Raw genomic sequence first — 70,548 nt, 5'->3', positions numbered from 1 at the left:
TGTTTTCTGGAAGAGACTGTGTAAAATCGGTGTTAATTCTTTTTAAACATTTAGTAAAATTCTTTGGTGAAACCATCTAGGCCGGAGAGTACTTTTTCTTGTCTTTTCTATTTATTTATTTTTTTGAGTTTTAAAATTGTGAATTCAATTTCCTTAATACTTACAAGTTATTCAAATGATCTATTTCATATTAGGTGAGTGGTGGTATTTTTTTTCTGAGGAATTGGTCCATTTCATCTAAGCTGACAAATGTTTGTAGTATTTGCTTACTATCCTTTCAATGTCTAAAGCATCTGTAATGACATCTTTTGTTTCATTATTGGTCATTTTTGTCTTTTCTCTTTTTTTCTTTGTCAGTATTTCTAGAGGTTTGCCAATTTTATTGATTATTTCAGAATACCACACCTTTGTTTATGATTTTCTCTATTGCTACGTTTTCAATGTCATTGATTTCTGTTCTTATCTTCATGAATTTCTTCTTTCTGTTTGTTCTGAATTCTTTTATTGTTTTTATGGGTTTTTCAGGTGGGAGCTCACATGCTGATTTGAGGCTTTTCCTCTTTCTTAATGTAAGCACTTAGTGCTATAAATTTTCCTCTCAGCACTGCTTTAGCTTTAAATCTGCATGGTGGGGGGGAGGGTCTGTCTGTTCTCTCTGCTTGTCATTTCTCTGTTATCTTTTTCCTGTCTTCCTGTGGGTTACTTGAACATTTTTTCAGAATTCCATTTTCATTATGTTCTGGCCACAAAGTAATGTAAATTTAAGGTGCAAATACGTGTCAGGATTGGCTTGTGTTTACAACTCCTCACAGGTGTGTTTTCCTCTCTACTTAGCCCCAAGGAACCTTTCCTTAAAGTCCCCTGAATGTGGTCTGGGGAAAGCAATGGTCCATTTGGGAGCCTCAGATTGATGTGGAGAGGGTCTTTTATTCAGCTTGCCACGTTGAGAGGTCTCTGCATCACGTAAACTGTCAAAGCTGCAGCCCAGGTCTGTCCGAGTCTTCAAACACCCTCGGGCCACTTGCAGCTGCCATGTTCTCTTTGTCTCTCTGGACCCCATTTTTCTCTACATTTTAGCCTGTTGATTTCTTACCATCTTGTTTGCTCTTCATTGCTTTTAAGACAATGTTAAAAGATTTTTTTTTTTCCAGCCTATTTGTTTTCAGCAGGAATTTGGTTTGAGTAACCTAGTTTGTCACGTTCCTGGAAGTAGAAGATTCTAGCTACTTTTTAAAGGACCTTCTGGATGGAGTGGTTTTGGTTGCCAGTAAAAGGGATTCATTTATGTCGCCTCAAGAAAAGGGGTGTCTTTGCTTGGCTTCCCCTTCAGAGCAGAGTCTGAGACAAGACTTTTGCACAGGTGGCTTATTCTGTAAAGTTTCCAGGGAACGAGGGATGGGGGCACTGGGACAATGAAACAGGGGAGGAGGGAACGCTGATCTGGGGGTGCCTCGCTGAGCTGGTTGCACTGCAGACAACAGGGCTCCGCCCTGCTGGGGACCCTCTGAGCAGAACTGTCCTCCCGAGACGTGGAAGGGGAATATTTCTCTTCCAGCTGCTGTCCTACGGGTAAAGAGTCACCCCAGGGTGTGTGAACTCCCGTGCACTAGCACTTGAGAGAATGCACCAGAACAGACCAGAGATCCATGACTAGTGGCCGGGAGCCCCAGGGCAGTGGCTGAGTAATACTCGATGCCCTTGGTGAAACAGTCAGGACACAGCGCCACACAGCTCATTCCTCCACAGGGACTGGAAAAGACGCAGGTCAGGAGGATGTGAGAGAGGCCCTAAGAGATGTCTGGACACAGCCGCGTACCACAGAACGTATGGTCTGGAAGTTGAGGACATCAAGGGTCAGCTGGCCCTCTCTCCTCCTGCACCTGGGACAGTGTGGTCACCTCCGCTTCTCTCCACGGCCCCTCCGCCTGCCGGCTCTCTCTCCTCCCTCGTAGATTCTCCCCCTTTCTCTCTCCAGCTTGTTTGGGGGCCAATGTCAACTCACCTCTATCTCTGCTGTGACTCCAGACGCACAGGCTTGTGGCCTCGGCTCCCACCGTCAATGAGACCAGTCTCTCTGTTTCCCAATTCCCAGGAGGGCTCTGCTTGGCCCAGCTCATCTTTTTGACCCAGGCCACTCGTGCCACGTGCCCTTGGCAGCCTGGCAGTCAGCTGCTGCTGGGCCCAGCAGCCACTCCGTTCCCGACGGCGGAGGCAGGGGGACAAGAGTGGGGGCCGTGGGTGGCTGTGCAGGGAGATGGCCGTCTACCCAGAAGAGCTGTGGGCAGGAAGACACTAGCAACACAAAAGACATAAAAATGAAGCAGGGAGCTTCCATTTTGTTTTTTATTACTTCTTACAACTCCCCAAATGGACAGTGGGAGGAACTGGGTCTGCGGGGTCAGCAGATCATCCGACGAACAGAATGTGCAACTTTTTCCAGCTTCATTAGCTTTGCTTTTTTTTTTTTTTTTTTTTTAATCTGTGAATTGTTGGGTCAATTCCCAACATCATAAAGAGCCAGATTTTGTTAATCTTGGCATCCAAATTATGTGTTTTCAAAATCTGAACTACAATAAAGCAGTAACAAGACGAAAGAAGTAACATCCTGTTTTATGGAGAGTCTGTTAAAAAAAAAATAATGAGAAAAAACACTCTGTGTGCAGAGTCAATATTTAACCCCTTGTTGTTGGGAGGTGGGGCGCTTTCATCTGACCTGGATATGAGAGGACGTGAGTCTCAGGACGGACGCGTCATCCCCCCGAGGCCTCAGCACTGCTCGCGGGGCTCACCTGGTCTGGAAGCATGTGGCCCCCACCCTCCTGAGGAGCATTGGGTGGCGGGAATGTCCCCACAGGTCAAGAGGAGCTCGAGCACAGGTTTCGGGCACCTGGACCCCAAGAGGATGTTTATTCTTAGCGTGTCAGTCTGAGATGAGAGGTGCCCACCTGTCAATCCGCGACCCCTGGTTGCATGACCTGATCCTGGACATTTTAGATCAGGAGCCCGGAGGCTGGACTCAGCTCCTGACTCTCATCTTCCATCTTCCCAAGTTTCTTCCAATCTCCAGGCATTGAGAAGGTACGACGTCAACACAGTCCCCCGAAATGAGAACACATGTCTGCGTTGCCTTTCCCAGGGGGCTTGCTCATGTGTTGTCACATTTACGTCCCCAAGAGCCCTGCGGGTTACATCTGGTTTCCAGGACCCTTGCCTCACAGATGGGGAAACAGGGAAAATGGGTTATTTGCTGTGGTTGTTTGTTGTGTTGTGTTTTGTCAAATCAGAGAACTGTCTCTTGGGTCTTTCTCCTTCTAATGGTAGGAACGAGAAAGCACATAGGACTTTCCTGGCCTGGACAGGTGTGAAGGTGACCCTCACACTCACCTGGATTCCCAGATTGTCACACCTGGCAGCAGTTCTATTTTCTCCAGTGTCGTTGTAAAGGTTACTATTTGGATGTGGGTTATGATGATGTCAATATGTCAAAAAGGTTTCTTTCTTCCCTCATAAAATTCTGCAAGCATGACAACTGTTAGCAAACGATGATCTAATTCCTATTTTGGTGGAAGTTTGGAGCGCACTCTCTGTTAGGACTTTTTGCATCGTAAACTGACAGGGAGCTCAGCTCGAATGGATGTAAACAACAAGGGCCATGTACTGGTCACCTCAGGGGAGAGGACATGGGTTCGGGGACCTTCAGGAGAGGTTTGATCCAGCACTCAGGCACACTGCTCCCCCTTCATAGCTAGTGGCTCTGCAGAGGGACCTGTCCCTGCAGCCCCGACTCTGCCCTGAAGAAGATGAGTTGTCCCCAGCAAGAGTCCTGAGGTTCACTGAGCCCCCTTCCTGTCTTTTCCTGGATCCAGAGGTATTTTCCTCAAGCCCCCAGGTTCCCCAGGTGGTGGGGCCCTGCAGGGACCATGCACTGGAAGGCACCTGTGTGGGGGCCACTTGCTGAAGGGCTCCCCTTAGGATCCCGAGACTCAGAACCCCCTGGGGTGGGGTGGCTCCCAGGAGGAGCCCATCCAGCACCTGCTCTGAGAGCTGCCGTGAGCACGTGCTCTAACCACCAGCCACTCGGAGCCAGGTGAGATGGGCAGTCACGTCACTATCTTCCCTATGTCCATTTCTGGGGCCTGAGATGAGGCACTGTCCCGGCCACCCTGAGGACCTGACCCTCCCCAGGCACAGCACAGTTTCTGGCGTCATCCTTCTGTGGTTCTTTGACCTTGAGCTTAGCCAAGGCTCCTCCAGGAAAGCCCAGGAGCATCAGACGTGCCTCTTACAAAGTGCCTTCTTCCAATGCCTTTCCTTTTCTTTGCTCATTTAGACGTTTGACTAAGCTGAGCATCTCTCAGCCTCTGCCCGCCCCCGCTACCCACGAGTCACTTTTCTGCGTCTGCTGGGGGGACCAGGAGGGTGGGGAGGAAGAAGGGAATGTTGGGGCAGGGGTGTCTCTGCTGGCCCTTCCTCTCCCCGGCTGAAACTTTACTCTCAGCTGGTTTTCCGAGGACCTGGCCCATTGGCTTAGCTAAGCTTCTGCTAACAGAGCGTGATCACTGTTTTGAAACAGAAACTGAAGAATGTTTGGGAGTTGGGGTCTGTGCAGAGAAAACATTCTCCTTGACTTTCTCTACTGAATGGCATGTGTGAAGGGAGACCCAAGCTCCCTCCTGCTTCGTCCCCGCCCCCTGAAATCAATCACCTGGTTAAAAAACAAACCCGAGAAACAAACAAAACTCTCAGCCTGTGTTACCAGAGTGGTGTCATGTGTCTATTCATTCCAGGGTCCTGCTGATAATCTACTGATTATGAGTCAAGTCACGAGATGCTTTTACACAGGTTACCTTGCTTATTGTCACAAAACCCCACGAGAGAGGTAGCATTGGGGTTTTATCCCCATTTTATAGCTGAGGAAACTGGGACCCCAAAGTAAGTTTCCAGCAGTGACTCTGCCCTGCGTGTCCGGGAACACGGTATGACACATGCCGCAAACAACAGCTTCGGAACAGCCAAGAGGAGACAGAAATCACCAGTAACAACAGAACCGAAACGACCCCTGTTTCTCTGGGTGGACTGTTCACTGCTTGGTGTGCACAGACAGGCTCTCCGAGGCTCAGAGGGAGACCTTATTCAGGGCGGAGGGGGTTGGGCCCTCCCGGGGGAGGTTTGCCTCACTTGCCCTCCTTGGTCCTCTCTGACCAGCACCGGGTGAATTTGAGCCTCAGCCCTGGAGCATGAGGGCTGAGACCCTGATGCTCTCCGGCCCCTGGCCAGCCACGGCCTGGCCTTGGCCGGCTGCACCCTAATGGGAGCGCAGAGGTCTCCCCCATTCCCAGGTCAGCACTTCCACCTGCCCGGCAGCAGCTGCCTCCCCGGAGTGGCCGCTCAGAGCTCTGTTCACCTCTCACTCAACCTGCAGCCTTCCCAGCAGGTTACGTGGGCTGCACGGCGATGCTGGGAAAAGACCCAAACACCTGGGCGAAGCGTGCGGACGGATGCCAGCACCAGAGCGGCAGAAGGTGAGTGCAGAGTGCAGCCGGGCAAAGCTCCAGGTCCCTGGAGCCCAGCGGGGAGCTCCGGACTAGGTCCTGTCCACCCACGGGGGGACGCTGTCGCCCAGGCCACGTGTGCCAAGTGTCGCTCTGGGTGGAGCCTTCCCGTTGTGTGCGAAGGCCGGGCCGTGGGTGATGGAGGGTCCAGAAGGTGTGTTTGGAGTAACCTGTGAGGGAGGGGCCAGGCGCCGGGCCACCCGCCTCGTCAGGAACACCTGCTGACATTTTCTCCCTACCTGTTTATGGGTGCTGCAGCCAAAAGCCTGTCGGAGGGGTTCCCAGCCCAAGCCCATCTTGCACCCCATTCTGAGCCTCTCTTTCCGTGACTGTTGTCTGGAGAACTCTTGGCCTGGCACGTTTTAGTTAGAAGAGCTGGACCACAACACGGAAGCAAGACGCATCCAACCTGCAGTCCAGAGAGGAGGCTATGACGCTGACGGCTCAACCCCCTTCCAGCAAAACTTAGGAGTCAGGAGTTTCTGGAGCTGCTGCTGGAGGAGAAAAATCATCACCCACGAGCGCAGTTCACGCTCACGGAAAGGCGAGCGTTACCTTCAAAGGGCACACGCTTTACAGCAAAACCTGTAGCGGTGGAGATTTCGGCCCTTCAACGCTCCACCTCCCCCTTCTTCCTCGGATACGGTCTCTTGGGATTTCGGCAAGTTAATCTCTAAATGCCCTTTGATTTTGTTATTGCCCAAGGAGATAGACCCAGTTTGCCACATTCCAACGGGAAACCTTTTCATGTGTAAAAATACCCGAAGATGGTTTCCGGTCTGACGGTAGCGGACCCACGGTTAAAGGTGGCCGCTTCCCTTCCACCCCGTGGGCGTGCGGGGCTTCGGGGACACCGAGTCTCTATGGCCCTGCAATCGCGCCTTCTCCTCCCTTAAATCAAACCTTGATTTTGAAGCCCTGAGTTTCGTAAATTTAAATTGACCTGAAGGAACCAGGAAATCACTTAGCAAGGCCAGAAGTCTTCACAGCAGCTCTGAACTCAGCAGGGGAAGATCGAATTGCTCGTTCCACTGGCCGCCCCAAGAAAGGATCTCCCAAACTGCCGTGAAGTCCTACTTCACGGCAGTTTGGGGTGGGGGTCGGGTGACGGGGTCTGCCCCCCAGGAGTGCACTTTTAAGTAGGAGCTCAGCCTGGGAAGCATTTGTGCCTGTATTTGGATTGTTTTTGCTCCAAGCTGGACATTTTACTTCAAAGGGAGAGGTGACCACAGAGCTCTCGAGGCTGGACACATCTGAAGTGGAGTGGAAACTCACCGAGAGAGAGAGGGTATCTCTTTCGGGCCCTAAATCTGTGAGTGGCCAAGCGCCCCGGTTTCTCAGCATCATTTAGCCTCTGTGGAGGACGGCTGTCTGCAGGCGGACGTGCTCAAAGCGAGGGCACGAGGCGTTCCCCCCTCTCCCACAGGCGGGGAGGGGCTGAGGGACACTTCGTCTCCGTGTCCACATGTCATTTCCCTCTCCAGTCGGTGCCACCAAGGAGACCAGGAATCAACACCTCTGCCCAAGTAGCCAGTCATCATTCCCGACATCATCAGACCCCTTCGTCTTCCTCGGCTGCACCCCTACTTGCCTCCCTGCGTCCAGAGAAGCCGGGACCAGGGCTGCGATTGGCTGGAACCTGCCACTGCGCCCTCCATGCATTTGCAGTTTGGGACGCAATGCCAACCCCATGAGTTCCTTTCACTTCTGCCTTCATTTCTCTCTCTCTATTTTATTCTCAAAGCAGACACACGGGCAGGAAACTTTACAGCTTTGTCCAGGCCTGCAATGACAAAGCACCACACACTGGGCAGCTTACACAATAAAAATGTCCTGTCTCTCAGGGCCTGAGGCTGGAAGTCTGAGATCAAGGTATCAGCAGGGCTGTTCCTTCTGAGGCCACGAGGGAGAATCTGTCCCCGCCTCCCTCCTTGGCTCGTAGACGGCCGTCTTCTCCCTGTGTCCTCTCATGGTTGCCCCTCTGTCCATGTCCTGATCTTCTCTTCTGATAAGGACACCAGTTATGTGGGATGCAGCCCACCCTAATGACCTTAGTTTAACTTGATGACCTCTGTAAAGACCTTAACTTCAAATAAGGTCACATTCAAAGGAGGTTAGGACTCCAACGTATGAACTTGGGGACACAACTGAACCTATAACAAACCTGAATGGCTTTCATGGGTCACTGGTCCACAGCACAGTTTATAGAAGGAGAAACCGAGGTGGAGAGAGGGGAAGTGGGCGGCCGTTCCCCGCTGGGATCAGAAACAGTGGCTCCCCCTCCGGACGCTCACTGGGTGCCGGGAACCGTGCTGAGTGCCCCACCCGGTCCTGACAACCACCCAAGGGAGGCACTGTTGTTCCCCGGGTTGTCGCCGGGGAGACCAAGACCAAGACCAAGACAGGTGGGGAGAAGAAACCGGTGGCAGGATGTGCATACTTCTACTATTGTGAGTGTTCGTACGTAGCTTTACTATTTTGAGGATCTTTGTCTCCGTGCTTGAACATCAATTATCACTTCTTTGTCTTCTCATTTGGTTGCTTCCCCAAGATGTCTTTCCGAGGCCCAGCCTGCCTGGCCTGTCCTTCCCTCAGTGCCCCCATAGTCTCAGGGTAGACGTCCACCACGTTCCCCATGTGGGCGCCCAGCTTAGCACCTGCCCCTGCCTCCAGACGTCCCTGTAATACGGGAGTCACCTCTTAATAAAGAAACCACCTAATGCTGAGATAATCCGAATCTTCACTGGCGTCCCGAGAAACGTATGGGGGGAAGGTGTGTTCTTCACGGGGGGCACATGTCTCAACACCTCTGTCTCCCCAGCCACTTTCAATACCATCATCGTCCCCCCCAAACTCTGCTCCCCTCACTCTCAACCTGGGGCCCGCCCACTCTTCCCTCCCAACAGGCACCTCTGGCCTCTGCGGTCCCCCATCCTCCCCCATCCCCACCTGTGTCTCTCCAGCCTCCCTGTCCCTGAGCTCCCACCATGAAGTCCAGGCACTGAGGTAACCAAGGCAGAGCAGCCGTCTCCAGGCTGGGAAGGGAAGCTGAGAACCCCCAGGTCTCGGGCTCCAGGCATTTCTACGCCCCAGATAAGGCAGAGACAGCTCGACTGCTCTTCTAAGCTCGGGCCACGGTGGGTCATGGCGTCAAGACAACCTGAAATTCTCAAGACGCCAAGTCGGGCCCTCCCACCTCCCCTTCAGGTGGGGAAGGAGAGGAGCAGGTAACCATTCTGGTACTCCGGGGCCACAGTCCAAGGTGGAGAGCATGTCAACAAAAGGGATGTTTAAGCAGATGGACCCAGAGCGATGGTGAGTAGGTCAACTATGAATGGAATGTATGTGCTGCCTCTAAGGTAAAGGCAGACGATATCCAGGTGGGCGTGTTATTTGAGATACAAACACTTGGCTGCGATATCCAGGTGGGCGTGTTATTTGAGATACAAACACTTGGCCGCGTCACTGCTGGAGGAGAATCCTCAAATACTAATGATAGTTTTCACTTTCAGCCATGGGGGCCTTAGTCCAGTGGGCTCTGTTCCTTACACAAGACCTGGAGCAGCTGTGGGAGATCGAGCAGCCTCAGTGCCCTCAGCCAGCCGTTTTTAGGTGGAACCCAGCAATGTAAGGGTTTTATTCGATGTCTTTTCTGTGACGTGTGTTCAGGTCCTCCCTAGAATTGTAATCTTGGCTTTGTCAGTCCCCGAGACCCAGATGGACACGGCTTGTGCCTTCTGGAAAATGCTTCCTGTGACTTATGTATTGCTACCTCTTTCCATATTTCCACGGAAACTTTTTGAATGACAATTTTAATGTCTATGAAGAAAATCCACCTGATTAGGTAGAGGGAGGGAGACATATTTAAGTGAGTACTCAAAGACAACATGATGCGTAGAGAGTGAATATCAAACCGCCGAATGGGGGGTATGGCTATTCTCATTATAAGGTCTGGGCCCTGGAGGAAGTGGGGCTTCCTCTGAGCGTGTTTGTGTCTGGATGGGGAAGGGGATCCAGGGGCAAAGAGTACGGTTTTCCAGGTCCCAAGATATGCCCTGGGTTCTTTCCTTGGACTTTGGCCTGGGGGTCCCCTGACTCTCCCAAGGGGGGCCGTGTGTCACCTGCATGGGTACCTCTTGTGCCTCACCCCTAGCCAAGCCCTCTGCCTTGGGCTTGGGTGTGGGAGGTTCATAGGGCCTGGTCACCCACAGTAGAGACCCAGGGGCTGGTCACTCTGCACGGTGACATTGGTTCCAGCTCTGGGAGGAAGGAGCGTGGATTTCACAATTTGGAAATCGAGAAAGAAATTCTGGGCACCCCACCTGTAAGTTTTAGGTGATATGATTTGGTGTTCTTTTAATCTCTCCATGGCGAGAGGCCATGACCTTTGCAGTCTTCAAGGCCTCTGTAGGACCCTGTGGGATAGCACAGGACAGGGCAGGATTCTCATTGCCAGGAAGGCAGCTTGCCCAGCTCTGTCTTCCCAAGGTCTCAGCAAGGAGTCCAGGTGTGTGTGTGTGTGTGTGTGTGTGTGTGTGTGTGTGTATGTGTGTGTGTGTGTGTGTGCGTGCGCACATGCACACAACGCACCTGCTTTTGTTGTGTGCAGTGGGTGCTGGGGCTTGTGCTGCAGGGACCCCTCCAGGTGGTGCCAGCCCACAGAGATGCAGGTGCTGCACCACGGTCACTCCTAGGGGCCAGCCAGGTGATGGAAGTTGAGGACAGGCTGGTATTTTTTTTTTTTTTAACTTTGGGTTTATTTATTTATTTATTTATTTATGGCTGTGTTGGGTCTTTGTTTCTGTGCGAGGGCTTTCTCTAGTTGCGGCAAGTGGGGGCCACTCTTCATCGCGGTGCACGGGCCTCTCATTATCGCGGTCTCTCTTGTTGCAGAGCACAGGCTCCAGACGCGCAGGCTCAGTAGGTGTGGCTCACGGGCCTAGTTGCTCCGCGGCATGTGGGATCTTCCCAGACCAGGGCTCAAACCCGTGTCCCCTGCATTGGCAGGCAGATTCTCAACCACTGTGCCACCAGGGAAGCCCCAGGCTGGTACTTCTGGAGCTCCTGACTTTCTGGTGGGCCTGGGAGCAGGAGTAGGAGAGGGGTAAGAGGGCCCACGGGCCACCACAGCCCTGCCAGCGACCCCCCCTCTCCAGAACCCCGCCTGGGAGCTGGGTGGGGTCTGTGTGGCCTCTCATCTGTGGACAGCTCCATCCAGCAGCCCCAGGTATCGGCTGTCCCCCAGGAGACATGTCTCTGGTGGCTCAAGGTGGTGACCCATTGACTTGTAGTTCCCCAGCCGGAAGCCCTTAACCTGGGAGCCACCCCCCAACCCCCAGTGATGCCCACAGACACAGTAAGGAGGCCAGCAGGTGGGGCGTGGGACTTCCTGCCCCACATGGAGGTGTGTCTGCACCATCTCCCTGCCCGCCTAGACCAGACCCCAGCCAGATTCTCCTTCTTGGATGCAGACTGTGGACTGTGGCCTTTCTGGGACTTCTTCTCTTGAGCTCCATCCTTACCTGCACATACAGGTGCTGCAACCTTAACCTGGCCCAGTGGCATATACAGGGCTATGGAGAGCGGGACAGTTGCCTGTGGAGCTCGTGTTATCAGGGGGACTGGACATATGCAGAGCAGACTGTAACCCACTGGGAGAAGTGTGAAGGAGGGCATGGATGCCATGTCTGGGGAGAGTAAGGAATTCCACCTGGGAAAGCTCCGCAGCGCCGGCACTGGCTAGCACTGACCTTGAACAGCAGGCCTGGGACACAGGATGGGTGACTCTTGATCTGAAGAACAAGAAATGGTCTGGAGAGCGTACCTCTAGCTTCTGAGTCTGGGGCGTAGGTAGTAGGTGAGAAGATGGGCACCTAGAGGGGCTGAGGCCAACGTCACCTGCTTTCCCAGGCCCGGGTCTGTTAACACTCTCAACTGCATTAGTGTTGGTAGTTTCTAGAAAGTTCTACAATCATGTATGCTACAAAATGTCTCACATCCTTTCTGGTCCCCTTTAAAGTGAAATGATAGTTATTTTTGCAACCCGTTCCAACTTTCTCAGGCCCTTTCTCGAGTTGCAAAGTAGAGAAAAGAAGAGACGGAAGACCAGGGCTGCAAGGACGTCTTTATTGTTCCTGGGAGGGAGCAGTATAGAGAGCCACAGTGCAGTCACTGAGCTTGTTAAAAGTATCTCAATAAATAAAACAAATAAGCAACATATACACTGAAACAGAAAAAAAAAAAAAAAGGTTAGCTGAGCAAATCATGGAGAAAGAGAAAGGGGAGAAGTGAGAAGAATTCCAGGCTTCCTTGAGACAATCATGCAGGGGCTTGGGGGTGGGAAGGAAGCACGAGGTTCTTTTTCTGAGAGCCTTGGTCCAGTTTAAACAGAATTGTACAGGAAGGCATTTCTGGCTTATTTTTTAAAATATACACGAAAAAAAGGCACTTAGAGGGAAATACAAATCCAAAATCCTTGTAAAATGTGTTCCTGAATTTAGCGATTTTCAGAAAGAATAAATCCCCGCCCCCTCAAAACATAAAAATAAAAAAATAAAACCCAGGCCTGGGTCTGTTCCCACCCTCAAACAGTGGCGAGGATGGCAATGAACATGTCACCGGCAAGAAGGACCATGAGCGCCACTTCCTCTGCGGGGACCGTCTCCTGGAGGGGGCCGTGCGGTCCGGGGTCTGTCGCTGTGCCCTTGTCTAGGCACCGTGCTGGAGCACTGAGAGGGGGCGTTTCCCGGAGGTCATTCGGGTTTCAGAAGTTACAGACTCGGATGCACCCCAGTTCCACGTGCGCTCGGCCCCGCGGGACAGTCTGGAAAACAAGGTAGAGGGAGGTTGAGAAGCCGCTGCATGGCTCGGTGTCCGGGGACCGCCCTCATTCAGGGCCCCCCAGACGGGAGGGGCAGGTGCGAGCCGCTCTGACACCCGTCTCCTCCCTGTCCGCCCTGGCAGAAGCTGGACAGGTGAGCAGTAGTCAGGGCCACTGGGCACCTGCAGGCTGTTGCCCCCAGGGACCCAGGCCAGGCCTGGAGCTCCCCCTCCCCACCTCCGCCCTCTCCAGCTGCACCCAGACCCAGAGGGCTGGATCTCCTGTCTCCTGTGCCACCAAAGCCTTGCCCCCCAAGGTGCCCTGCAGGGCGGTGCTGACCCCGTGGGTGAGCCGCTCCCAAGTGGAGCTTCCACGGAGAAGAGCAGTCCCCCATGGAAGGGGAAAGGGTGCTGGGGTGAGGCGGCTGCAGGGCTTCGGGACAGCGGTGCGAGCAAAGCCAGCTGTGGAGGGCTGGGGGTGAGGACGTGGAGAAATGGGACAGCCGCTGGGCAGGAGCTGTCAGAGGGGATGAATTTCTACAGCTGTGCTTTTGAAAAAACTACAGATTCACAGACAAACGCAAAACAAAAATGTACAGGGAGGTCGCATGCAGCTCTCACCTGGTTTCCCCCACTGGTATCACCTTGCGCTAGTCTAGTGAAGCATCACAAACAGAAGAGGGACCTCAGCACAGTACGAGGGCTTATTCACACCTCACTCGTGTGTGTGTGTGTGTGTGTGTTGGGGTGGAAGGAGGTTGTACCAGTGGTGTGTGTGTGTGTGTGTTGGGGGTGGAAGGAGGTCATACCAGGTGTGTGTATGTGTGTGTGTGTGTGTGTGTGTGTGTCTGTGCGCCAGGCAATTTCATCACCTGTGGATTCTGGCACCCTCCACTGCGATCAAGATACACAACTGTCGAATCCCCAGCCCCACGAGGCCCCGGAGCTCACGGAATTGATCCATAAAGCGCAGGTGGGTCGATCAAAATGCAGCCCTGGGGCCAGCTTCCAGCCGCCGTCTCCAGAGCCCCTCACCCCCATCTCCACCACCTCCCGCAGGACCTAGCCAGTGAGGCTCCCAGGAAGCAATTCAAGCGACAAAGGCCACGCTCTACCAGAAACACCCCTGCCTTCCCACTGGGAGGTCTGGTTGAGGAGTGAAGCTTGCTGCTGACGGGGAGGAGGGGGACCAAGTGATGTGGCAGAGGGAGGGGCATGTGCCGGCGGACCCAGCGGGCAGGGCTCCTGCAACTCAGGACCTCACAGGCTGCCATCTGCGCCCACAGGCTTGCTGGAGAAAACGTGCTGGAGAGAAGATCCGGGCCAGGGTGTCCAACCACCAGACTACAGAGTGAGTGTCGCAGCTGCCGTAAGCCAAGGTCATAAGTCTCCGCAGTGGGGACAGTGGGAGGGCCCCAGGGATATCACTGGGCATGAGCACCTGGCCAAGGACCTCGCGCTGGAAAGGTCCCACGCGTGGATGCTGAAGGGCCTGGGGGCGAGCACAGTGGGCCCCTCACCTCACTCCAAGGAGGCAGCTCGTGGCTGGGGCAGCTGCTGGCCTGTCACCTGCTGTTCTGGGGCCGTGGACTGCTGATTGCCCAATCCTGCAGGACCCAGTGCTACAGCCCACCCAGCCAGCTCGCAGCCAATCCCGCATTTACAGCGTGTGTGCGTGTGTGTGTGGGTGTGTGTGTGCGTGTGTGTGGGGTGTGTGTGCGTGTGTGTGTGTGTGCGTGTGTGTGGGTGTGTGTGCGTGTGTGGGGGGGTGTGTGTGTGTGCATGCGTGTGTGTGTGTGGGTGTGTGTGTGGGTGCGTGTGTGCGTGTGTGGGGGGTGTGTGTGTGGGTGCGTGTGTGCGTGTGTGTGTGGGTGCGTGGCCTGACGCCACTGGGCAGGGGCAGCAGGAGGTATGTGCCTTGACCTCCTGCGCCCCCAGCTCCCTCCCCGTGGAACCCTGAGCTCCACACTAAAGCCCAGCTGCTCAGGGAACTCTAGAAACCTTTACTGCATCAAGACAAAGCTCTGCAAAAGCGAAGACACATTTTCCCTAAAACTCCAGTGCGTGGAAACACACATGCACTTCTTTTTTTTCCAAGTTCAGAGCACTCCAAATATGTAAGCCTTTTTAAGTGGTCCTGGGCAGAAAGTCAAAGGCTGCTCTCTCTTGGAGAATGTGGTTGTAATTAGATAATTAATAAGGGGGGCAGCTAGAGAAAGCTAAATGGAAGCCTTCCTCAGTGGGAGGAAATAATTACAGCAGTTTTTGATATACGAGCTGCGCCAGCCCTCCGAGGGGAAATACAGCATCATCCGTGGAAAGCCAGAAACGACAGGGCCGCCCCCAGGAGCGCAGGTTTCAGGGTTCACACCACATGCCTGCGGGGCCCAGGGCTTGGGCAGGAGCGAGCGGCAGGTTCATTAGTCTTTCTGACCGAGAGCCTTCGGGGCCGGCCGCCTTGATGTCACCCTGACCCCAGCTGTGTCTGCTGACATGGGCGGCGTTCTCAGCCACAAATGAAAAACATCTGGGGCCCCGACAGCCTCCCGCGTGTGAGAGCCACCTGAAACCGTGTGCGTGTGTCCTGTACACAGTTCACTCTGCATCTGTCTGCCCGGCCAGGAAGAGGGGGCAGGCAGAGAGGCCGGGCTGCGGTTGGACTGAGAGGGTGGCCGTCTGCCTCTCTCACCCACACCGGACCATTGGGCACTGAGAAGCAACAGAGGGTCTTATTCGAATCTGTATCCCTAGGGTCTGACACAGGGAGGGGCACATCAACAAAGTTCTCCAGAAAGTGAGGTAGGGGCGGGCTTAAGAGGGAAGCATTCATTTTAAGGCCTTCCATCCATTCACTGATTCACCCACCCATCCATCCATCCACCCACCATCCTTCCATCTATCCCTCCATCCACCCTTCCTTCCTTCCTCCCTGCCTTCTTCTCTCCCTCCCTCCCTCCCTTCCTTCCCTCACTTCTTCCTTCTTTCTTTCCACCCATCCATCCATCCCTCCATCCACCATCCTTCCTCCCTCCCTCCCTTCTTCCCTTCCTTCTTTCTATTTACCCTCCATCCATCTACCCACCCTTCCTTCCATCTATCCCCCCCATCCACCCTTCCATCTATCCATCCATCCATCCATCCACCTATCCATCTATCTTCCCAACATGTACTGAGCATCTTTCATGTGCCAGGAATGCTGTTAGCTGTTTAAAAAGCCCAGAGGTGAATCAGAGAAATCTAGCAGGGGAGGAGTAACATGTTTATAAACAACTAGAGCTCAGGGTAGACAGTGACAACTTTTTTAGAGGAAGTGCAGCTAAGACTCTGCAACCAGAAGGGAAGGGGAAAAGTACCTTGGACTTGGCTGGGCTGCCAAAAAAAAGTAGGGTGAGGAATAAGGGTGGAGGGAGATGATCACAGATGTGAAATCTCTCCTAGTCAGATACAGCACACGCATGCACACATGCGCACACCTGAGACTTTGCCAGTGGAGACTGGGGGGCAGAAGGGGCGGATCAGGAGGCCAGGAGCTGTTCACAGAAGCCCGGGGACGTGGCCACGGTCCCCAGCACAGAGCAGGCATCCAGGGCGCTGTGCCAGCTCTCACTGCCCCTTCAGCATGAAAAGTGGCGGCATCTTTGCCTCCACAGGCCCCTGGCACTGCCCAGCTCACTTGAAGGGGCTCTTCCTGTCAGGCTGCCCTTGCTACCCCTGCTGCCCCCTTCCTCCCGCTCACTACGCCTAAAACAAAGACCCTCGACACCTGGGCTCCCGGGTACACTGTGCAGGGGCGGGGGTGGAACGTGCCAGGGGGAGATGAGCAGTAATGGACCCAGGGGTGGAGAGCTGACAGTTGCCACCTTCCCTGGTGGGTCTCACCCATTCTGCACAGGCCAGCCCCCCTCCCTCTTGGGCATTTGTCCTGCACTGTTTTTCAACGGGGGCCCTCTGTCCCCTGGCCGAGCCTGCCCACAGCCTCCTGACCGTTTGAACACAGCTCCCAAGAATGGTTTGGAGGGACAGAACCAACTTCGTATCACCAACAAAACGTGCCGTAAATATGAGTAGAAAACAAGCGATGATTCGCGTCAGGCAACTGAGGACCACAGTGGGGAACCTGCCGAGCTAAGCACCACACAAACAGCCCAGTGAATGGGGATCCACCTTTCAAAACAGCGGAAATGATCATCTTGGGAGAAGCCAGAGGAGAGTGTGTGGATAAAATGAACATGTGCTGTTTGGAAAGAGCATGAACAACCAGGAGATGGGAAAAGGGCTCTTGGAAATCACAAAAAGAATATTAGTAGACATTTTTTTAAAATAATAGAAGCAAAATAGCAAAAGAGACACTGATGAAAAACCATTAATGAATTGGAGACTGACTCATGGAATCTCCCGGCATCTGAGCAAAAAGACAAGGTATGTGGAAAGGAGGAAGCGGACGCGGTCACAGGAGGGATATCGACGGAAGAGTCCCCACGCTCAAGAACGATCAAGGGTTTCAGATTAAAAGGAACACCGAGTTCTGGAAAGGAAACCCAACAAGACAAGCAACCGAGCCACATCACAAAGTTCTGGATTCTAAGACTACAGAAAACCTCCTACAGGCTTCCAGACATAAAAAGAAACAAAAAAGAACCAGACTGGGGTGACTTCCCCTGTGCTCATACCACCTGCTAACTGACAATCCCAGGACGCAAAGAGTTTCTATGGAGAAGAACGGCGTCCCCGGAGCTCTGTTCCCCAAGAATCCACGGACCCCGTGGGGAGGGAAAGAAACATGAGGCATTTAAGACCTCAGGAAATACACCTATCAGGTCCCGCTTCCGGGAAACACTACCAGGAAACGTCTTCCATCAGGTGAGAAGTAGCTTGGGCTCTGTCTCTGCAGGCATGGCAACAAATGATCTAACAACCCCCCACTGCAAACCAGACAAACAGGTAAGATTCTTGTGGCCAACGCTCTTTCTGTCCCAAGAGGGCAGGGCGCTATTCTTCCCCAGCTGGGTCCCCAGGGTCTGGAGCAGCGCCTGGCACACAGTAGGTGCTCAATAAATACCTGCTGAAAGAGGGACGGCAATGAGGAGGTCAGACAGACAGCAGAGGTGAAGGTCAGCCAGGTGACCAGGAGCTCCAGGCTCCCTGTAACGCCCGCGCTCTGTAACGCACTCGGTCTCCCGTGCGTTCTAAGCGTCTGCCCCTCAAGACCAGCAGGGTCGCCAACACACGGAAGCTTGTGAGAAATGCAGACGGCAGGACTCGCCCGGAACTGAGGAATCAGCACCCGCACTCTGACAAAATCCCCGTTCCTCGGAGATGCTCCCCGAGCAGGAAGAAGTGGGTGATCGTGCGCAGCCTACATCGTCCGCATCCCTGGTCAGAGACGTGAACCGCGGCTGAGATGGGCTGTGGCTGCCAGGGCCACGTGGCTGGAGAAACAAGGATTCCAGCTTCAGGATGCTCCCTGCTGGGGGCGGGGCCCCGCCGGCAGCCAGGCCCTGAGGCTGTGCCAGCCGCTACACTCCTGCCTGAGAGCCCCAGACACAGAGACCCCCCCGGGGCCCGCCCGGGACGCGCAGTGGACACAGCAGTGCAGCCAGCCCGCGTCCAGCTCGTCTGGCTGCACCTCGGTGATCACCCACCTGAATGCGAGGGCAGCAGGGGTGCCAGCGACAGCCCCCGCAGGGAGTCTGGGAAGGATCACCCACTCAGCCGGACGGGTTTTCTTCTTCCCTCTGGGTAGGGGATTTGAAGAGACCACGGGGCACTGGGTGCAGGCAGGCGCTGGACGCCTCCCTGCCGCCTGCTGGCCTGGCCGGGATGGGCAGTGCCAGTGGGTGGCCAGAACAAAGCTCATTCCCCCAGAGCCGCTTGCCCCGAGGCTGTTTCTGTGACAAATGTTTGTGCAGGGACGGGAGGAAAGAGGGGTTTTGCTTTCGTTGGAGAGAATGCGAAGCTTTGAGCAGCGAGCTCCAATCAGGCCTGGATAACGGGAAAGCACGTCAACAGGACGCCCTCCCTTAGGGACCAGCGGCCGAGGCCTGCCGGGGCAGGTGCCAGGCTCACCTGGGCGATCGGAGAGGCGGGGGTCCAGTTGCCCCTGCACATGCGGGCCCTCTGTCTTCCCAGTTCAGGCCCCCTCCCTCCCTGTGGCCTCTGGGCACCTCTCCTGGCTGTGAGCCGGGCCTGGAAGCCCCGAGGGGCAGAAGGGTAGAGAACTGGCAATGCCAAACGACAAAACGGACCCCGTCCCAGTGACTATTTGGGAATCCACTTCTAAAACCTAGAACGGCAGGAGGGAGCCCCGAGGGAGCCTGGAGCCATCCTCCCGTAGGCTGGACTCTATTAAGTGCAACTTGATTTTCAAAGGAGAAGTTTAAGGACATATCCCTGTGGGGCGAAGGAGGGACAGACAAAAGGCAAACTGCTTCCTCTCCCAGCAAATGTAAAGCAGAAAGCACTGGGCTTGTGAGATTGTTGCGTTTTTACAAGGTTCCTCCGGACGGCTGTCCCACCTCCCTCCCTCGCCCGGTCCTTCCCTCCCCCTGCGGAGTCCCTGCCCTTTAAGGGGCTGTAAGTGGTCCCTGAACCAAGCAGCGGCTGGGAAGGCAGGACACTCTGGCCTCTCTTTACAGGCCCCTGGGCCCTTTGTTAAAGAGTGGGACAGAAGCTGCAGCCATGTGAGTCCCATTAGGCCAGTGAGAGGCAAGGAGGTGGCAAATGGGGCCAGAGTTAAGACCCAGAGCTTCTCTGCCGGGGGTGGCCCGTCCCTCCTGGACAGTCCTGCTTTCCCGGGGACGGCTGGGTGGGAGGTATCCCACCACCATACCACAAGGCTCCCAGGACCCCCAGCGGGTGGAGGGGCTTCTGCTGCCCTGCGGGGATGCCTGAGCCACTGCCTGCTCCTCTCGGCTCTGCCGGGACCTCAAAGATTCCAGGACCTGCGCGTTCAGCTCGAGTGTGACTTTCAGGACTGCTGCCCGGACACCGGCGCAGACTGTGGGTTCCAGAGGGGCCGTTCCCGTCTGTGCTGGAGCCACCAACACCCCCTGTGCTCTCTGCCCCCTCTGTGTGTCCCAGACAAGCCCCCTGCTTGCAGACGCCACCTGCCAGGGGCCCCTGCCCTGTTCAGGGTCTGGGGTCAGTGGAAGGGTGAGGAGGGTGGGGACAGGTGGCCCCTCTCTCCAGGCTCCGCGACTCAGACATCTGACCCCAGCCAGCCCGCCGTGCGTGAGAAAGAGGAATCCTCCTTGGAATGACCGCGTTTATGATGCCAGGACTTTTCTGTGGTTCCCTGGTGGCTTGCAGGGGAGCTGTTGGCCTTGCTCCTGCAGGGGACCGCAAACTTCACGTCCACTTAGAAGTGGAAACAGTGCTCTCTCCCCCTCCCTCCCTCTCTCTCTCTCTCTATCTCTCCCCCGGCCCCGGCTTGGGCTTGGCTTCAGTGACTCAGGCTATGTCTGCAGTGACCTGTCTGCCATGGGGAAGTGGCCCTGAGAACAGGCTGGGGAGGGGGCATGCTTGCCTCTGGGTGTCCAGGCAGGTCCCTCCTACTTGGTGCCTCCCAATGTCACTGCCTGGAGACAGCGCCCTGCAGAGCCCACCCCCGGCAGCCCAAGACTCCCCAGGGCCAGCCCTGCTCAGTTCCCAGGGGAGCTGCGACAGGAAGGCCAGGGGTTCCCGCAGACCCATCCTCAGCCCTGCCGCGGAGGGAGACCGTCCCATTTCTTCTCCATGAGTCACGAGACACGAGACGCTGCAAAGGGTCCTCCCACGTTGCAGAGACAGTGAGGGCGAGCAGTCCCGAGTTACCAGAGACGAGGAGGATACAGCCTCTTCCGGGTCCACAGGCCTCCAAACCCAGGAACTAGTTTAACCGGTGAATTATGATTTCTCCAGATGTCACTACATTCAGCTTCCAAGTAAAACTCCCGAGTGTTAGAGGGTGGAGTAAACAGTCACCCTGCAGGCGCCCCATTTCAGGCTGGAGGTGCAGGAAGTGCCTTTAAGGATGGTCCATCCAATGACATCATTTCGGAGGTGAGGAGATGGGGGCCTGGGGTTGGGGGTGACTTATCCCAAGTCACCAGGCAGGTACAGAATCACCAGCAGAACTCAGGTCAGCTAAGCCCTGGGCCGGAAATCCCTCCTCTCCCACGACCGACTCCATGCCCGCAACACCCTTCACTCGGGTCCAAACCTGGGGGCACCGAGTGAATAAATGTCTCTGCACATTTGACAAAGGAGTATCTGAAGACACAAGTGTCCCAGTGACGGCAGCACCAGCTCGAGAGGATATTAACTGAAGGGTTTCTGGCATCAGGCATCCTGCTGGACGTTGGCATGTAATGATGAGGAGGGCCTGCTCCCTTGTCCTCAACCAGTTCATAGTTCACTTGGGGACAGACAATAAAATAAATTATTACAACAAAAATGTAATGTGTGCTAATGAATGTATAATATAGGTATGTAAAGGTCTACAATTATTTTACTTTAAAATACAAACAAATATTATAAATACAAATGATTATAGCAAAATATCAGAAATGTTACAATAAAAGGCACATAATAAAAGCACAGAGAACGTAATGATTAAGTTTCCAGGGCTTCGGGGAGCTCTTCACGGGATCAGGGGCTGGCGCTGGGTCTTCAAGGAGTCTGGTCCTGGGCGGGAAGGGGCAAGGGCCCCGTGGGCAGAGGCGAGGGGGCACAGACACACGCGAGGTGGGCTGGAGGAAGGTGAGGATTTGGGGGTAATGGTGAAGGCAACTTTTGGGGGGGTAGAGATGGGCAGGACCCACAGAGCAGTGGGGAGGCAATGAAAGGGGTAATAAGGAGTGCACCGCACGATGAGCTGGGCTTTCCCGAGATAACGGTGGGGCGGCCCCAAGGATGCCAGGACGCGGAGACCCCGGCGGGGCCTGGGTGGGGCGGCCCCCCCTTGTGGTCCAGGAGGAAAGGGCTGAGGACCCTGGGGAGACGTAGCAGCGCTGGAGAATCAGCAAGAGGTGAGCGGTGACCGAGGGTCCAGCTCGGGCAACAGGAGGAGTCGTGACCCCAGGGACTAAATAGGGGTCACGAGAGAAGGTGCTTTTGTGGGGAAATAAGGCGAGTGCTGGTCGGGCTGAGTTCTCAGTGCTTTCGTGACACCATGAAGGCTAAGTTCACTCAGCAGGATGTGTGGCTTGGAACCCCAGAAGAGGGTTGGGGGCTTCAGATTTATGAGCAAGACCCTCCCCTTGGAAGGGATGAGGGTACCTTGCTGTGCTAGGATTTGGACCCAGGCCTCTGGATCCCAAACCTGGGCCTCATTCTCCATCTCTGAGCCTCCTGTCGGGGGCAGAACTGGGGGTTGCAGGCCTTTAGGGTCACACTTTCAGGGGAGGTGGGGAGGCTGAGCGGGGACCATCTGGAAGAGGCCGGAGGAGCTGGCCGGTAGCGCCCCATGCTGGCCGGAGGACTGCATCGCAGGGGAGAGCTCCGACCTGCCCCTGGCCATGGGGGCGGTCAGCAGGTGACCTTGGGGAGGGCAGGTCCAGTGCAGTGGGGACTGGGCTGGCTGCGAGCAGTCTTCTGCACGTTTGGAGCACAGAAAGCATGCCGGAAACTGGCTTCCTACATGGACTCTGCCCTCATTTCCACGTCTTCAACATAAACACACCCAGGCCTGGAGAGGCTGCAAACCCGTCGGGTCACAGAGCAGAGGAGCGAGAGCTGGGAATGAAACCCAGACTCCCGCTGTCTCCAGAGCGTGCCACCCCATCTCTCACGGGGGAGCACGGCCTGGAAAATGCGAAAGAACGTTTCCCGCAAATGATGAAACATGGGGGATAGAAACACTGTTTCCAGGAATGCATCGGCGGTGAGGATGACCTCTGCTTGACTTCTGCCAGCTTTTAGTTCCCCGATTAATCTCAGAAAAGTAGGCAATTTTTAAAATGCAAAATGGTTTACAGAAATAACTGCACCTAAATCTATTTTATTGGGCCCTCTTTTTTCCAACCACCCAGAAAAAAAAATATGCTACTTTTGAAATATTATGCATATAGGTGTGCACATCCAGAAGAATGCAAAAACCTTACTAAGAATCCTACTATGACCCAATCCCCGGTCCTGCCCATCTCTGGGAACCCTGATTTTGGCAGCCTCTTGAGATATGGGATTGATTTTGACAAACCAACAGCAGCCAGGGGGCCCTGGCGGGAGGATGTTCTTCTAGGCACAGGGATATGCCAGCTTTCCGGAGACCAGCCAGGGGCTGGGCTAACCCACCCCTTCGGCAAGGCCTTTTGCTTCCCAAGCTCTGGATTCAGTTACTTTTAGCCCATTTCCTAGTCTCAAACCTCAGCACCACCTGAGCAAAACTTATCTCTGTTGGGAAACATCATACTCAGAAATCGACCAGCCCACACTCAAGCGTGGAAGGGCCTCAGGGGTTCGGGTAAAACTAGCTCATAGAAACAGGACGGGGTGAGTGAGCGACCCCCAGCTGGACTGGCCACACGGCTGTGAGCGGCCAGGGCTGAGGTGGGAAAGCACTGACCCTCCTGGTGGAGGCCAGCCCCGGGGTCCCGAGGAAAGGTGTGCGCAGTGGGCTTGGGGTGGGTTCCACGGGAGCAAGTCAACACCCCAGCACGTGGTGAAATAAACCTGAACGTGCGTGTTTAACAGCCGATGAGAGCTGAAGGGGAAGGGGAGTGAATGGACGGTCCACTTAGGAGGTAAATGGCAGAGAGACGGTAAGCGGTCCACGAACAAGCCCGGCTGTTAAACGTCACCTCTCGCACTTGCAGGAATCCAGCTCCTCCTGCACAGCCTGGCTCTCTGCCCCCAGCGGTCACTAACTCCAACCGAAAGACATCCGATGGGCCCCAGGACAGGCGCTCAGGTGTCTCAGGGCAAACGCAGAGAGAACTCGGCGTTCCTAGACCGGCCACCTCTCCCAGGCAGCCCGCAGGCCCCGCCCGCCAGCTCCCGGCCCCAGCGAGAGGGCGACCCCCCCGGCCTGTGGCTCCTGTGTGTCTTCCCGCTGGGCTTCCACGTGCTGCCACAACCACGGCCTCCTGCTGGCGGGTGAAGCCGGCACCCTCCTCGCTCACCCCGTAGACCTGCCCGGGGAAGGACATCTGATGGACTCTCCTCTCACCCCCAGCTGACACCTGGGGGCCCTCAAGCCCCAGGGGCAGCAGACACAGAAACAGAAGTCAAGTTCACGCCAGCAAGCCACGAGGTAAGTCTGTGAAGAATCTCGTACAGATGCTCCGGCTCCTGGCAGCGAGGGAGTGGGGTCCCGGGGGCATTAACAGGGCGGTCTGCTGTCAGCCGAAGAGGATCAACCGGGGGTCCCCATCCACCGGATAAGGTCAATGTTACCCTGATGATCTTCAAAGCACCTGGAGTTGGTGTCGCCTCTGGAAAAAGCGTTAGATATTTCTTCCTAAAAAAGGCATCCATCACTCTCCTTCCAACGAAGAGCTGCAATTCCCAACCATTTGCTTTTGAAATTCAAACTTCTAATTTCGCAATACACAAATCTAAGGGCTCCTTTGTCTGCACTGAACCTAGAAGGACCTGTGAATGTGGGCGATAGACTCTGTTCTTTTTAATTGACATACAGTTGATTTACAATGTTCTGTTAGTTTCTGGTATACAGCAAACTGGTGATCCAATAATACACATATATATTCTTTATATATATCTACTTTTCTTCAGATTCTTTTCCATTATAGGTTATTACAAGATACTGAATATCGTTCCTTGTGCTATGCAGTAGGTCCTTGTTTATCTATTTTATACATAGTAGTGCATATCTGTTAATCCCAAACTCCTAATTTATCCCTCCTCCCCGACCCTGCTTGCCCCTTTGGTAACCGTAAGTTTGTTTTCTGTGTCTGTGAGTCTGTTTCTGTTTTGTAAATAAGTTCATTTGTCTCATTTGTTTTAGATTCCACATACAAGTGCTATCACATAATATTTGTCTTTCTCTGTCTGACTTCACTTACTATCTCTTATCAGCCCACTGGTAACCGCCCCGTGCCGACTGACCCTGGGGACTGAGCAGTCCAGTCTGGGAAGGGCAGGTCTTGGGGGACAGGTGCTCTCAGGGGCCTCCTTGGCCTTGGCTTCCATGCCAGAGTTTAGAGTCACGCCCTCATCCCAGACGGCTCTCGGCCCCCAGGGCCAGGTAAAGAGATACACAAATACTTTCATTATTGCTCGATTTTTAAAAATCCAAATTTCCTGGATTGAAATCCCACATGTATAAATTATAGCAGGCTCAAATAAATTATAGCAGACTCAAATAAATCTTACGGAATGTATTGTGTTTTCAAACCGTTTTTGAGTAGGAAAAAAGAAAACCCTGAATTATTCTGTATTTTCCCACACAGCCACAGAAGATGGCACGAATGAGAAGTGACCTCCCGTGTGTGTACGTGCATTTCCGGAAGCAAACCTCAGTGGGACCCCATGTCCTAGATGGTGCGGTGACACAACGTGTCCCCTCTTTTCTACAGGCTTCGTGGAACCACTGGCTCTTCGGAGCCCCCTCCTAAGCTGGGGGCTGCCAGAGCAAAGCATCTGAGAGCAAACAAAGCCCCTCCCTGGATGCCCGGACAGGGAGGCGCTGACCTCTGCCCCGGGGCTGTGACCAGGCCTGACGCTGGGAAGTCCTGCAAAGGCGGTGCTGCCCAGCATCGCTGAGCCTGCAGGCTGGGCCCGTCTCCCCTGTCTATAAAGTGGGCTGGTTCTACCTGCCCCAAGTGAGTGAGCACCTGGCACGTAAGGGATGCTCCCCTTGTGCTGAGAAATCCATGGGGGGGACGTTACAAATGAGGCCACTGGCGCTCAGGGACGGAATCCTGTTCCGTGTCACACGTACCGGCTTCCCTGGGGTTTGGGATGACGGTGCACCGCAGGCTGAGAGACTCAGGTAGCCTGACTTTACGGTACAAATACAAACAGAGTTTTCTTTGAAATGCGGCCGCTCAACAACTAGCATCTATCGCGCACACAGCGTGCGTGGAGCTCTGCTGTAGACCCGGCAGGCGGGATAGACGGGGCAGAGCAGGGCCGAGGGGCTTCAGGGCCTTTGGTACTTAGACAGTATGCGTGTTTGTGTGCGTACACACATGCCATCATATCCCATATACCTGTGTATATATGTACCACATATACACACACCCCCACACATGTACGAATATCATGTACAAACACTCAGACGCACAACGCCGCACCCTTCTCTAAGGAGGGTCACCTCTGTCCTGAGTCTGCTGCAGTCGTTAACTACTGAATTCACAGTTTGGGGGTAGAGGTGATGCAGTCCCATTGGTCCAAACGGGCCCATCGCACGGAAGTCGGCGTGAATTCGGGGCAGAGTTCGATCAGACCCCGCTACTCTCCTGGGCGTGACTGCTCAGTGCAGCTCCACGGCTCCAGGAGTTCTGGGGACGGCTGAGCACTGGAGAGCAGATGCAGAAGAGCCTCTTTGCACCCTGGAACCTGCCCAAGGAGACAGGACTCCCTCTTCTTAAAAGAACGTTTTCAATCACTCAAGTGCCAAGACTTCCCTTCTCTTCCTTTCTGGAAGAATCAGCCTGACAGTCAGTCGTGCAAATCACAGATGCCCATGTGACAAGCAGAGCTGTGTATTTCCCAAATATCCCCCTGTATTTTTGCATTGATTGCAACAATACTCCTGAGTTTGAACGCCGGAAACGACTACTTTAATTAGAAAGATAACAGCGCTAAGACCCAGAGACAGGGGATGAGACCTTGGAGTTATGACCAAAGCAGGGTAGCTGAAGTCTGAATATTTGCTATCACATTTCTGACCAAAGCAAAGGCTACACTCCTTAAGCGGGAATCTCCCTTGCATAATCTGCCCATTTTTAATGCATTTATTTACCATTTGGACTCCAGCTTAACATCCTATAGTAATTTCTTTTGCCGAGACAGACCCATGAACATGGAAAGCAGTGTTGATGTCAACGTTTATAAAGGGATTCGGCAGCTACTTTAAATCTTAGATCCAGCAATCCACCTTCCCTTCCAGACTCTCTTTAATCAGGCTTTGTCAATAAATAGGTGAGATACAGATGTTCTGTGTAGTTTTAAAGAATTCAGGTTGAATCCACTTTAAAATAAAACACTCTGGAAGCACATACAGAGGAGGAAAGTTAACAGACAGAAGAAAGCTTTAACAAAACCCCGAATGGAGGCAGGACTCTGCAAATCAGCGAATACACCTTGAACCAAAGATAAGAATTCGAATAATGCTTAGGGGAAGCACAGAACAACCCAAACGCTTTCAACATCGAACAGGAGTTACTTCAAGGAAATCTGGGGTATAGAGGCTCACGTTTGGCAAACAAATAAATGAAGCCACGGCTACACTCTGAAAAAGTTTTATATGTTAAAAACTTTAGTGAAAAGTGCCTTTAGAAATTGAGCTTCTCCCAAGATGAACCTGAAACAACTTAGTTTAGACAGTTTTCCCAATGCACACACCCATTTCGCAAAGCAGAGTAACCACGTCTGAGGCTCCAGGACACGAGAGAGACCCCTGCGGTGTCAGACTGTCTTCCCTCTCATCACAGGGCTGGTCCAGTGGGGGCGAGGGTGGCGAGGCTGCAACTGCAGACAAGGTCCCGCCTCTCCCGGGGTGACGTGTGGTCCCTGCTCATCCAGGCCGGCTGGGGCTCGGCTCCACAGGTAACTCAGGACTCGGGCTGGCAGGGTCTCCACCGTCTTGTAGCTGCACCGTTGCGGGCATGTGGCCTTCCAGCCGCTCGGGCAGTGGAAAACACACTGAGGTGTCCCCCACTTCCTTATGGAGATGCTCCGGAAGCTCACTGGCTGGAGCCGGTCACCCTGCCCAACCGCAGGGTGCGGGGAGTGGGAGGGGGAGGGCCAAGCTTTGGTGGTGCCGCTGAGTCGGCCCCAAGGGCCAAGGCAAGGTTTTTGAACAAAGGTTTGTCCAAAACACAAAAAGTCGGTTGTAGATGGTCACTTGGGAAACCATCTGATCATGTGATTACACTACTTTCTCCAAATGTGGGCGTCAGAGTCCTGAAGGTTGACGGGTAGCAGAATCACGGCTGGGGAAGCTCAGTGTTTTGGGGGGAAAGGTGCAGACAGCCAGATACTGAATGAATGTGTGAAAGAACTTAACTTTTAAAAAAACAGTCATTAAGGTCAGCCGTAAGGGCAAAACAGCAAGGCGAACACAATGACGTGAATCCACGTTAACTTGGTAGCAACGGGGTCTCACTCACGAGCTCACACCCTGTTTTATTGAGATGATGTGGCGGCTGGAAGGGTGGTGAGGTGAGTTGTTACTCGGCTTCGAGGTGCCGCCCCTGCTTTCCTCTCCTCCCTCCAAGTGACAGGCCACCTGGTCCTCAGGACAGCGGCAGGCGTCCTTGGTGTGAAGTTTCCGCCGGGACGGTGACTTCAGGAGGCTCGTCGTGCTGGAGGGACCCGCAGTGTCGCTGCTCGATGCCCCAGGGTTTTGTGAAGGGTCCTCGCTGAGCTCAGAAAAAGCTCCACAGGGCTCGCGTGAGCTGGCCTTTCACTGAAGTCCTCTTGGCACCGCTGCCCTGGGGTGTCGTCCTCGTCCAAGCGTGTTCTTAGACGTTGCTAATGTATTTACTCCAAATTTGGTCTTTCAGGGCTGCCTGGACAAATGCCTCTCCTTCTCCTTCCCGGAAGTCACCCCGGTCACTTCACTTCCAGGACCAGGAGGTGTGGCTGGGAGACCGGCTCCGGACGTCCCTCATGGGGAAGCTTCTCCTGCTGGTGGGGCTCTGTGCTGAAAACAGGGTTCCCACTGACCAGACGCATGACTCTTCCACTGCCCCCACCTCGCCTCCCAGCCCGCTCACCCTGTTCAGCTCATGGGCATCACCAAGAACCGCACACAAAATGGCGGCCTGGGTGCCGTACACACACCCAACATCCCCCTGGCTCCAGAAAACAGCCTAAAAGTTGGCTCTCTCACATTCTGAGTGAGGTGAACTCAGGGTTGGATGAGGGATTACCGCGTACACTGTGCTCATCTTCAGAGCACCAGCAACCCTATGGCATCTTCTGGGAAGGAACTTGGATTCTCCCTCATACCTTGTACTGTGGACTAGAGAAGCAAAATCGAAGCTATTTAGTGAACCAGAAAGATGTGGAAGGAAACCACTTTCCCCGCCAATATAGTTTAGTTTGAGTTTCAGGAACTTTAATTGTTGAGTTGAAGGCATAATTAACACTAAGTAAAGCTGTGACCTTGGATATTTACAGGGGTTCAGGGGTTAGTGTCATTTCACTAGCAGCTGGGGACTCAGATCCCAGGAGAGGGTTTAGGCAGGCGGGAAAGCGTGGGAGCCGTGCTGTCGGTCTTTAGAATAAAGTTCACGGCACATTGTACGTCTTAGCGGGAAAACCATTAGCTTTTATAAGTTAAGACTGCAAGTTAAAATTACAAATATACTTTAAAAATGTAAAAACCACCTTGGATCCCTTTAGGAAATGACCCTACAGTGTTCAATAATATACCCCCACCCCGTCTCCCCAGGGCTACGTGGCATTTACGATCTGGTTTGCAGGATTCTCGGAGATCTTGATGGCGAATTCTTATCATCACCCTCAAGATCGTCAGACGCAATCTCACCTGCTGACTGGCGCCAACCCACAGGACATCGGGAAGGTACAGTCCCCAGACCCAGACATCCTCTGCTGGGCTGTGGGCTGACACAGCAGACACTGAGGACACTGCATAGCCACAGGGGCAGAGTCATAAATAAAATTCCTGGGCTGTATTCTTTCCTTGGTCAAATGTGCACAATAAACGCACGAGAGGCCAGCTTTTCACATTCTGCCACTTTGCCTGGATTAAATAAAACTGGCTGAACCCGGCAGCATGTATCAGGGCCTTGGCGGGTCACCCCGTGGGCACTGGGAGGGAGGTCGGGAAGAGTGGACCACGCCCAGAGGAGGGGCCCCTCCAGCGCCAAAGACGGGCCGAGAGCAAGGCGGGGACACTCAGGACCAGGCAGCAGGGACCCAGAGCAGGAGGTGGCACAGCTTCCCCCCATCTCCCGTTTGGGAGGGTCTGAGCACTGAAGGCGCGAGAAGCTGACCCCAAACCCTGAGCATCCCAGGGACGCGTCTTCGTGTGTGTTCTACACTCTGCCACGTCTTCTTCCACAGATGACACTCAGTGGGTGACCCCTTGGCCCCTCTGCCTCCTTGCCCACCCCGCCCAGGGGAGGTGAAGCGGCGGGACCGGTGGATGGTGGAAGGGGAACTGAGTGCAGGTCCTGGAACCCCCTCCTGGAGTGGGAGCTGGCTGCAGGGAGGGCGCTTCCCATCCACCCTCCAGCAGCTCCCCCGACTCCCAGGCCCTGCGGGGAGGCCCACCTTGGTCCAGCTCTGCCGACACAGGGTTGAGTCTGCCTGACCCTGGGACCCATCATCTGTAAAGAGGCGGGACAACCTACCCCAAGAGGAGTTTCAGAGCCTCCATGTTGGGACTTGCCTCAGGGCTCAGGCTGCTTCGCAAAGGAAGGTCCCATCAGGCCCCGCTAACCCCTCCTGTCTCCCCTTTGCCACCTGCTGTCTGAGTGACCTTGGTCACGTCTTGTCCCCAGCTGCTGGACCTCACTTCTCCCAGGTGGAAGTGGCTGGAGGTCTCCACGGCCCTGGGGGTCTGGTGATTTTTGAGAATCTTGGGGACAGCTGAGAGCTCACTCGCACGTCCCCGCGGGGGCACGGCTGGCATCTGACAAATCTGTTTTAAGACCTGGTTAAAGCTGTGGACTCCTCTCTCTCCCCAGAAGATGCCCAATGCCGTGAGTACACGCATTGCCTTCTTGGGGAGGAGGCTGGTTTAACCGGAATATTTCTGAAGGGAAGGAGGCTAGAAGGAACCCAGATAAACACCGGGGGACTGGGGGGGAGGCGAATCGCATTTAAAGTTGTGGGTCCAGGTGGACTGAAGCCAGACATGCCGCCCACGGACCCCTGGCTTCACGGAGCAACTCTGATCGGAGAGAAAGGCCATCGATTACTGACGTCTTGCAGACGCAAAAGGAGAGAAAAGCCAGTGCCGTACATCTTACAGCTGGGAAACCAGTAAAAACACAGCCCTTCAGCTTTCCATTCCTGAGAGCCACCTCCCTCTCCACAAGGCAGAGACCGCACCCCCCCCCAAAAAAAACCCCATCCGGTCCCCTCTGGACACCCCAGGAGCTGGGGTGCATCTGACCCACCTCCCCCCGGGCGTCAGAGTTCCTCTGTGGCCAGGCTTCTAGAAAACTCTTCTGCTCAAGCGCTGAATGTTTTCCCTGATCTGTCTTCAAAATCCCAATCCTTTTCTTTCTGCTGGAATTAAAAGCTGGTGAGCGGTGAAGGATGGGCTGGCCGTCACTCCTCCTGGGTCTCCTGTCCCTGCACTTCCGCTTTCTCTCCCTATTTCTCCTATTTAACGTGAGGAAAGCCAGCCCAGCTCCTCCGAGATGAGAAGCTGGAGGAGGGAGCGTGAGGTGGATTTTAAATCCGCAGAGAATTTAAGATGAGTGACGTGGCAACCCCACCGTCTGCACTCCCATGGGCCTGCCGCCCCACCTGTGCTCACAGGTCCCCGCTTCTGGGTGAGGACAGGCCACAGGGTGACGTCAGTGGTCGGGGGGGACAGTCCCCAGCCCCGCCTTCCCAGTAAGACAGGATTCGCACAAATGCCACGCTCTCCTCCGAGGGACATCAGGCACCACAGGCAGAAAATGGAGCCCCAGAAACGCAACAGCCTTGTTGAGGTCTCTAGAATTAGCAGAAAAAAACGGATGCTGGAGGGAAAGAATCATCAAAGAAATGCTCATGTCCATCTCGCCCCAAACCGCCCCTTCCCTGAGTCCCCTGGGGCCATGCTGACCAGAGGGCGTCCAGCCCTGTCTGAACACTCTCGGACTCAAGCTCTGAGGATGTGGTAGCCCTCTGCACGCCGGGCAGCTCCAACCGACCAACGTCTCAGGTTCTGATCCCTGGGCCTCACCGGACAATGCCCTGGGCCCATCACACAGGAGGTTCCACTGTCAAACCCAGATGCCCTCGGGTGCGTGTCCCCTGGGAGCCTGGCTCTCCCTGGGCGCACACCTGGACCAGTCTTCCTGTCCCCCCGCGGCCCTGGCTCTCAGCAGCTGGGACTGCCCTGGGTTTCTGCAGAGCCCCTCGGGAAGCATCCTTCTACTCTGTGAAAAGAAGCTCTGTCTTTGGAGAGCTCTTACGATTGAGTTATCACTTCTCAGCGATCCAAGCAGATTCGTTCCCTGAAAGCTCCCTCACATGGAACAAAATGAATCCGTGAGTTACAGACAAATTCGCTCCTCCCAAGGAGTTCTCCTCATGAATTTAAGTGCTTTTACAGATCATTAACTCCCTGGCCAAGAGGCCAGAGCAGGGAGGAGGCTGAGCTGGGTGTTGGTAGCTGCAGCCCCGAAGGCCAATCAGAGCTGGGCTGAGGGGCTCTGAAATGACACCAACAGGAGTCAACGTTCACCCAGATTAAATCTACACGTGCTTCTGAGCGCTGTCTGTTTCGTGAGGCCGGGCACCCTGGCACAGGGAGGGACACACGGCTTCTGCATTTCTGTTTGGGCCACAGCACAAAAGTGGAAAAAAGTCCTCATCTGTTTTCCAGCCGCCGTCTGATTTCAGGTCCCGGCAGTTTGGAGAAGGCCGGTCAGTGCAGGTGGGCAGCAGCGCTGGTGCAGAAGGGCCGGGGCTCCAGCACTTCCAGGAGAACACAGAGCTGCCCAGTTTGTCCCACATGGTGCCCCGGGGTCGGAGGAACTGGGCTGCTGGGAGCGGAAGGTGAGAGCCGTCGGGAGGAGGAGGAGAGCAGGGCCCGGGGTGTGCACAGGGGCTCAGAGCCAGAGGCGCCTGGACTTAAATCCTGACTCTGTGTGCCTCTCTGAACAAGACAGTGTGAGAGAGAGAGAGACGAGACAGAGAGACAGAGAAGGGCGTTGCCTGACTCGTGGGGGTGGTGTGGGGCCTGCGGCGCATGTGGACGGGAGGCCCCAGTGCACTCAGGTGGGCACCGTCTCCTCCCTCCAGCCCTGTGATGCCCAGGGTCCCCATCTGAAGGCTGAGCAGCTCCCCAGAAAGCACCCTGCACATAAACAAGGGCAGACACAGAGCTCCCACTGGGACTTGCACAGAACTGCAGGCACCGGAGATGCTCAGGACGTACTTGCTGAATGGAGCTGAGCTGAGGTGGGGCAGAGGGTTCGCAACCAGGGAGGCGAGCCCGTCCCAGCTCAGGGGCAGCGACCGCATGCTGGGTGGGCACATCCTCCAAACCCAGCCCAGGTATGAGCCGCCGCAACCCTCCCTATGGTAGAGGCCGCTGCAGGCATGGGGGAGTGAGTGGGTCACGGGCTGCGTGAGGAGCACGGGGGTGGAGGGGCGCCGACCGTCCTCCGTGCCCCCATTAGATGGCACGAGTGCACGGGGCTTGCTGGCTGGACGGGTGAGCGTCCACTGCTCGCTCAACACTAGCAACGACAGTAACAGTCACGCCCCTTTGCTCTCCCTGCCTGAATGTGTCAGCGGCCCCAGGGCTCTGTCCGAGATCCTTCTCTGCCCACCGGGCATACGGGGGCTTCCCTCCCTCCCCGCCTGAGTCACTCCCCACCTGGTGGCCTCCCTTCACCCCGTCTTGATCGCCAACGTGGAGACCTGCGCTGCCATGAGCAGGTGAACCGCAAACAAGAGCCCCGAGAAAGATCGCTGCTCCTCCCTTGTGGGGAGTGGCGTGTCCTCTGGCCTTGGGGTGCCTGGTCCAGGGCTGCCGGCCCTAGGAAGCCCTTCCCGACCACCCCCCCCCGAACCTCCCCTCCACGTGTCCAGCACGCTTCCCACCGGTACGACCTGACCAGGGGCCCCGGTCTGCACAGCTGTGATGTCCACAGCCCAGGGACCGGGGCTTGACTCAGGATGAGGTCCCGCTAACCCCTGTCTAGACGCCAGGTCCCTGGTTTCGGGGGTTGGAGGTAGCACATCAGGATGGCGGGGGAGTGATTTTCAGCACACGCCTCCCTAGCTGGGCGTGCTGGAATGGGGAGGGGGCAGCAGGGCAGAGAGAGGACAGAGTACTGTAGAAAAATCTACAAACGATTCCCATGTACATCCCCCTCCCAGCATTGGAGAATGGCTCGGCATCCCCGGCAGGAGGCTGTGTGCGCGTGTGTGTGCGTGTGTGTGTGTGTGTGTGCTGGACAGGATGACCACAGGGCACACTGGCTGAAGTGAGACACTTCTGAGAATGACAGGGGCGCTGTTACTGATCACGCTTGGAGAACAGGAGTGAACCGAGATGGTCCTGGGGATGTGGGCAGGGACGGTCACCCTAGCAACAGGGCATCCACTTCTGACCCTCCACCTCCACTCAGTCCAGCGGAGCCCTGGTCACTGACCTCACCAGGACGGCACTAACCCCACACCTCTCCAGGTGCTCGGGTCCCTGCAAGACCACAGGCTCAACGGGGAGAGAGCCGTGTCCACCCACAGCAGTGACCCCTTCCTGCTTTCTGGCGCCTGCTGGGTTCTTCCTCTGCACGGAGCACACTGTGCCACTGATGTTATCCACTTAGAAGTCTTTTAAGAATTATGGTCTCACTGTCATTACTGGATGTCCCAGCACTTCCGTGTGATCACGTGCCCTCACTTGGTATGTTTCACAGACAAATTCTCACCGCAGCCTCCAGAAGTAACATTGAATGCAATGTAAAAGTGGGCTCCTAAAGGTGGTGGGCATGTGGGGTTTCCAGCTGAAAGCACCGACCCCACCCCGCCCAACCGTCGTCCTGTCCCCTCCATGAGATCTGTCCCCACGGCCACGCACAGCTTTCGGGCCATGATTAAGATGAAATCCACACAGTCCTGGGGAAACGCTTCCGTTCTGTGTTATCTCCGGAAGGAATAGACTCCACATGAAACTGGGGACCTCTACCTCACCTGGAAGACAGATCAACTTGGCCCTGCCACCTGCACTGTCACGAGAGGAGTGGAGAGCAAAGCCCGCGTCCCTCTGGCCGGACCCTGACGATGGCCAGGACCCGGGAGGGCCCTGACGGGAGGGGCTCGGATGCCGGCGGGGTTGCCCCCTCTCTTTCTTCGCGCTGCCCTGGAGTTCGCAGTCTTTGGTTGCCCTCTGACTCCAGATCAGAACACTGGGGGAGACAGTCAAGTGCAACTGTAACTCCAAAGGCAAGAGTGGGCTGTCTGCAGGGGTTCCAGACGGGCTGCGACAAAAGGCCAGCTGTGGGGCCCAAGTCCCGCAGAGATCCCGGGGTTCACTGTTGAACCGCTGGCTCAAGGTGGGGTGCAGCCGGGGAGGAGGGCACCTCAAGAGCTGGGGGCCAAGGTCATTTGCAGAGAGCCTGGGTCTTCACAACCCCTGTGACTATTCCTGCAAGACCTGGCAACCCCTCTTTTTTGGAATTACACTCTGAATAGTCCCCCCTCTACCTATACCTGGGGATGACAGAGATTTGGGGTGTTTCCGAGCTCTCTATGGCCCTACCGCATGCTGTTTTCTTCTGGTGCCCAGCCTGCCCCCGTGATTTCAGTACCGGAGCCCTGAAATCCCACATCTGGCCACCCCAGCCTTCCTCCTCACGTTTCCTTGTCATAAATTTCTTCTTTCCGCTGTCTTCGTCTTCCCTGCGTCCCTGACAATAACTTCCTTGAAAAAAAAATTACATTAAACACAGGAATTAATTTGAGAAAGAAATGGCACCTTCACAATCGTATGTATTTCCAAACAGCCTCACAGTAAGCAGAGATTCTCATTCAAAAACACACTGTGTTGGATTCCCCAGCTAAGAGATGTTCCTTCAAAAAAGTCCTTCACTTTTCTTGTTAAGGATATAGGAGGTGTTGTTTATTTTTTGTTTTTACGAATGGCATCTTTTTGTTTCATCATATAACCTAATTGGTTATTGCTAGCGTATATGAGGGTGTTCTTAAAATTTATCTTCACTTAGTAATTGGCCTCCATCCTCAATGGCTTTCTTGGTTCTAATGGTTCTGAACGGATTTCTCTTTTTGGTGATGGAGAGGGGGGCAAGCTTCCAGGTAGATAATTGCTTTACCTCGGAATAATAACATCGTTGCCGTTCTGCTTTCTAGTCGTTCTGTCTCTATTTCTTTTTCTTGTTTTACGGAATCATTTAAATGTTCCAGGCAGTGTTACGACACAGAATGTTGGTAAGGATGCTCTTGACTTTCATGCCAAGGCAGTGACTGGCACATCAGCTTTCAAAATAGGTGCTCTCCACGAGGGTGAGGACAAATCGTTATCGTAGCTTCTGGAGACTTTAAATACCAGAAAAAGAGATTTTAGTATCAGAAATGCATTACATTTTCTCAGATGCATTTTCAGCATCTATTGAGATGATGATATTTATTTTCTTTCTTGACTGTGGATGGGCTGAATGGCATGACTCGGGAGGATTAGGAACAATGTTAATGCTTCTGACACTTATTGACAGTGTGTCAGCTGGTCTTCTACTCCATAAATAAAACCTCCTTGTCATGGGCTTTATTCTTTGGAAACCTTGCTTAATTTATTTTTCTTATAATTTACGTAGAATTTGATCTAAGTTCCTAATGAGACAGGCCTGTTTGTTTGTTTCTTTTATCTTCGACAGGTTTTGGTTTATCATTATGACAAACACTGAGGTGTTTTCTCTTTTTCTGAACTAGTTTCTGCGTGATGTTCAAGACGGTCCCCGGCGGGGGAGGTTTTTCCTCAGTCCCCGGGGGAGCGGGCACACCAGGGCTGCTACTTCCTGCCTGAAGGACCCTTGAAAGTAGAAGGGAGTCCCCCGGACAGAGCCCACCTGAAGCCTGACGTTTCTGGAGGCACTTCATGAAACATTTGACGACCATTTTTTCCCAGGCTTTGCTCCTCCTGATTTCGAAATTCTTAGAAGGGAGGAAAGTTACAAGCCATTGAGAGCCCCTGGTCCCCGTGCGGGTCCTGCCTGGGGCCATCTTGGCTTCCCTCTAATGAGGGCTCGGCCGCTGCTGCGTCTCCCAAGAGGCCCTGGTCACCCTCCACAGGCACCTAGGGGACCGAGGCAGGGGCGGGCGACACGGATTTAGTTCTACCAGCCCCCTCACCCATAGGCAGAGAGTGGATGGGGACTTGAACCCACCCCTCCAGGCATCCTGGTGCCTCCCTCCAGCCCTGCCAGATGGGGGACCCCCCCAAGAAACTGGTTCCCTTGTCTTTTATTGACTTTTTTCTCTATTGCATCAGAATCTCCTGAGTAAACGTCCACTTGGGACTGAGATGTGAGAGTCCAGGGGTCTTTGCCAAGGATTGGTGAGGTAACCCTTCCATCTATTTATTTATTTTTTTGGTACTTGGGGACCGGGTAGAAATGCGCAGACACCCATGATCCCCAGAAACCGGGCCGACGGAAACCGGGCCTCCTGGGAATTGGTCTGGCCTGATTTACGGCGTTCCCGTGAGCCAGGTCAGGGAGCTGAAGTTCACGGCATTTTCTTGGAACCCACGTATTCCTAAATGTCCAGCTCACTGCAAGCCAGTCCCTCTTCCAAGGTGATGTGCAATTCTGCAGTTTCCTAACAAGCAACAAGTGCCAGCTACGTGAAAATAAAGCAACCGGGATACACCCTGTGTTAGAACGCTTGGCCACCATCACATAGACCTTTTTTTTTTTTTTAACTCCTATTTATTATCTTTATTAGTTTCATGTTTGAAGTGCTTCAAAGCTTAATTCTACCTAAGTTAACCAGCTCCCCAGTATATACCTCCTTACAAAATTAGATTATGATTTACGCAAAGGCTGGGAAATGACAGCTTGGGCCTGGACCAGGTCCCCTGCTGGAGGGCAGGCAGCACATAGACCTTTACTTTTCTCTTCTTTGATCTGCTGAGTCGATTCATTTTTGTCCCATGCAGGAGGCTACTGGAGGAAGGGGAGTCTGTCCCAGCGGGTCACACTGTTGGAGGAGTCTTGGAAGTGGCCTTTTATCCTTGGCTAAGCCCTGCAGCTGGGCCTCCCCTCTCATCTGTCATCAGGGCTCCTTGAAGGGCCAAGTGTCCACCGTGTCTCACCCCAGAATGAAGAGACAGAGCCGGCTCCACTGTGGCCTGAAACCACGACGGCCTCCAGATGTCCCATCTCCCCAGCCAGGGTTTGCCCACTTGAGTCAACCCATTTAAGAGCTGGGAAAGCCAATGAAAGTATTTCCTATTTTCTGCACTGTTTCCTGAGTCTTCTGGTAGTAAGAAAATAGATCACTTCAAGCTGTGGATGCCCTGCCATCCTTCATTCATTCTCGTGCCTTCATGCATTCTACACCAAACCATGGAGAGAGCGTACGTGAGTACTGGCACTCCACAGGGAGGGGTCCAGTGTGGCAGAGAGAGAGGAAATAGATCGCAGTAACACAGGTTCACCTGCACCTGGAGGGCTCAGGAGTATGGGAGCCCAGGGCAGGTACCTCTCTACCTGCAGGCATCCGAACGATGATCACCTTGGCCTCGTCAGGGAGGAAGCCACTGTAGGTTCTCCAGGAGAGGAGAAAAGGGCCAGAACGTGTGTCTTCAGAGAAATACCTGCTGGCAGTTGGAAATGGACCAGGGTAGGGGTTGGTGCAGACTGGCACCCAGCAGGGAGAAAGTCAGTGGGCCAGTGTCCAACCATGACACAAATCATTGCAAAAGTTCAGCCTTTTGCTTAGAAGCATAAGGGACACTGCAACGTCTCCTCGGGCTGCATCCTACCATTTTTTCCATTCTTTTGCAAAAGAAGAACATTAAATAACTAAATTGGACTTTTTAAGCCCCAGTAATGTGGGACTGAAGAGGAACACTGCACTTGCAATTAAGACAACCACAAGAGGAAAGGCGAGGGCTTTAAGCAAATGAGGTTTCCATTGTACTGGACTCGGTAACGCAGGGGGCGTTAACGAAAGTGCCCAGAGACAGCCGTGTCCTCACACTGTGGCTTCCCTTGAACAGTGGTGGCGGCTAACCGCCCCCCATCCACCCGGAGTTGCCAGCCTCGGTCCGCCATTCCTCAAGAAACCCGTCATTTGGGAAGATGTCCCCACCCATCATCATCTTGCCAGGGGCCCCGCGTCTTCCAGAAGGGCTCCTAACTTCTCCAAGACACAGACCGAGTCCCAGCCTGGTGTAGAACTGCAAGTGAATTATGATTTTTTTCCCTGAAGAAATATGATCAGCAAGATTAGAGCAAGTTACAAAACAGCTTTGAGAGGATGCAGAGTCCCCAGGTTTGGGGATGGGGACAGTAGACCAGAGAAGCCCAGGCTTCCAGCCTCTCCCAAGTGAGAGCTGAAAAAACACACTTCGTTATTTTGTTTCTGGCGTTGAGATGTTCCAGAACATTCCTTACAGGCTCACTTATCAAATCTTTCAAAGATAAATGTGACTTTTGGTCGGGTTTGGCTTCTGTCTCCCCGGCAGGGTGACTTGGTAACACATAGTTGTGTAGGGGGACATGCAGGTGTGGATTTCTGCTGTCTTCCCAGCCTGCCGCCTCCAGCCAGCCCCACCCGTCCCCCACGCACACCCCACCCTCTGGGTGCTCTCAAGCTCCGTCCCCTCCACGTGGGGCTCCTCTGGCCACTCCCTGCCCAGTCCTGCTAACCCTTGATCTTGGCGGGATCCCTCACTCCATTCAATCATCTGCTCAAGTCGCCTCTTCAGAGAAGCCTTAAGTGACCGCCGTGACACCAGCCTCCTGCCACCCCCCTCCCCGTCCCCGGCTTTATTTTCCTGGACAGCACCTGTGACTACTGACCTGACATCTGCTTCTTAGTGTGTTTCCTGCCTGCTGTCCCAGGCCAAGCTCCGTGGTGGCGAGGACCATCTTTCTCTTCCCGGAATCCCAGCCTCTAACTTGGAGGCCAGCACACAGACAGAGCTCAGTAAATTTCTGCCGAACGAAGGACCGAGTCCACCGAAGTGCCGCACCTTTGTCTGGCCTTCCCATGACGTCCAGGAGATAAATCCACCGCTTCTTTGTTTGCAAACCACTATCACAGCACGCTGACATCCGGCATCATAACTGGTGGCTTACCTATCTGTCTCCCTGGCTGGGTGGGGCGGCGGGGGGCAACTCCTCCACGGGAGAGACCAAATCATGATCGCCTTTAGTCTCCAGCCCCAAATATAAGGGCTGCAAACAGTCAGCGCTCAACAAATGTGTGTGCAATGTGAAGTCAGGGCTCTGAAGAAACAACTGCATCGCATAATCCCCGCTATTCTGAACTACCCCACGCAGTGTGTGCTCTGGGCTGTATGTCTGCGACCTCAGATTTGCCACCTGCAGGAGGGGGGAGACACGGTCCAAAAGGTGAACTGCCGTCTGCCGGGCCCGACGTGCCCGCCTCCCCCACCCCCCAGGCATGTCTTATTTCATAATTCTCCGTTCCAAGAACATCCAAGGCCTTTTGTTTGAATGACCTTAAAGATACACATCTGCATCAAAGTAATAGACATTGAATGCACTAAAAGAAACAGGATCCCACTTCCCTCCATCGGGTTGGCCAAAAAGTTACCAAATCTAAATGCAGATGAACAAAAAAGATGCCTGAGTCCTGGCCTTACAGCTCAGACCACTGTCAGCCCAGAATTCCTGCCCCTGGAAGGAAGGTAAAATGAGCAAACCAAATGGCTTTTGCCTGGGCCAGCCTCCAAGTCCAAGGGCCCAAAAGTTGGCCAAGACTAACCCAAGACTCCCAGCTAGGGACCCTCAGGGGGATTTGACACCAGCAGATCGTGCAGGGAGCGGGCAAGGCAGGACCCTCGGAGGGGACCCACTGCCCAACACCTGTTCCTCTTCGCATCAATATGACAGAAACACCTCCTGAAAGTTTTTTTTTTTAAATAATTGTAGTAAAAAACACATAGCATAACATACTACTATAGATAACCAACAGGGACCTACTGTACAGCACAGGGAATTATACTCAATATTTTGTAATAACCTATAAGGGAAAAGAATCTGAATATATATGTATTTACAGTATCTTGTTAGTTCAGGTGTACGGCATAGTGATTCAGTTACACGTACGAATATAGAACATATTCTACGTACGTATAGAATCAGTGAATCACTGTACCGTACACCTGAAACTAACAAGATACTGTAAATCAACCATATTTCAATTATCTTTAAATGTGAAAAAAAAATACAGAGCATAAAATTTACCATCTTTACCATTTTAAGTGTATAGTTCAGTAGGGTTTAGAATATCTACACAGCTGTGAAATCAACCTCTAGAACGTTTTCATCTTGAAAAACTGAAACGCTATACCCATTAAACAACATCTCCCGTTTTCCCCTCTGCCCAGCCTCTGTCTTAGGAGTCTGACACTCTAGGGACCTCATATAAGTGGAATCAGACAGTATTTGTCTTTCTGTGTCTGGCATATTTCACTCAGCCTAATGTCCTCAAGGTTCATCCATGTTGGAGCCTGTGTCAGAATTTCCTTCCTTTTTAAGGCTGAATAGTATTCCATCATATGGATAAACTACATTTTGTTGGTCCATTCAACCCTCAGTGAATATTTAGGTTGCTCCCACCTTTTGGCTGTCGTAAATGATGCCGCTATGAATATGGTGTACAAATATCTCTTGAAAGACCCTGCTTTCAGTTCTTTTGGGTGTTTACCCAGAAGAGGAGTTGCTAGATCACCTGGTAATCCCACCTCTAAGTTGTTGAAGAACCTCCATACTGTTTTCCACGGCAGCGGCGCCCTTTTACGTTCCCACCAATGGTGCACAAGGGCTCCAGTTTCTCTACCTCCTTGCCAACACTTGCTGCTTTTCTGCTTTGTGGCAGTAGCCATCCTAATGGGTGTGAGGTGGTACCTTACTGTGGATTTGATTTGCATTTATCTCATGATGAGTGACGTTGAGCATCTTTTCCTGTACTTGTTGGCCATTTGTATATCATCTTTGGAGAAACGTCTATTCAGGTATTTTGCCCATTTTTAAATCCGATCTTTATCGTCATTGTTGTCAAGTTTAGAAGTGCTTCATATATTCTGGACATTAACCCTCTCAGATACACAATTTGCACATATATTCTCCCCTCCGTAGCTGCCTTTGCACTCTGTTCATTGTGTCCTTTCACGCACAGAAGAGTTTTAAGTGGATGGAGTCCCGTTTGTCTATTTTTGCTTGCGTTTGTCTGTCTCCTGAAAGTTTTACTGAGAGAGCCCAGATTGTTCTTTTTGGACGGGTAAAATTCCATCTCCATGGGATAAACAAGCCGCAGCAGCGGCAGCCGGTGCCAGCACTTCTTGTGAAGTCCCTCACGCTCTTGACTGATTTCCCTCCTGTGCCCTCGAGTCCACGGTGCCCCCCTCCTCAAGTGAGCCACGCACTCGCTGCTGCCTCTCCGTGGAGTCCTCCCCGGCCTCTGCCTCTGCGCAAAACAACTTCACCTTCAGGCATCTGCATCCCCCATGCCCACTCCACATGATCTGATTGCCCACGGACACCACGGTCCACCCGCGCCGACCACGCGGCGTCCCCCCATCACCAGTGTCAGCGCGGGCAGGGCCCACAGCGCAGGGCGTATGGCTGCAGTCGTGCTGAGCTATTGCATTTGTTCCTTCTTCATCCCCTGCCTCTCCACACCCCCACCCCATCGCCGGACCGTCTTTGGGACTTGGTGGGTACAAGCCCCGGCACACAGGGCTCCCCCAGTACTCTCCAAGCCATCAGACTACGTCCTGTCCATGCCGAGCCCGGATAGCCACATCTGCGTGTTGGGGGGGACAGAGGAGAGCATGGGGGCCCTGGTCCCAGAGAATCACCCAGCTCAGAACACAGCGTATCTCACAGACAGAGCCACGGCCAGAGTCGCTTTGCTGCCCACCCCACCCCCCAGCATCTTCTGTCTTCTGAGGACCAGCTAGGGTTCCTGTGGTCCAGCCGCTGATGGCGTGATGGAGTGACGTTGAGGAGAGGAGACCCCAGTCCGGGCTGATCCTGCCCACAAGTTCTGTGTGACGTAGCACCCTCCCCTTGCTGAGACCCACTGCCTCACCTCTGAACCAGCACCCACTGGGCTCGGGTTTTGCCCAGCGTGTACCAGCTCCGGGCAGGTGGCAGTTTTGGGGCTTGGAGCCCACCAGCTCTAGACCCCACCCCAGAGAAGACCCCTGGGGCCTCGGCAGATGATGCCCAAGGGCCCTGGAGTCCTCCGGGAGCCTCGGGCTGGTGCAGCCAGAGGGGCCCCAGTGACTCGGGCTTACGTCTGAGGGACTCACGTCTGGTCTATGTTGGTCTGTGTTTGTCAGGAGAGGTGGCCCAGGAGTGCCAGCCGCCTCCCCGGGCTTCCGTTAACTCCATTCCTTCTTTCAACCATCCTTTCACTCCCTGTGAAGAGCCTCACTCGGCTGCGGGGGGGCCGGCCTGGTGCCTCGGTCCTGCCGGGCGTCACATCTGGCTCCTCCTCTTTCTGGCCCCCACCTGGCACATCCCTGCCCTTTGGTTCCCAGGTGTCCTCCTGCCCGCATCATCCAGGCCTTTGGGGATGCGCCCAGAGACCCCTGGGAGGGATGCTCTGCCCCCGGCCTCCCAGCCCGCCCATCAGCTTCTTTCTGGTGAGGACGCTGTTGCATTTCAGCCCTGGGTTCGAGGCGTTTCCCAGGGGCGGCAGGATGACGTGGAGCGCACAGCTGGCGGCTGTCCTGTCCACCCAGCGCTCAGCCTCCGGATGCCGTTTGCTGGCAACTAGCCCCGAGCAGGCAGGCCGGGCATTCCGCAGCCCTGCGGTAAATGCTCTCTTCTGTTTTCCCGAAGGGTACCCAGCCTCGACTCTCTCCCATCACAGCCCACCCGACCCCAGGAGCCGGGCTGGGGTTCTCCTTATTGCGCCCCTACCTTCAAAGCCACTGCATAAAGCCTGGTGAGAAATGGGTATTTTACTGAGTGTGTGTGTGTCTGTGTGTTTGTGTGTGCTGAGGGCAGAGGAGATAGCACATAGTGTACAGCACTTCAATCCTCCAATCACAAATCACAACCCCGCCCCCCCAGATCCAGATGTATCTCGTCCCGCTCTTCTCCCCTCTGCTAGGATGCACTGAAGAAGTTTCTCTCCCTCTCTCTCTCTCTCCCCCCACTTCCCTCTTCACCCCTCCTTCTGCAGAGAGTTCAGGAGCTGTGTTCCCTCCAATGTCACAGCCCCCTTCCGGCAAACTGCCACAGGCTTCTAGGATGGGAAGGCTCTTACAGGGAGAGGCCGACTCTGTTCTCAGCAAACTCAAGGTCCCCCAGCTGCCAGGAGCGTTCCCCTCAGAAGGCAGCGAGGGAACTATAAATCACCGACACTTTTTCCTGTCACAAGAGAAAATGTGCTTTTGTATCACAGACACAGCATAATTTCTTTGTGTACCTGGCAGGGAAACGGAGGGTCCTCCTGAAATCCCCTCCCCTGCATTTGTGCATCATACAAACACACCCTGTGTACAAACCACATGCCCGGCCTCGGGCTGGGCCAGGCGGGTGGAAGTATAAGCAAGATGTGGTCTCGGGGGCACTCGAGAGATACTGGGCAGTCAGACGTGCCTGGAGAGAGTTACAGCAATAGGGCCACTGTGAGGGGAGTATGGGGGTCACAACAAATGCCACAGTCCCCCCAGAGAAGGGGACATGGGATGGGGGTACCAGAGGGGCGGAGGCGGGGGCACGCTAGCACAGAGCATGAGGAGACGGGATGTTTTCAGGACGCAACGCTAAGATTTGCTCATTCACTCCACCTGTTCCAACGGAACACCTGCTCCCGGCAGCTCCCCTGCAGGTGCAGAGCACCGCGTGAAAGGGACAGACCTGCCCCCCTGGTGGAGCTGATCGGGGACAATGCCCCGGGGTTAAAAGTGCGCAGAAGCTGCAGCCACGGGGTAACCTGGAGCAGCGCTGAGGGCAGGGAGTGGGGCGGCGGGATGGCTAAAGAATCGACATTTGACGGGGCCCAGGGGAGGCGGCACTTTGTGCGCCATGTTACGAACACTTCTCCATCAACCATGGAGGTGATTAGATGAGATCAGTGACTTGCAAACATGCCCTGGCTGACTAGGTGACGGATGTCCTGAACAACAGGATAACACTACACGCCTACCAGGAGGGCCACAACCCAGACCGCTGACATCACCAAAGGCTGGTGAGGATGTGGAACCACAGGAACTCTTGGTCAGTGCTGGCGGGGTTGCAGAATGGTGCAGCCACTTTGGAAGAGAGTTTTATGGTTTCTTACCAAACTAAACCTATTCTTTCACCCTGTGATCCAGCAAACGTACTCCTTGGTATTTACCCAAAGGAGTTGAAAACTTATGTCCACACCAAAACCCACACGTGGATGTTTTTACAAGTTTTATTCATAATTGCCAAAAACTTGGAAGTAACCAAGATGTCCTTCAGTAGGTGAATGGATAAATAAACCGTGGCACATCAGACAATGGAATGTTATTCAACACTAAAAGGAAATGAGCTATCAAGCCCTGAAAAGACATGGGAGAACCTTAAATACACATCACCAAGAGAAAGAAGCCATCTGAAAAAGCTCCATACTGTATGATTCCAACTGTATGACATTCTGGAAGAGATAAAGCTATGGAGACAGTAAAAAGATCAGGGGTTGCCAGGGGTTGGGGGAATGTAAGGGTGAAAAGACAGAGCACAGAGGATTTTTAGGGCAGTGAAACTGTTCTGTATGACCCTACAATGGTGGGCACACATCATTATACATTTGTCCAAACCCACAGGATGCACCACACCAAGAGTGAACCCCAATGTCAACCGTGGACTCCGGGGGATGATGGCGTGTCCGTGCAGGTCCATCAATTGTGACAAATGCTCCGCTCTGGTGGGAGAGGCTGCGTGTGGGGGGTGGCGAACGGTATATGGGAAATCTCTGTACTTCCCCCTCAATTTTGCTGTGAAAATTAAACTGCTCTTAAAAAGTAGTTGAATAAAAAGGATAAATTAAATAAACAAAAATTTTTAAAAGAACGACCCTGAGAGAGCAGACTACAGGTCCTAAGACGGGCCCAGAAGAAGGGCCCCAACCGTCCCCTGCCGGGCAGGGCACTGAGTGACAGGAAATGTTCCCTTACTGGGAACCACATGAGATCCACGCTGGCATTGCGTAGACAGTGGGGAGTCTTCCCTACTGACAGAGAGCATTACCTCTGCTTATTTATTTACACCACACATTTAAACAGGTAGCAGGGATTCTCTGGGTTAGAAAGAACGTGTTTCTAATACCACAGCAACAAAACAAGCTCCGGTGACAAGTCAAGGTTCACCTCGTCCCCGGGCTCTGTAAGTTCAGAGGCTTCACCTCTGGCTAGTGGATTGATGCCCAGGAGGGTAACCTGGGTTGGGGAGGGGTGTAATCCATTTCTGGACCTGGGGCTCCCGTGTTCAGGCTGAATCACGCCCAGCCTGCCTTGCCGAATCCTGACAGCACGGAAACAGAAACGCACAGGTGCGGCGACGAGAGTGGGGGGCGGCCGGAAACAGAATCACTCTGCCCCCTGCAGAGGGCTGCATGGGCTCCCGCAGGCAGTGGGCAGGGGCGCAGGAAATGCCACTGGTGCCCAGCCAGCATCCAGGTCCAGCCCTTGCTCCCTCCCCAGGAGTGGCATGTCGGGGTCCCCACCTCGTCTGAAATAGAGATCCCCAGTGTGACCACCCATCCCAGGGACAGGAGGCGGTCCACACCCGACATCGAGGGGGAGTCTCACGTTTCAGACCACCTGCTGAAGGCACAGACGGCGTGGGTGCAATCCTGGCTCCGCCCACTGCTAGCTAGATGGTCTCAGCTACGGCCCCTCAGTTTCCCCATCGGGGCATCGGGAGTAAGAGCACCCACCTGACTGGGCCATTTTCAGGATTAAAATAACTCTACGTGCCAAGTGCCGGGACCCGTAAACGCGCCGCATCACAGCCTCAGTGAACACCCTCACTGGTCTTCCTTTGCTCCCTGAGCTTCTCTGGGGCCGCGTGGCTCCTCTCTTTGTACCAGTCTTGGGGGAGGGAGGAGGGCCCTCACATCACCACGCAGCCAGGCCTGCGGTGGGAGGCACCCTTCCGAGCCACCCCCAAACCTCGGTGCCACCCAGCTGCACCTGGCGGGCTTCACAAACCCCCTTCCGGGGCACACAGGAGCTCAGAGAAGGGGGCTGCTTGAGGGGAGGTGCCCAACAGGCGCTTCAGAAGGGGCCGAGCGCAGGGCACGGAACAATGTCCCTCCTATGCCCGTGCAGGCTGGGCAGGGTGCACCAAGGGGCGGGTGGACCCCAGGCAGGGGAGACCCTGAAAGCAGCCAAGGCCTGCACCCGCCTCCCCTAGACCCGTCTCGGCCCGGCTGTGCCCCATGGCACCAGCTCCCCTGCCCGGGTCCCAGCTGGTCTAGGCCCCGGCCTGGGTGCAGACCTCCTGCGCCCGTTCCCCTTGCCCAGGCTGACCCTCGGGAGCAGGGCGCTGCCTCCTGCCCTGTGTTCCTGGCGCCCCATTCGGGCCTTCCTGCTCTGTTTATTTGCACAGCCAGAAGACAAAAAGCCATCGCTCTGACTCACTCATGCTCCCCCGTCGGCTCTGATTCATGCAGGAGGCCCACGGCGGGGACTAACCCAGCCGTTAGCCTCCTGGTTTCTTTATGTCTCTACGGCAAAGGCAACTGCGGTTTCGGATTGAGAATTCAAGCACAGCTCACTGCATCCGCGCGCTCACGGGCGTACTGCAGAGGACAGACAGCCTGGAGGGAACTGCCTGCCCAGGGCTCTCCCTCCTGGAGACCTCAGAGCCACTTCACCCGGCGGTGATGGAAACTTACAAACATTTCAGTCGTCCTTCTGAAAAGGATTTGGCCATCTGGCAAGGGTGGTCCCGGAATGTGCCAGAAGTATGCATCCGACGCAGCCCAGGGTGTGAAAGAAGACAGCCTCAGAGCAAATTAGATTACGGTTTAGAACTGGAAAGGAAATGTGAGACTCAGAGCTGGGGGCTCAGCCCAGGGACACTAGGTTGGGAGGTGCAGGTGTGATTCAGATAGTAGACGAGGCTGCAAACCACCGGGGTCCAGGCTTCTAGAGAACCTGACTTGTCAGGATGGGAGGGGGCGTAAACCCACCGGCACCGCCAGCTTCTCCTTCAGTCCTGCACGTGTGCCGTTCATCCCCGAAGGCCAGGAGCCCGGGGTGATTGATCTGAACCTTGGATTCCAGTGACTGGTGAACACAAGTGCCTCCAGAAGGTAAGGAGGCTTCTTGCTTGGGGCTCCTCTCAATCTGGATTCGGGGAACAGTCAGTTCACTGTATTTTCTCCACTTGCTTCCACAAATCTGAAGTGCTTTATGATTAAGAGCAAATATCCCCAAATACAGAGAGAAGAATAATAAAAGAAAGACAAATGAGGATGCTGAAACCAGAGGGTGGGGTGACCACAGGGGAAGAGGATGAGCTAATTCCTGTAATTAAGCGCTTATGCCGATCTGCCCGGCAGATAAGGGCAGAAAGCAGAAAGATACATGGTCCCCCCCCCGCCCCGCCCACCAGAAGCCGGCCTGGGGTCCCAGTAGGGAGCCCAGCTGGGCCAAGTTGATGGGTTCTGGAAGAAGACATCAAATGATCCCAGCATTAAAGGCACTCTGAGAAAACGTTGGACAGGGGACAGGGTAGTGACAGTGGAGTACAGAAGATACCAAAAAATATATATTTCGCATGTTACTTCAGAAGGAACCAAAGTTGTGACGTGGAGTGAAAGTTCCAGCGAGGGCGGATCTGCAGGAGGGCAGAAAGCTGTCTTGCGGGAGCCCTGCTTTACCAGCGTGGGCCTGGGGGTAGGAGGGTAAACCAGAGTCCAGAGGAAGGGATGCTTGGTAAGAGCCTTCCACTCTCCCTCTCAAAAGTCCTGGTTGGTTTCCTCAAATTGCATAAGTGATACATGGCATTTGCGGAACATTTGGAAAATAAAGAAAAGCAATAAAAATAAGAAGGAAAGGAAGATTTTCCACTAACGTTCTGGTCTAGAGACATTTGTCCTTACCTTTCTCTCTCTCTCTCTGGACGAACACACCCATGCAAGCACACTCTGAGTTTTCAACCTGGGATCATATGTTCTGTTCCATTGTATAACCGTTTCCCTCACATTATTAAATACTTGCTTACGGCACAAAATCTGCTGACCGTATAGTGTTCCAGAATATGGCTAAACTGCAGTTTATTCAAGCAATTCATTCAGGACATTTTAAACATTTCCCTCATATTAACAAAGCTGATATGAATGTCTCTGCTGCTAGGCAGAGCCACCGTGATTCACTCAAAGATAACTCCTAAAGTGTATTTGCTCCATCCAAGCCTATTTCTAATTTTTCAATCTTTTTTTTACCTACTGTCAAAACCTCTTTAGAAAGATTTTACAATTTACCTTCTCCCTAGCAGGGACAAGAGGACCTGTCTCCTCACACTTTCCTCAATAATGGGAATTATCGTTATCTCTCTATATTTTCCACTTTAGTAAAAAAAAAATAGTATCCTCCTGTTTTATTTTGAATTTCTTGGCTACTGTTGAAGTTCAACACTTTTATATGTGTATCGACCTACTGAATTTCTTCTTTTGTAAATTCATATATTTTGCCCTTATTTTCTACTGGGTAATTGTCTTTTCTCCTATGGACTTTTAAGGGCTCTTTGTCTCATAAGAATATTGATCCATTATAAAACACAGTGTAAATATTTCCTTCCCAGTTCATTTGAAAATTCTGGATATCCTAGTTTTTTGGTATTTGGAAGTTTAATTGTTGAACTGAGTTGCAGTTATTCCTTTTCTTTGTGACTTGCGTCCGCTACTCCTCAAATGACCAGCTTCAAGAGCCAGGCTCCGTCCACATCAGCACCGTCATTTCCGTTCCCTCCGTGTCCACCGTCAGGCTCTGCGGCGTCCCTGCTGTGCCCCACCCGGTGGGCTGGGGGTGGGCACACATGTCAGTGACCCCCGCCGGACAGAGCCACGGACCCTGACGGGACGAAACGACATTCATCTTGTCCGCCAGGATTCACCAGGAGGCCTGATTTTCTATTAGCTCTGACGGCCGATGTTTTCATGGAGAGGTTGGGTGGGTGGACATTGTGACACCCGACTGGCTGCAGGGACAGTGAGAAGGACGGGGTAGGTGGGAGGGGGCACCCTGTGTGTGTGCGCCCAAGGGTGCCGACTTCGTTCCCGTCACCCGGACGGTTATATGAAAACCAGCTGCAGGAAGGATGGAGCCCAACCGCCCAACATGGCACCGCCCTACCCCGGGTGCTGGCGCAGTGTCCACAGTGTGTGGCACCCGGGGGGATATGGCGAGCCCTCGGTTCGGTTACTCAGAGCAGAGGTGGCCGGAGAGAGGAGCAGTATCCCCAGGCACAGCAGCGCTGGGCGGCACTCTTGCATCAAAGAGCTTGCCCTCTGCACCTGCACTCCATCCTCGCACCTGTGCTCCGTCCTCGCAGCTGCGCTCCGTCCTCGCACCTGCGCTCCGTCCCCACAGCTGCGGGAGGAACCACGCAGCAGTGATGCATCGGGGCCCCGGCACAAAATGCATCTGGCTTGCGGGGGTGACCCGGCTTCTTGTCAGGCGGCGACACAACTTAACTAGGGGGCCGGCAGGCAACCTGAGTCCTGTCCTCCTGCCTCGATCTGAGTTCTCTCTCTCAGCAGCTTGAGGGAATCTGTCTGCCTCTCTTCCTCCCTCCCTGGTGCTTTTCTTTTGGGGGGAGGGGTGCACAGAGGACCAGGAAGGGGGGAAGAGAAGCAGCAAATTTGCTTTCAGCCACTCACCCCTGCTGGCGAGATTCTTTCAGACCTGCTTCGCGTTCTCCTGAGCCCTCCTGTCTGGATTCTCAAAACACAGTCCATGAGCCCAACACTATCTCTGGGGTTTCTGCGAGTGTCTCAAAGTGCTGACTGCGTGACACCACGAAGGTGACGGTGTTTTCAGAAACGGAACTGAATCACGGCGGAGGAAGCACCGGGTGGGCCACTCTCCCACCCATCTCCCTTGGTGGGTCCCTGGGGCACAGTGGCTCAGGGAGCAGGCGAGGAGTTAACCCGGCAGTGGGGGAAGGAGAGAAAAAAGATCAAAGGAGAAAAAACCGCCCAACTGGCCCTGAAGGATGGCATGCCACCCCTTTCCCCATGTCCCTCTCTCTGGGCGCGGTCCCCACCATGCTGGTCACATGTCCACTCTGCACTGGGCTAGGGTCCCAGCCCTTAGAAGGCGGCACTGGAGAAAGAGAGGGATTTACCCAAAAGAGCAGCGCAGGGCCAGAGGCCCCCCTTCTCAGGGATCACCAGCTCGGGGTGGCCACGGCATCCCCTCTGAGGGTCTCTGAGCCTGCGAACCAGACTGAAATCGGCTCACTCGTGCGCAGGCCCTGGGCTTCAGGGAGCCCACTGCTGGATGCGATAGGTCCAAACGCTCCTGGGCCACCCCTGCAACAGGTGCGGAAGATGATCCCCCTCTTGTCTGTGGGGTCGATGGTTGGCAGTGCAGAACCTTGGGGCCACTCCCGCCCCTGCGCCCCTCCCCCCGTCCCCCAGTCCACCGTGGAGAGGCTTCCAGAGGTACAATCAACAGGCCACTAAGTGTGTTATCAGAATTGTTTGAGGGACTTTTTTTATGAACACATTAGGAAAGAGATTTCAAAAGGAAAATGCTTTTAGGCAACACAACTTGACTAGATGAGAAGCATCTGATAAGCGCTGAATCAAGTGGATAAACTGGATTACGTCTCTGGAAAGTGGAGAAAAGGTAAAGGTCTAGCACACCTCCACCCCCAAGTCCCATCAAGTCACCAGAGAGGCCCACAGCCTGACTCAGGATTTTTTTTTGCTGGTAAAATACACAATTTACCATTTTAAAGTATACAATTCAGGAGAATTTTACACTGCTGTGCAAACATCATCGCTATCTAGTTCCAGACCTTCTTCATCACCCCAAACAGAAATCCCACACCCATTAAGCAATTCTGTCCCATTCTGCCTCCCCGCCAGTCCCTGGCAACCACGAATCTACTTTTGCCTCTTCTGGATATTTCATGTAAATGGAGTCGTACACTATTTGGTCTTTTGTGTTTGACTTCTTTAACTCAGTAATGTTTTCACGATTCACCCATGCTGTAGCATGGGCCAGAGCATCATGCCCTCTGGCTGAGTAGCTTTCCACTGTATGGAGAGACCGCACTGTACAGACCCCTTCCTCAGCTGATGGACATCTGTATTGTTTTCACCTTTGGCTATTGTACATGGCACTGTTATGAACATGAGTGTGCACTTTTGTATGAACACCTGCTTTCAATTCTTTGGTGTATATACCCAGGAGGGAATGGCTGGGTCCTACTGGCTCTTGGAATTTTGATAACCGCAGGACTATGAGAAACTTAGCCCATCATTTTACAGGCAGGAAAACTGAGTCCCAGAGAAGCTATGACACGCCTCAGCCCAAAAATGTAGGGCTGAGAGCAGGAAAGTGATGTCCACTGCATGTTCAAATTCAGGAAAAGTCCTATTTGGATTCTCAATCCCCTGGACCCAAGACAATGGGTTTTTCCCAACAGATTCACTTGGGGACCTAGCCTGCCCCTGCAAGAGCAACTGCCTTTGCTTTCTGTCTAATTAAAATTTCCCCAAATAGAAAAAATACCACATCAGAGAAATTCACTAAGGGAAAGAATTACATATGATTTGTTCTGGAAACGGTGATTTCACCGAAGAGCAAAATCCATTGTGGAGACGCACGTTGACCACATATAGTCGCGAACATTTAAAACCTCCAGAATTTACATTGTGGAGAGGCAAGCAGGAGAGAGCACAGTGGGTGCCGGGAGCCAGAAACACACCAGCTTTGCTCTTTGTGTCCTCACTTCCCCTTTGCCTCTTTCTGGTTAGCAAAAGTGAAATTACGTAATTAACACTGAATGATACTTGCTGTAACTTTCAAAACATACACAACACAAGCTGATTATCCAAGAGTTTGTTTCATAAAATCTGCACATTGACACGCTTCTGAGGAACGAGCCAGGAGGATGAAATCTGTCATCTGTGCAAATAACGCTTTATCACCATTCAGAGAGCTCGGCCGCTCCAGCAGAAGGATGCTTCACGAGGTGGCCAGCACGGTGAGTTGGCTTCTCTCAGCAAAGCCAGGCGCGTCCTGCTTCCCCTGTGAACCTCAGAGGTGGGCGGGTGTCATCTCCTAGAAGTCTACTGTCTTTGGACGAGCGAAAGCTTCAAAGTGAAATTTGACAGTGGGGTTATCTACAGGAGGAGGAAACCAGTGCTGAGTTCCCACGTCTTCTCGTTAACCCTGGCCGAGGCTGAGCCACACTGGCTCACGCTCAGGCGTCCGTCCGCGTGACCTGAGGGCAGATCAGCAGCAGCTCCGAGGCCGGTCCAGCCCAGCTGAGCACCCGCCTCCTGGGCTCCCCACGCCTCTGCAGGGTGGCCACCTCAGCCACCGAGCTCTCAGGGACCTCTGCTTTCTCTGGCACCTGGGGCACCCGGTGACTCTGGCAGGGTCCTGCAAGTCGGGCGCCACCTCTGGGACGTCTCTGATGGCCCTCTCGGGGTGATGCGGATGGCCGGGAGCAGGTGGCAGGCGAAGGCTCTGCAGGTCCTTGTTAAGTCACGCGGCCCCGCAGCCTCCCGCCTGGGGCGTCATCACAGCAGCGCTGAGGCAGCCCTACTGGATTTTACAAAGTGTCCCTTTTCTGGAAAGGCCGGGAGGGTGTTTGTTCTGATAAACCACTGTCTTCTGGGTTTCTCAGGGACCCTTGGGGAGACGCGATGGGTCTTCAGGGACCAGCAGAGGGAGGTCCGCGCCCGCACACACACCTGATCCTTCTGTTTCCTTATTCAGGGGCCCCGATCCCCTCAATCGCCCTATTCCGTGTGAAATTCTCCACACATCACTTTTCCCTTTCAGATCTTCAATTTCTCTTTTACTTTGCCATTCCTGAAAAAGTTACCTTTGTCACACATAAATCATAAATGATCGATTCATGTTTCCAGAATCGCTGGAGACGCGTAAGATTAAATTACTCAACGGTGAAATTATGTGAAACCGTTCATTTTTGAAATGTAATAAAACAAAAGTGGATGTCGCAGAATAGTGATCTCTGAAACGAGCAGATAAATATATCACAGTTCACGCTTCTTGCTTATTGTTTAATTAAAAGAAAATCTCTATCCTCAAAAAATCGTCTAAAAGAGAGTTCCGGAACCGGCAGTCATTTAACATCCGGCAAAATAGCCTTGAGTTAACTCTGCCCTTAAAATACTTGACTGTGTGGACTCTTTACACAAGAGGGGTGTGCGTGGAGATCCCGTGCAGCCCCACCACGGACACCATGAAATATCAGCCCAGAAGCACCCGCCGGTGGAGTCACCACATGGTTTCATGCAGTTCTAGGTGGTTGAAGCAGGTCATTTTGTATAAGAAAAATCAACAAAACAGGACACACCAGGCTTTCTAGGGCACAGATATCCGTTAGGGGCACTTTTGTTCTAGTATCAGTGGAACAATTTTCTTAGAAAAGAGTCACGATAGCCAGCAAAGGAGAGGGAGTCACCCAGCACACAGTTTGGGGGACGGGCGGTCTGGCGGCACATCTATTACTGAGCTGCACTGAATTTCCAGAACACCCAGGACTGCTCTACTGAGAGAACCTGAGACGGGGTGTTTATTCCCCACTCCTGTTTGTGCTGTTGCTGCGGCCTGATGATGGGCTTTTTGTTCATCCTTTATCACTTACTACGATATGAACGCCTTCGTGGACTTCAGTTATTAATCATGATAGATCTCAGCTAAAGAATAAGCACAAAAGAGGATGCAGGGTTGTAGGGTCGGGGCGGGGGAGGAACTGAGGAAGAAAGGCTCACCAGACAGAAAAAATGCACGAAGGATCAAGTCTTTCTGAGGTTCCCGCCGACGCGTACAGATATCATGAAAAAGGACAACAAGGTGGCCATGTGTATTCTGAAGACTTTGATTAGTTACGACCCAATGTATACGTAGTATGCAATTTGGGATGATTTAAACTCAGGAAAATTAATCTTCAGTAAGGATGTTGTTCATCAGTCAAACCCAATTATATGAATAGAGACGTGGCGACGCTCTCAATTCAAGAAAGAAAATAAAGCCCTTTCCAACCCCCCCCCCCGCCGCCCCTTTCCTCTCCAATTTGCAGTCATTTTAGGCATTTCCCAAAGAAATGATAAGCACCTGTGTATTGATCAAGGCAATCTCATTAGGAATGGGATTTTCAATGTACACAGCCTTCCGGAAGTGACCCGGTAAGTACAGATCTTCCTAATCCTGCAGGCTAGCTCTCCCTGTTACTCTTCCCGAGTTAACAGTCTGAGTTATGGAGGCAGACGACTAGGTAGCAGGCACTTTCGCACCCACAGGGCCAGAAAGTCAAACAAGGCAAATGGCTTTTGACTTCTGATCCCACTACACTCCCTGCAAACAAATCTACTTAAGGAGCTGAGATTAATGAAAGGAAATAGCAGCTCAATGTTCATTTCTAGATCTCGTGATTGAAAGAACATGCTGCCTGCTTGCATTCTGACTTCCAGAATGTTAAATCAAAGTCGAACACACACAGAAATCCACCACGGCCGCAGAGGCAGAGATTAGAAACTATTGGCCTGTGTTTTCTTTCAGGGAGTTTGTTTATTTTACAAGCTGTTCCTCAAGGAGCCTTCACTTGTCTCTGGAGCAGGCAAAAATCTCTTGCATCTCTAAGAAGAGGGACATACTCAGAGAGAATTGAACAGAAAGGCCAGTGTGGTATTTCATTTGTGCAGCAATAGAAAAACATCATGAACAACAAAAGCTGGGGCATTTGTTCTCCGTGGGGAGTTGGACAAAGGACCCCCACACCTCCCCTCCCCAAGCACAAGGCTAAACACCCACCGCCGGTTTCCCTTCTGCTTTGCTCTCCCTGACGCTCCGGAGAGGCCCTGGCTGGGACCCCAGCACAAGCCTCAGCCCTGGGGTTGGGGTTGGATGTTTGGTCTCCATCGCAGTGTTAATAAAATTAGGGTTTTTGCCCAAATCTTTCCCATCAGTCACACACCAGATCTGCACGTCCCGAAAAACAAATGTGAACCCTCCATCACAAACAGCAAGGAAAAGGAATCTAATGGCAGACAACATAATTTACCATTGCCCCCCAAAGATGCAGGTGGCTATTTTTAAGGTCGAACATGAGCTAAAAAGAACGGAGTATTTTTCAGAATAACCGAATTTGATAACTTAAAGCTCGTTGGGCTCAACCCTGTCCTTCATTCAATGGATGGGGAAATTCTGGTCTAAAGAAAGGAGGGATGTGCCCAGTTTTAGAGGCATTGCTCTTAGGATGTGAGAAGTGAAATTACCATTCTACAGGAGACATCACGAGAAGCTGGGTCATCTAAATCTTCCCCTGATCAAATAAATAACAGAGGAAAACGATATTATGGGAAGAAATTGAGCAACAGCAACCTCCACAGACACCACGCCTCGCTCTCTCAACCACGTTCCCTCCTACACATAATCACAGGATCACATTATTCTAAACAAGAGAGTTGTAGATAAAATAATACAGATATTCAAAGCACGTAAGACATTGTTTTGATTCAAAATGACTCTATTTTCCACTAACCACGAAACATTTCTCAGGTTGGAATAAAGTTACGTGCTGGCTTTTCCAGTGTCTGATTCGAGTCTCCTTTTAGCATGACAACTGTTAGCAATCACTGAAGAAAAATCCCACCATGCCTTAGTTGACATCAGCATGGAAATCGCAGCGTTAATGTCACTGTATCTCACTCCAAAATAAACGTTAAATTAAGGCACATTTAATATAACTAAATTGCGGTCAAAGACTTAGCCAAACGCAAAATACGTTCCTATTAAAAACAAACAAATATTAATTTAAAATAACCATGACTCAGTTTACGATTTGATATCTCTGTCAGTCTCTCTCTCTCTCTCTGTGTCTCTCTGTCTCTCTCTCTCCCCACCCCCCAACTGTGTACTAAGACTTCAATCTCTACACTTCTTGGATGAATAATTCTGATAAATCATCGGCTTTAGAACAGTGTGTGTGGGGGATATGTAAGTCAATATAGACTTAGTATCTTAAAAGCAAATGTTGTGTCAGTTTCAGGTGAATATTTCCTAAAATTCCTTTGAAAAATATATTCCTTATTAGCAAAGGGATAAATGTATTGATTGGTATTTCTCCTCTAAATTTCTGGGATTCTACTCTTTGTTTTAGAATTATAAGGAACCACTTCTAATTCATTATATATTGCAAATATGAGAAATGCCTAAAATTCTGAAAAGTGCAATAATGCAAATGATATCAGGGAAAAACGTGGATTTTTGCTCAAAGCACATTTTTTTGGTTTATTACTCTGAGATAGGCATAATCATTCCTTATATAATTTGCCCATTTGAATATAGAAATTTTAAAAATTCCTGTGGAATATCTTTTCTTTCAAACTTTTTATTTTGAGATAATGGTAGAGTCACAGAAAGTTGTAAGGAACAGTACACAGAGATTCCCTTACACTCTTCACTTGGTTTTCCCCAGTGGTAACATCTCAAAAAACTATAATACAATATCACAACCAGGAAACTCACACTGATACACTCTCCAGACCTTATTCAGATGTCGCCAGTTTTACATGCACCCCTGTGTGTCTGCGTGTATGTGTGTGTGTGTTTCATTCTATACAGTTTTATCACATGTGTAGACTCAGGTGACCATGTGAAATATGTTTTTAAGCATTTTCTGCTTTTAGTGTTTCATCTTGGCTTTACCTTTGGATGCATCCATGTCTGTATCTCTTAGATTCTATGTCTTCTTTATGGCTTTGCTTCTTGGCTACACTAACGTATTCATCTCTTCTTTGAATTTTATTGCCTCATCCGTGAATTCTTTGCTAGCAGAAAGCTTTGTATTTGGTTTGCTTTTTGCAGCACATTTATCCTTTCCCAGGACAAGACACAAACATAAACAGACTTTCCAGCATACATTCACAGGGTTTTTAAAGACACCAGTGAGAATAGATTAATATAAATACTAAGCTTAAAAACTGTCATAAAAGTTCAGCCTTTAAAACTGGCTTATTAAAATATTTGTTTTTTTTTTAAGCCCAGATTTAAACTACGGTTATGAGTTATGGTGCTCTGCTCAGAAAGAGTTTACTTTATGATCTTTTCACCAGGCGAAAGGAATCTGGCATCTGTGCCGTCTATCCAAAATATAGTGAAGCAAAGAGGATGAAAACTCAATTCTTTCAGGTTCAAGACTTGTCTGAAAATAGTACAGCTTTCAGAAAACCTCAGTAAAGTACTACATTTCAAATGACCTCAAACAGCTACTCGCCAAGTCCCAAGCCTCCAGCTCCCACTCTGGCCAGATGGGTAGCAAGACCTGCTTCCTGCAAGATTTAAAGAGTAACTACAAATATTTAAGGAAACAATACCCACGTAACAGAGGTCAGCCCCTACATCAGATCTTTTCAGTGGGCATTTTATAACAAAACATTACTTATATTTCAAGTAGCTGGGCCATTCATTCTACTTCTTCCCCTGACCAATCAAAAGCTCTCCAAGGATTCTGCATTTCCATTCACCATAGGGAATTCATTTTCTTTCACGACCAGCTAGCATTCTGAATTTAGCCATTAACGAACACTTCCAAAAAGTCAATTTTCAGGAGAGAGGAAAAGGCTTAAACATACTGGATGGTTAGAGGGTCCTACTCTGTTCTCCAAAGTAACTGAAAGTTCTTAGGGAGAAAAAGGTAGTATTTTGAGGATGGGAACCTACTGAAAATCTATGCAGATTGCAGAAGTTAGAGAGATATCATCTTTAACCACAAAGCAGAGAACACGAAAAATGTCTGATAAGTAATCATCACCTCCCCACACCCTCCCAGCCAGGTGCCCCGCCAACCCTGCACCGAAGACTCAGGCATTTAACGAGAAAACTGAAAACTCCTTTGGAGATTTTCAGATTAGATGAACCCTGCTGACTGTCCAAAGACACCTGATTTATTGTGTATTTGTATTTTTAAATACCAGGCCAAAGGAAAAAGTCAGGATAAACATTAGCACCAGCAGTACTCTGATTTTCCCTGTGTTTCTCTTTATATCAAGGGACAATTTCGGCGTTTAATGTGGTTGCTGCTCGTCTAGACACAGCTTTTCTCATATATCTCAATAGACACTAAAATCACATACAATTCATGGAAAGGTCTAGAAATTCCTTACTAATACATATACCTAATGCGTCTTAAAAATGTTACAAATAAATAACAAATGCCACGGAGCAACATTTTCAGGAAATCAAACCAATTATGACTGTATTTATACTCATACAGACTAACAGCTTAAAAACAGAAAGAATACAAAAGTTTGTCGAACATGCCTGATAAGTAAAAGCAAGGTGCGCCCAGGATCATCAGTGTGTCAAAGATTTTCACATTTCCCTTCTCTTTCTGTACAGAGTGGGTATCTATCCACCTGAGGAAACTGGTTTATCAGACCTAGTCAGTTATATTCAAGTACAGAAAAATAAAAATAAATGGGCTCCATGGAGATCATGTGCTCTCCAGCTGAATGTGTTTCTCTTACATTTCAGGGACTTTTTTCCAAGAAAACTCTTAATGCTTTTCATGTATTCATTATAAGTAATATCTTTTATTTTTATATAACATTAACTGTGCTCTATGTCTGATTCTCTGTTTTAGGAATGCGATTCTTTTCAAATGAATTTTAAAAGATCCTACGAAATTCTTGCATTAAGGTAATACCTCTTGCTTTTGTTTTCAATAATTTTCTGGAGGGAAGTCTTAATGATAATTCTGTTGACTTTTTCCTTAAACAAAGCTATATATGTGTACGTTTTAAAAAGATGACATTCCTCATCTGTTTGTTCTTATTTCAGATGTGCTATAAACTATGTGTGGTAGAAAGGGTACATGGAATTAACTAATGGAAGCTCATAATTTAGGCAGCAAAAACCAGAATTAATGTATTATCCCACTGTAGCATTTTAGTACTCGGCCAATCCAAACTTTCTTTCCTAGGGAAATATGTGATTGAGACACTTTCCATCTGCTTTTGACAAAGATAGGAGAAGATCCCCGTAAGTTACTCTCTGCTAAAAATTCTTTTTAAAAAGCCTATAAAATGACTATCGTCTTAGGGGCCTATTTCACCCAAAGAATTTTCAGTGGCACAGAAATAAAAACTAAAAAAATAAAATAAAATCCACCTGTGCTAGATCAGCCTTTCGTAGCCACAGCAAAAACATTTGCAGATATTATAAAACACACAGGAAAGAAATGGATATGCTTGGGAGAATGGGCGGCTGCACGCTCTTGATTAATCTAAATTCCTTCTGTGTGAAGTGGAGACGTGAATAAAAACACTGCAAGATGAGCGAGAAACTAAAACATACCAAGTACGAAGGATTTTTAACCCGGCTCTCTCTCCACCAAAAATCCTCCACCCTTCACTCCATCGTCTGAGACAGGCATGGTCACAGAGCCTTCTGGAAAGGACAGGACAGCGTCTCCGCAGTTAGACATTGTCTAAGGGACTTCCAAGGTGTCTGGTGGAAAGGGGCCGGTGCAGGACGCCCTGAGCGCTCTACTAGAGGAATCCAGAACTCCCAGTGCTCTCGGCAGCCGTGTCCCTTTGCCTTCTCCGGCGCCGGGCCCTGTCGCACCGCCTCCCTTTCCCCGCAAACCTGTTTCCCAGCCTGGACCCCTCGCGCTCTCCTGCGGGGCCGAACGCTCGGACGTAGCGCGGGCAGAGCCCCCTCCCAGACTCTCGAGGTTCAAGGCTGGGGCCAGAGACTCCCAGCTCCGAGGTCCACTCCACCTGCCTGCGGGCAGCCGGGGTTCCCAGCGGCGGTGTCCGCGCTCCGATCTCCGCGCCTCAGCCTCGGCCCTGTCCTCCGCGCTCGGGGCGCGGATGGTCCCCGGCTTTCGGGCTGCACCGGCCCCGGAGCCGCCAGCACAGGGCAGCGTCCTCCCGCCTTCCCCAGGCAAACCCAGGCGCCGCCGGTCCGCACCTCTGCGCCCACCGGGCGGGCCAGGGCGCCGACGGCCGGGTCCCCGAGGCGCGGGCCGGGACGCCCTGCAAGAGCAGTCGAGGAGAACTGGGTGTCCGCACGACGAGCGCGCTCTGCCACTCCCCGGGAACGGGGCGAAGCCAGAGCCTGGCACGGCCCGGCCCAGGCAGCTTCCCGGGCGGCCTCCGCTCCGAGGAACGCAGTGGGTAGCTGGTCCTCAGATCTGTCCCGGCCGGCTCCGGGCAGTTCTTCTGATGCCCACTCCCCCGACAGTCACCCACAGACCCCCACCTCCAACAGCAGCAAGGACGGAAAATACCACTGTCACCAGTCGGCACGTTCCCGACTGACACACTGCCTGGGAGATTGCACAAAACCACAGGGGTGCCCCGGCACCTGGAAGCTTCCCGATCGACCCCCGTCTGTTGCTAGGAGGAAAAGCGCACCCCATCCTGGCCGCCGCGGCCCGCCCGCTGAGGAGGGCGCCCGTCGCACGCGCAGCACCTACCCTGGCGCGCCGGTCCGGACGTGGGTGGCGCGGCGCTAGTGGGAGGCGGACATGGACCACGCGCCCTCCATGCGCCACACGGAGAAAGCGTAGCTGAGGCGCTCGTGGGCCACGTAGCTGCAGCTGGTCATCTTATTGTCCATCTCGTCGCTCTGCAGGACCTGGTAGAGGAAGTCTATGTACCTGGCGGCCAGCTTGAGCGTCTGGATCTTGCTGAGCTTGTCCGAGGGCAGCGTGGGGATGATCTTGCGCAGCGCAGCGAAGGCCTCGTTGAGCGACTGGGTGCGTTGGCGCTCGCGCACGTTGGCCAGGATGCGCTGGCTCTGCAGCTCCTCGAAGGACTGCGCGCTCGGGCTGCCCTTCTTGCCGCGCTTGCCGGGGGTCGGGCTGCCATCTTCGCTCGACTTCTTACTGTAGCGCCGTTTCCGGCCGAAGCGCTTGGGCTGCCGCTCGAGCTCCTCCTCGCTGGTGCCCAGGCTGTCTACGGGGGACACGGGCGAGCTGGAGCCCTCCTCCATGGCGCCCGCCCGGCGCGCGTGGGGCTGGGGGCGCCGGGCGCCGAGCGCGCGCCGCTGGCCAAGTCCGCGGTCGCCGAGCACACGCTCTCCGAGCTGCTCGAAAGGCTCTGATTTCAAGGCCGGCTTGTGCAAAACCGAGGTCTCCGGGAGAGGAAGTTATTCTAACTTTTTTGGAAACCCTAGCCGGGCTGGGTTGCTAAATAGTTGTCAGGAGCGAGGGCGGCGCGCTGATTGGCCGCCGCGCCCGGGGGCAGGACAAGTTCTGGGGCCTTCGCTGGCCGCCCCCGCCCCCCGGCGCGGCACTTTCAGTTTTGCCTCCCCCTCAGGCCCCGGCCGCGGCGGGCACCCGGGAGTGCCGGGCCCTCGCGCGCCGCTCGCGCCTCCATCCCGGGCTCTGACCGCTCTCCGGCCGCGCCGCGCCCTGGGCTCAGCCGACCCGGCTTTGTCTGCTCCTTAACTGGAGATCGAAACCCGCCGGGCTGCGGGGTCTCTCCCGCGCCGCGAGGGGTGCGGGTGGCGAGTCCTACCCTGGATGCGCTCCCAGGAGGTGAGGACGCGGCGGGGAGCCCCCGGGGGCGCCCGGGCCAGTGTGCGCCTTGCCTGCTCCCGGGCGCACAGCGAGTTCGCGCCGTGGCCCGCACGTTCGGCCAGGGGTGGGGGACGTGCGGGGCCAGTAGCCCCGGCGCCCAGACCGCGGGCGTACGGACACGCGGGTGCCCTTGGAGACGCCGCTCTCCACGCACGCGCCGCGGGGATCCGTGGAGACGCGGCCTGCTCTGCCCAGCAGTTGTATGGGGGAGTGTCTCACCCCAACTTGCTGGGGAGCCCCGGCCCCGACGGCCTTTGTAGGCCGTCCTTCTAAGTGCGTTAAAACCTCAGCGCCACCGCGAGCCTCCGCGGGAGCGCCCGGCGCCCACCGCGCCCACCTGCCTGGCCCCGCCGGGGGTGCGAGAGCGGGGCGGGGGCGCCCGCTAGGCCGCGGTACCGGGCCCCAGCCTCGGGGCCCACCCTCTGCTTCGCAAATCGGCTGTGGACAGAGGGCGGTCTGGGGAGCCGCGCGGCCTCCCCTTCGCTGGGCGCCCGCAGGGCAGCCCGGGCGGCCGCAGAGCGGGGGCCCGGCCTCGGCGGGCGACACCGGGGACGTCGGCCCCGCGCCATCTGGACGCCGAGCGCGGGCGCGTTTGAAGTGGTTCGGGGGCTCTTTGTTCGCCAGGCCGTTCTGGCTCGGGGCCTGGAGGTGGTTTACGGCCTGGATGCCTTTGAACCTATTCCCAGGTGACCCGGGCTCAATTAGACCCGGGCCTGAGCGGGCTGTCAGGCGAGCCGCCTGATCAAGGGCGGGCTGGGCCCTTTTATTGCAGTTGAACTCGGGGCCGGCGTGGCTGGGCCTCGGCTGCTCCGCGGGGCCGGGCCGCGCCCACCGCGTTAGGAAACCCGAGGGCGAGCGGCTGCGTGTGCGGCCCGGGCGGCCCAGAGGGACGTTTCCCACCCCCGCAGTTAGCGATGGGAGACGGAGCTGGGGGGAGAGGCCCGCGCACAATGTGGCTGCGTCAGAGCGCTGTTGGTTTGCAGTTTCTTCCCCACCCGCGGGCTTCACGATCTGAAAACTACAGGATCCTAAGACTACGGGGTCCTGGGAGTCGCCGCGCCCAGCCCGCCTCGCCTGACCACCCCCTTCTCCAGCTCTGGTATGGCGCTCAGATTATCCGGCGGAGCAAAATAGCTTTCCGTGTCTCTTTAAAAAATCTAAAATAAAAACTTAAGGAACAAAAGAGAGAGCGAGAGGGGCCTGGGGAGCGTCCTGGCCTCGCTGGGGCCCAGCCTTCCCGAGGCTTTGCGCGTCCGAAGGGCCTGCGCCTTATGGGAACAGCAGCGACTTGCTGCTCATTACCAACTCCGTGTGTCACTCAGTTTGCGGAGACCGAGGGCCCAGACCCTCGTTTCCCGCCCAGCTTACATAAGCCCAGAGACATCCCTCCCCCTCCCCCTGCCCTTGAACCCAGAGAGCGTGTAAGGAGGAGAGAAGCCTGCCTTGTAGGCTGCTCCAGCCCACTCTGTCTGCCCTACTGCCCATGGGCATGAGGACAAGTTCTGGAAGTCCCCTCTAAGAGCCGATCACCTGCCTGAGCCACAGCAACAGGGTGGAGTTGGGCTTACAAGGGGCTGACACCGGATATCCCAGGCACAGATCACCTACAGGTAAGATTCTCCTGTAGGAAAATCCCCTTTAGAAATTTCCCTTTGAAAAATCGCTCAAGAGGGCATAGGACAAGACCTCATTAATAACAGTTAGACCCTTGCCTTGAACGTCTAATGTTACCACGACAAGGCTTAAAAGGATGGTTCCTCCAGTGTGCAGTTGTATATGGTGGACGGGTGCCCACTCTCCTTTCCATCCTTCTACAGATCCTTCCTGAATTGCAGGAGTTGAAAAGCTACAAATGACCTTTCTCAGACTTTGGCAGCCCTGGTCTGCAAGAGGCAGTCCTGTGGGATGTGGAAGGGAAGAAGGCCATGGCTCTGCCCCGTCCTTGTTAAGTCCAGGGGTGGAGATGTTTGGTTGCTCCCGGCACTGCAGTGTCTGGTCACATCTAGAGGCAGGGGGAAAAGCAATCCTTTTCTGGAGTGGAACCCAGCAAGCCTGGGAGCTGGCAGCCGGGGCAGGAGCAGTAGCTGCTTGATTCCAGGCTGGTTCTGGAATCACTGTTTTCCTGGTACAGTGAGGCAGTGGCTCCAAGCCTGCAGTATGGTTTGCAAGTCGGTCGCAAAAGCTCTAGCTAGAGTCTGTTTATCAGCTCCATTGCAATTCTGTCATATTTCCTAATAAGTTGTTTCCTGCATAAACTAGCCAGTGTGGGCCCTGTTCTCTGCCAAAGAACTCTGAGACACCCCGACTGTGGACCATAGTGTAGAAGATGAACGCTAGGGCTCTTCCCAGGGTGCCTTGCTTTCTTGACATCTCTCACTTGTAATGTGGGAATAATATGGGACTTTGCCACACGTTTATTAATGCCTTTAAGATCAAATCAGCAACAAACTCATGCTATGATTTTTTTTTTTCACATGGAATATATACCAATTTCAGTTTTAAAACAACACCAGGGGGCTTCCCTCGTGGCACAGTGGTTAAGAATCCGCCTGCCAATGCAGGGGACACGGGTTCGAGCCCTGGTCCGGGAAGATCTAAGCCCGTGCGCCACAACTACTGAGCCTGCGCTCTAGAGCCCGTGAGCCACAACTACTGAAGCCCACGCACCTAGAGCCCGTGCTCTGCAGCAAGAGAAGCCACCGCAATGAGAAGCCCGCGCACCGCAATGAGGAGTAGCCCCCGCTCACCGCAACCAGAGAAAGCCCGCGCGCAGCAACGAAGACCAAATGCAGCCAAAAATAAATAAATAAATTTTTAAAAATAAAAATGAAAAATAAATAAAAATAAAAACAACACCAGAAGGATCAACCATGGCCTAAAAAGAATGGGAGAGAGAGAGAACAAGGTGTAGGGGTCTGGGACAGAAGCCAGGCTCCTCTGCATAAACCTTGTTTTGTAGATTTGACTTTGAAACCATATAAATGTTTCACATAATTATTTAAAAATTAAACCAAAAAAAAAAAATTAAACCAAAATGAGAAAAAAATAGAAATCCCTAAAAAGTCAAAAGCAAAATCAGACAGATGTACCTAATTTTGTATCATCTTGGTGGCTTAACCATGCAGACAGAAATAATTTAAGATCACTTTAAACGCTGTGATTTGACTGTATCCATCCCTAGAGGGATAGACTGTAAAGGAGAGAGAAAAGAACCGCATAAAGGCTTAATCTGTTTTCAGTATTCATAGTTCTAGTAACAGTATTGCTGCTGTCATTCTGAAACTGTGAGCTAAAGCAAGTTATTATGTTTACATCTTTGGGAATCGAGATTTCCACCCTAAAAGAAGAGAGATACAAATATAAAATGAAAGAAGTTAGGTAAGAGCATGGCTTTCTAAATCTGTTGGAAACATCAGTATGAGCTCATAATGTATTTCCTCTTCAACAATGTATTTCTTGACCCTGACCATCGAAAAAGCACAGAAGCACTGAGTGACGCAGGGGCAGTGCACACCACTGGTGTCCATATGGCGGTCTCTCCTTGAAGAAATGGCTGACTTAAGGTCTGGGGCAAGACGTGTACAAGATAAACGCGGTGCATCTTTTTACATCAGAGAGCAAGGAAGCTTTCAGGGACTCCTGGTCCTGCTGGGATCGTGTTACTGCCCAGGAGTTTCCCACCACGGTGGATTGGGAGAGGCTGTCATCCACTGTGGTTCTAGGAGTAGCTGGATTTAATTTAGCTTGACTAGAATTCATGACTCAGGAAGGCTTGTTTTCTCTCCCCAGCCCCCCACTCCTTTCAGATAGTTCCTTTAAGTTCTCACCGTCCTGTCTTGTTTGTTTTTAATCTTAAAATCTGTCACTTACATCTTCCGCCCTGTCCTTCCCTCCCCCACTGCTCTTCAAACTTTGCACTTTCCAGTGGAGCCCAGCAGATCCTGTTGACTCTGATGGGTGGAGAGATAAGAGGACTTATGGTTACACTCTAATAAAAACACGCACTTTATTGGACACTGGAGGGAGGAATTAATGGAAGACAGAAGAGTATTAGTGCAGGCCTTTTCATTATCACTGACTGTGTGGTTCATGCCATGCTAAGCAGTGGGGTAGGACCCAGGCAGCAGAGACTTCGCAATGCAGCACATTGAGGGGTATAGTGGAGTGTGCTGGACCCGGGCTGAGGGAAGGCTGAGAAGGGAGAGCCTGGCAGGTCTGGGGTGCTGGGAAAGACATCAGCAAAGGGGGAGCAAGTCTACCAGGAGAGATGAGAATGTGTCGAGATCCACGGGGTGAAAGAGTCATGGGTGTCCCCATAATGGGTGGGTCCCTGCACCTGGGAGCTCAGGGGATCAGTGGCCAGCACTCTCTTGGTTGCTGATGATACAAACACAATCTGTACCTGCTTAACAGAAAAGGAATTTCTTCACTACTTGCGAAGCTCAGGCTCTGGCTGGCTTCAGGCTTAGCTGGATCCAGGAGTTTCAATGATGTTGTGTCTCTCTTTTCCCTCTCCACCCTGCAGCTCTGCTTGCCTCTATATGTGAGCCTCACTCTGTCTTAGTACAAGCCTCACTCTGCCCTCCCCCTTGTGCCTGAGGATGACAGGCATGACACTTCAGGGTCATATTATCCTGGGATGGCAACAGTAATTAAACAGTTTTCTCCTCTTGCTCCAGCAGAGAAGGTAAGCATGGAACCCTGACTGGCTGGACTTCCACCATGTGGCTGGGGGCCTGGGGGCCCTGAGATTGGGGAGGTTCTCCCTGGAAGAGATGCTGGGCCCATGAGCAAGGCGTGTACATTGTGGTGGCACCGGCGAGGAATGTTGGGGCCAGGCTCTCATAGGACCAATGACCGAGTTTGGATTTCCTTCTGAAGGCAATGGGAACCGAAGGAGAGTTCTAAGGAAAGATGTGATGACCGACTTTTACTTCGAGAGAAGTTGGAAAGTGACAGCCAGCTGGGGAGGTTGCATTCACCCATTTTTCCTCTTGCTGTATCTAGTTATGTTTTCACTTTTAGGTTTACCAGTTGGGAACAGGGAGACATGCAATTTAAACACTGCTCCATCTCGTAAGAAAAAAAGGTAAAACCCAGCCACGTCCAGTCTGTGCAGGGGCAGAAAAAGAACAGGATGAGGAGGAATGAGGGTTCAGTGTTCTGTGACTGACCAGAGGATGAGCTTGGCTTAGTCCCTTCGTCTCAGTGGGACTCAGTTTCCCCTCTGTGAAATAATGGGTTGGAGTGAAAGTTGCGTGAGGTTCCCTTAACACGACAAGGTCTAGGTTCTGTTTTCAGAAACTGATATCCGGGTTGGGGAACTTAAGCTTCGTGTCACACTTGGACACGTTGTGGCATTTTAGAAAGACCGGGGCCAGGGTGGGTACTTCCAGAACCTGGGGACCGTGATTTCCTTTAATCTGTCTAAGTAATGTGCACGGGAGCCTTGGTGACCACACATGCCCTGACCCCTCATAAAGCCCCTGTCCTGTTGTGGCCTGGTCATAAACTTTCCTGAAAAGGTCATGTGAATTTATCGTTCCCCAATACTTTATAATTAGAAATTATGCTCTCTCTTCCATGTGACACTTGAGTTTTAGCAGATCTTAAAACTGTATACATGTTTTAAAATATTCTTCAGAAAACTTTAATTGCACAAGTTGAAAATTCGACTGAAAAAGTCCTGAACACCTATCTAAATAAACATACAGATTTGACCTCAAATGTTTCAAAGAATAAATTTGGAATTAAACGTGCGTGTGTTAAAACTCTGGTTATATCTTAAGTATAAAAGCTCATCAAAGAAGTCTTCTGGGGGAAACACTTCAGGGTGTATGGCAAATTTCTCTTTTATAGAGGTCACCAGAGCGGTGGGGAAGTGGGCACAGAGCTCTCCCAAGTGACCGGGACACAGAGCGATTGGCTGTCCTTGTTTAAAGAGGAAAATGTGAGTGTGTGTGTTTACGTAGGGATAAGGGGTGAGATGTAACTTCTCCAGGCTACACATTATTTAGAAGGTTTTTAATTATTTTGCTTGACTCCATTTTCCTACTTCATTTCTTCATCTTCTACTTTAGGGAAGATGGATAAATAACAACCCAGGTGTACCTCAGTTTCCCCTCATCACGGGTGAAAGTGCCGGGGAGGGCGCTGGGCTCCCTCGGGCTGGAAGCCGGTGGGGGGCGTGAGGCCTGCTGGCTCCAGGCTTCTCCCTCCGATTCTGCCTTCCCTCTTCCGGCCCTGCTGACTTTTCCTTACCCCTCTTCAAAAAGGGCCTCACACTGGACTCCGAACTCCGAGGAGACACTATCTGAACTCTGAATATAAAGGGAAACTAGCTTTATTTTAGTTTTTTGACGGATACTTTTTTCCCCCTGGAGGAAAAGTTAATGAACACTAGTATCAAAGGATGCAAGTGTCACCTTTATTTCCCTGGGTCACACAGGAAATATTTTGTAGGTATGTGGTCCATCTTTTGGGTGGGACTCCTATACCCTGGGTCCATTCTGAAACCCTGCTAACTCATGGCTGAGCAGCTTGGATCACAATCGCTCATATTTTGGCTGTAGAGAGGTTTGCAATTTAAGAGGAAGAAAATGTTTTTACTCATTTTCCATTTTTAAAGTCGTGTAAAAAATCTGGAATATTGTTATTTTTTAAATTCCACGAGTAAAATTTTGGTATATAATCAATAACAATGCACATGATGGGAACCTTCAAATAACTAGATGTTTTCTTTATGCTCAAAGTGAAGGAAAATGGTCAACTCAATGAAGAGGAAGGTGAAGGAGGAGGAGAGAAGGTGATGAAGGAGCTGATTACACCAAGTAACAAACCCAAGAAACAGAAAACAGCCTTGTGCTTGCTTCTGGGGTGGGTGGAGAAGTGGCCCAGCTTCCCTCAGCACCACGCCACCCTCTTGACTCCCTTGTTGTATGTCTTGAGACACTGAGATCCCCAGCCAGCAAGCAAGTATATTCCCTATACAAAGGCAAGAAAGCGGATCTAAGTATGGGATGGAGAACTGGGTCCCTATCTTCTTTTTTGAAGGTATAACATACCTGCAATAAACTGCACCCATTTTAAGTTTAAAATGTGATACCTTTTGACAACTGTGCAAAACATTTCCATCACTCCAAAAAGTTCCCCTGTGCCTTTTGCAGTCCGTCACCTCCCCCTCCCCAGCCACTGGCACCCACAGATCTAATTTATGTTCCTGTTTTGCCTTTTCCAGAAAGTCATAAAAACGAAGTTGTACAGGACATAGCCCTTTGTGTCTGGCTTTTTACACTTAGAATAATGCTTTTTAGATTCGTCCACACTGTTGCATGCATCTATAGTTTGTTTCTTTCTATTGCTGAGTATTCCGTTGTGTGGAGACACTACAATTTGTTTATCCATCTGTCAGTTGATGGACATTGGGGTTGTTTCCAGCTTTCAGTGATTATGAATAAAGCTGCATTCAAGTCATTGTTTAGACATGCTTTCGTCTCTCTCAGGTAAATACTTAGGAGTGGGGTTGTTGAGTCCTATGTAAGTGTATGCTTAACTTCAGAAGAAACTGCCCAACTGTTTTACAATGGCTGGACCATTTTGCATTCCCACCAACAATGTATAAAAGACCAGCTGCAGATGGCTATAATAATAAAAAACAAAATAAACAAACAAACAAAAAACAGAAAACTAGCAAGTATTGGTAAGGATGTGGAGAAATCTGGTGATTTCTTAATAAGTTAATTATAGAATGATCACATGACCCAGCAATGCCACCCTTGGGTATATACTCCAAAGAATTGAAAACAGGTGTTCAAACAAAACTTGTACACAAATGTTCATAACAGAGTTATTCACAATTGCCAAAATATGGAAACAACACAAATGTCCATCGATGGATGAGTGGATAAACAAAACATGGTATAGCCATACAATGGAATATTATTTAGTCTTAAAGAAGAATGAAGTACTTGTTTGATATCACTTATATATGGAATCTAAAAAATACAGCAAACTAGTGAATATAACAAAAAAGAAGCAGGCTACAGGAATATAGGCGTGGGAGAGTGGGAGGTACAAACTACTGGCATAAGAGAGGCGCAAGGACGCATTGTACAACTTGAGGAATGTAGCTAATGTTTGGTAATAACTGTAAACAGAAAGTAACCTTTCAAAATTGTATAAAAAAGTTTTTTTAAATAAGGAATGAAATACTGATGTTTGCTACAACATGGATGGACCTTGACAACGTTATGCAAAACAAAAGAAGCCAGAAAAAGGGGTCACATATTGTATGGTTCCATTTATGTGAAATATCCAGAAGAGGCAAATCCATAGAGACAGAAATCAAATTAGTAGTTGCC

At 52.5% G+C, this 70,548-nt stretch overlaps 1 protein-coding gene and 1 long non-coding RNA gene across 5 annotated transcripts; one reads left to right on the top strand and one right to left on the bottom strand.

Moving 5' to 3' along the window:
• Positions 1-11,664: 11,664 nt before the first annotated feature.
• TWIST2 (twist family bHLH transcription factor 2) lies at positions 11,665-61,765 on the bottom strand. Of its 4 annotated transcripts, XR_005020710.1 has the most exons (3): positions 61,082-61,752; positions 19,313-20,766; positions 11,679-12,375 (listed from the first exon to the last, which is right to left on the bottom strand). XR_005020710.1 is itself a non-coding variant. In XM_036858962.1 (2 exons), the coding sequence occupies exon 1, from the start codon at positions 61,597-61,599 to the stop codon at positions 61,117-61,119; it is 483 nt and encodes a 160-aa protein (XP_036714857.1). In that variant the 5' UTR covers positions 61,600-61,765; the 3' UTR covers positions 11,665-12,375; positions 61,082-61,116. The 4 variants fall into 4 exon arrangements, 2 of the variants coding, with proteins under 2 accessions (XP_036714857.1, XP_036714858.1); XM_036858962.1 differs by lacking the exon at positions 19,313-20,766 and having other exon boundaries at positions 11,665-12,375; positions 61,082-61,765; XR_005020711.1 differs by lacking the exons at positions 19,313-20,766; positions 61,082-61,752 and adding an exon at positions 17,431-17,854.
• A 232-nt stretch (positions 61,766-61,997) lies between these two features.
• On the top strand, positions 61,998-69,955 carry LOC118898282. Its single transcript, XR_005020655.1, has 3 exons — positions 61,998-62,146; positions 68,048-68,138; positions 68,941-69,955. It is a non-coding gene; the product is annotated as an uncharacterized LOC118898282 (long non-coding RNA).
• The last annotated feature ends 593 nt before the right edge of the window (positions 69,956-70,548 follow it).

This window comes from Balaenoptera musculus, chromosome 7, assembly GCF_009873245.2.
Source record: "Balaenoptera musculus isolate JJ_BM4_2016_0621 chromosome 7, mBalMus1.pri.v3, whole genome shotgun sequence".
Lineage (NCBI taxonomy): Eukaryota > Metazoa > Chordata > Mammalia > Artiodactyla > Balaenopteridae > Balaenoptera > Balaenoptera musculus.
This window is presented reverse-complemented; position numbering and strand designations above follow the sequence as displayed.

What these genes read in the sequence shown, in the direction of transcription:
- TWIST2 (XM_036858962.1), bottom strand. Translation starts at nt 61,599, where the DNA reads ATGGAGGAGGGCTCCAGCTCGCCCGTGTCCCCCGTAGACAGCCTGGGC.